We start from the raw sequence: 64,270 nt of genomic DNA on the forward strand, positions 1-64,270 counted from the left end.
TGTTGTTTTTTTTTGGGCTTATTTATTTATTTACATTTTTTATTATTTATTTAAATTTCATTTTAAGATAACACTCTAACTCTGTTATACAGGTTGATTCAAAAACACTCTGATTCAAAATGATTTATTTCACTTGTAAATCATTACAGAACAATGTGAAAAATTTTGAATTGTTTAAATGCTCAATATGAACCTCCTCCAGCTGTACGGACAACATCAATGCAATAGTCAAATTCATCCCATACTCAATTGAGCATGTCAGGTGTCACTGTACTCACAGCTCTTTCAGTGTGATTTCGGAGATCGTCCAGTGTTGTGGAACCAATGATGAATGCTCTGAGCTGGTGGAGGTTCACAGCTGACGAAAATCACATTGCACAGTTATGACGGATTCACTGTTATTGAAGTGGAGAACGCAAAATGCTTTCTGCTCAGGGGTCACCATCTCCTCATAGACTGAACTGAGCCTCCTCTTTCAGTTGGTATGTGATTGGTTTGATGGAGATTTTGAATAAATATTCCCTAAATCAGTAATCAAACAGATTAGATGTTGTAATCAATAACAAAATAGGTAGTATTGCCTAACAGAGAATATTAATTCTCTCACAAAGGGTAGGCCTTAGACTGTCTGCATAGGAGATTCTAGACACTGGAAAGCAGCTGGGTTCACAGACAGGCCTGTGTGTACCTATTGACCCGGGGAAGAAGGGCAAGTTGACCTTGAAAGGTAGATCAGGCTGGTAAAAACCTGTTGAAGCCAGTTTTGAGGAGTGAGCTCATCATGCGATGTCCAAATTGATGGACGAGATGCACCTATTAGAGAATGAGCTAATATCAAAATTTGAGAAGTAAGGCATGGGGATTTTACATTACCCCAGATAAATGGTATATAAACTGTTGTTTGGAACACTGTATTTGTGCAGTTGGGGTCTCTTGAGACCCTGTGCCACCTGATGCTGAAATAAAGAGGAAGGCTTTTTCTCCCTTCCACAAGAACTCAGCGGCTGAAGTCTTTTATTCTACTTTATTTTATTTTTGATTGAATACCCTTTCTGTTTTTGTTTATTTTATTTTTGTAAGTGATTAAGACAATAATTAGAACAAAACCACAGCACAGAGTAGTTTAGATTTTAAAAACCATCATATGTCATGGCTTTGGGCAAGGAAGAAAATAGCTCTTGGTCCCAACAGGTTCCTAGTCGCCTCACAGTTATAAAAATATGGCGCTTTGAAATCAGATTAATCTTTTTGAATCACCCTGTATAACATTAACAAACATTCCACAAATATTTTATGGCAGACGTTATATCACATCATGAGTCATTAGTGCAGATTTTGTTTAGTAATTTAACAGTGTCATGTTCCCATTACCAGTTGCCATGAAATATATTATAATGTTTGATGTCATGACAGCTTATGTCACATGCTAATTTTTGCTAAATGTAGTCGTCATGACATCAAATATTATGACATTATGACATCTATCATGACAATTAACAATCATGGTACTGTTATATTTCTGGACATCATTTATCATAACATAACATCTACCATTACATGTTTATGGCATGGTTATGCCAATGCTATAGCAAAGACCAAGTATTACACTTTTTTTCTCTGTTTGTGTGTTCCCTGTTTGTATGTGTTTTCTATCAATATGAAATGACTTTCACAATCATAGACTGTCAAACTCCTCCATCTCTATTTACACACAGAAACAGGCCCCCCATCCCCCTTGCCCCGTGGATGAGGTAAGAGAAGCAGAGAGAGTCACACAACCACACACTGAACATCAGAACAACTTAAGATCTCATTAAAATAATCTGGACCTTGTTTGATTGTGAGGCAGCAGCGGCGCCATTACAGATAGGAGAGCAATTTTGCGTCTGATTTGTCAGGTTGTCTTGCATGAGTGTTCCCCATTGCAGCCAATATGCTTTTAATTTGACTGAGGACAGAGAGCAAATAATGTTCTCTCTGTGATGTATGTTTATGTCCCCAGGTGCTGTTCAAAAAACAACTGATTCGATTTGGCAGCACTGATTAATGCCAACACATTCAGCTGACATTTATGCAAAATAAGAAATCTGTTAGTTAAATCAGTGAGCCCTGTTAGAAACTGTGGCCATGAGCAGCAGGTCAATAGATGGTAGTGGCTGCTCTGAACAGGGCTCAACATATGATGCAGGATAGGACAGAATGCAGACATAAAAAGCCTAGGACTGACACTGAGACCGACTACAATTAAGCCTTAGAAATTGAGAGTTATTATTTCATTTTACTGCAGTATTCAAGTACAATTGCATAATTACACAGTAATTACATAGTGAGTTCCACCATGAATTACATTACATCAGATTTACATTGTGTATTAACAGGTTAGACAGGTGTAAATCATAATAAAATCTCTACTTACAAACATACATTTTTTATTGATTAAAAGTTTTGAATCTCCTCTTCCAACAATTTTCAACTACAAGTAGTGTATATGAACATTCCATCAGCCCTTTAATTTGTGTGAAAATTTCATGACAAATTGAGAAACGGAAATGGTTCAGAATTACTTGAAATATAATTTTGCATTAAAAGTTGAGAATTTATTTTCCCTTTGCTGAAAAGTTACCATTTTTGCGATACAAGGATTTGTTCAGATAGCAATGCAGCAGACATATGTACACCTTAGCCAACAGCAGTACTCTAAAACTCTGTCCATCTTCCTTTGTAATGACATCACCATAAAAAGACAGTTTTAACTTGTTCAGTCTGTAAGTCTGATTTTATCTAGTCTATTTCTTTAGCTCAGTACAAAGATATGAGGAGTTGCAGTGCTGTTCATTAGCCTACTGTATCAACTGTCCTTTTCCAGAGCCAGGTCTTTCCATGTGTGGAAGTTTCAGTGGCTGGTTGGGAACGTGGCCATCCATCCGGCCATCTCCTGAGAGCTCCCTGGGAGAGTTGAGGCTTATTTTTGGAGCTCCTATTAATACTGCCGTCTCCTGGATAAGAAGCAGTTAGTGGAGCAGTCCAGCATCCAGGCTTTGGGGCTCCAGCAAGGCTCTCCTCACTCGACATCTGGGAGAATTGACACAACGTTGAGAGCAAATGGATTCTACTGGTAACATGTAGAAGGTTTACCTTTTAGCTTTAGCAGCTCTGCTGCTATTTTGAAGAAGTAGTTCAGTCTAAATTTAGCTAACATGAATAACGATGAATGAAAATTACTGGGGACAACTTACCATGCTCTCATTTGCATAGTGCTAAATAGCCTATTAGCAACATTAGTGATTATAGATGAACTAATCCTTTAAAAGAATAGTTTGACCAAACATGGTAAGATGGCTAACAACAAATGGAGGAGCCACCAATGAGAATGACTGCATAATTCTAAATGGTGGCTATTCATTCTCATTAATTGACCAAGCTACTCCTCTAAAGCCAACAGTTTAATGTGCCATAGTTAGCTACCATCTGCTTTTACTCATTTTTCATCTGTTGTATTAAACTTAATCTGATTAGTAGGTTTATAACTCAATAATCTGTTGCTCTCCTTCTACTATGAGATTTTGCTGACTGTGGTTAATACAACTTCCCCCAACTGTCAACCTGAGAGAAAATCATGGAGTAAAAATGTGAGGTCAGGATAGTCTGCCCAATGCAGGCATTTATTTGAACAGAAAGCAGATGGATCTGCAACTCTTAGTCTCCATGGCAACAGCCATAGCAACAACAAACAAGTGTCAGTTTTGATTCCTCATTTTTGAAGGTCTTCAAAAATTGTTGTAGTTAAAGCCATAGTGAATAAAGAGCAATACATTAGAACATAGTACAGCTTAGCCTTCCCTTGAAAGCCCCAACATAGATATTACATACTCTATATTTAGTACATGAGAAACTGAGGTGGAGAAACATCCCTGTTATTTATAGCCTCCACCATTATAACTTATATCATGAGTAGCTGTCCATGGTGCTGAAATATCCTCCTGTACTTTGGCACTATTATCAATCTGGCTGAAATCATTTTATTTTATGTACTTTTTTTTCAATAGTGCAGTAGATCATATCTCTGCCATCACTGCTATTATGTAATAGCATGGTTCATCACCCTTAGAATCATAACAGTACTCCTGAGTTGATATCTGTTGTGTGGATTTTGACTCACTCTTATTGCAAGAATGAGATTACAGTTGAGAGGCTTAAAATGGGTTTGACCCTAATACTGAAACAGCTGGCCTGCCACAGCTTCTACTCACAGGTGATTGTGCACACATACAAATGAGAGATAAACAAAGCTAAACATTCTCAACATTTCAGAGAAATATCTCATTTTTGGAGCTCTTTAAGATGAAAACACATATTGCTAAAGTATTGACCAAACGTGCTTCATTTAATGAGGCCCCAGGAGATCTGACAAAACCCTGTAATCATTGCTGTCATAAAAACAGAAAGAACGTGTATCAATAAAACTTCATAGAAGAAGAAAAAGGTTTCCATTTGTTAAGAGTGGCATAACCATCAACAGTGCAGGTACAGCAGTCACACTGTGGTGGTTGAACCTGCTAGCATCTTTTTTGGATGTCCCTTCTTACACTTTTGGGTAGCAAGAGTAATGTAATAACATACTTTAATCATTAGTCTGCATTAGACACTGACTTGGCTGAACTATACAGTTGCAAAAGTTTGAACGCCCCTGCTCAAATTACATGTTTTGTTGATTTTCTAGGTGAAAATATGTTAACATATTCTCTACAGAGGACAGACTTAAAGAAGAACATAATCATTCAACCATTTAGATGTAAACAAAATCATCCAGAGTCACAATTGTTCATTATTATAGCACTAGGAACCAGATCGAACCACTCTGAATGATTTTGTTTACATCTAAACCATTGAATGATAATTTCTAAACTAATTTTACAAAATCGATGGAGTTCCCCTTTAATTATGGCATTTGGTGCACAATATCTGTTTGTTTGCTACAAAATAAAGTGTAATATATAAAGTGCACCCTAATGTTTGCACAGGTCACATTTAATTTTTTTTAGATTTAGTAAACAAACAGTAATTGTGTATTAATGTGTGCATGAGTGTGTTCTCTGTAGAGGATGTGTTATCTTATTCCATTTAGAAGATCAACAAAACATGTCATTTGACCAGGGGCGCCCAAACTTTTGCAGATGACTCTGGCATTGGTGTGTAAACAAGCAAATTAATCACGCTGCCATTTAAAAAAAAAAATCATTAAAGTTTTTTGTGTGTGGGCCCTTAATTTATTCATTTGTTTGCAGTCCTCGTTATACCATTGTTATTATAACTGTATAACTACATAGTTAATAAAACAAAATACATTTCTGTTGGTCCATTTATCATGAAATGTGCACACAGAGTAGACGGCAGCTTTCTCAAATAGTGTAATAAAATAATTTGTTTTTTCATATGACTGCAATGTAATATAAGCTAAAAAAACAATATATATCTGTTTGTATTGATTTATTTTAAATATACTTTAATATAACTATAGGCTAATATGATGGTTTCTCAAAGCTGAGTCTACTCTCTCACTCTGCTCAGTAATCTGAGCACTGCGGCGTCTGGTTATAGTAAGCTTTATCAGGCCTGAATGCAGTGTGCAAGCATACATATGTATTGGGCTGTTAGGGGCTGTGTGGGTGGCAGGTATTTATTGCCTAAACGTGGGGTGGTAGTGAGGCGTTCAGTAACACGGGCTGTTTACACATAATCATATCACTGCCGTCCCTCCAGCCTCAGGGCACCAGGAGAGAGGGAAAGAGGGAGAGAGGGAGAGAAGAGGTGGTGTGGTAATGGAGACAGTGAAAAAGACAGGGCCGGTGTTGATACATCAGTGCGTACTGATTCTCTCACCTTTTCTCTAAATTTCACACCCCCTTCTCTTCTCTTGCTTCTTTAGTCTCTTGTGTACACGCATGCTTTCCTTCATTTTGCTTTGTTATCTCGTTCTCTCATATTCATTTCTCTCTCTCTATCTCTCTCTCTCTCTCTCTCTCTCTCTCTCCTTGTTCATTCTCTCACGCTCATCTCAGAACACACAATGCCTATCGATCTTCTGAGCACTGCAGTAGATGGATTGGAAGTCAGCAGGAGTGAAGCTCCCTGTTGCTCTGCTGGTTTAGGGCTGAGAGAGTAGGCTAAAGCTTTTCCTACTGTCTTGATTGCTAGTTTGAAGCACTTGATCATATGTTGCTTAAAAAAGAGAGTGAATTGTCATCTCCTTCTTTAAGGCTATTTATACTCTAGTAATCTATAAGTAATTTGTATGACCAATTAGTGCAAGGATAAGGTAGCCCAAGTTTCCCAATTGACAACAACTAGACTGTATGGAAATGTCATAGCCCTGATGTACAATCAGGCATAATACTCAATGACAATAACAACACGGCACGGATTTTAGCATGATTCACACGTTCACACTTGCCATGAAAGTCATACATGACGTGACTGATTCATTTCTGAATCGTGTACAGAAATACAGTCAGAATTACAGCAGAAATACTGCAATGATTTTCATCAAAAACGGTAAATGTTTTGCCTTGTCAGCAAAGCTGCGTCACTTTTTTCATGCAGGCAGGGTACATTTTGGCTGCGTCTCTCTAGAATCCCATACAGAATACATTCCCATGGTGTTTTCACAAAAATACAATAAAAAAACTGTAAAAACATAACTGTCGCAGAAATATTCCATTTTAAATTCAGTGTGTTTCCCAGGAGTGTATTGGCTTCTGTTCACACATGAGCTCTCCTGGTAATTTCACCATTAATTGTATTTGGTCTTGTACAGATACATTTTTGCTTCAACTTTATTTGGGTTTGGACTCTGGCTTGCATTCATAGTTAACACCTTCCTGCTTAATTACCGTTAAGAGTGCATTTGTGAAAAAAGCTAAATTGAGTACTTCTGTAATCTACTAGCTATTTTTGATTTAAGTAGTTTGTGTTCACACTGGGAAATTAAAAGACGTTACACCTGCATAATGTACTAGAACTGAAGAAAATCTAAGTTGCTGAACATTGCACACTGTTTGTACTCTCAGGTCTCAAGCTAAGATGTATGCAGAAGAAGGAAAGGAGTCATCAGATGAGGTTACAATTTCATATTTCTAATGTGAGTTGGATTGTCCCTCAAGAACTGCATTCATACACAACACTATAGGGCTTGTTTCAATATTGAGCTAATCATAGCTAACTCCAGTTCAAAAACATGAAGTGCTGAGCACTTATATGCCATTTCCATTTACTGCAGAATGTGCTTGACATGAGACAGTATTGCCCTACCAGACCTGAGACAGAGCTAGCTTTAGAAATGCACAGCACATAGTGTAAGAATACAGTGCATTATGTTTGAATTGAGACACTTGGCAGGCTGTTATTACATTAGGGTGAAGTTGATCTGAACAGACCTGCTATTACTGAGAGAGCTCCAGGTTCTGTGAATTTCATAAGGAAATTCACTCTGGAATTATTCCTGTCAAACTTCTAAAAACTTTGGACATTGCTTTTTCGTACTGGATTAAAATCTAACCACGAATCTCATCGGTAAACACTTAACTTCTAATACATCTCCAGATAAAGCTAATCCATCTCAAATGGGCCGTTTGTCTCTAACATATTGATTTTTTAGTCAGCAGACAGGATGTTTGGCCTAAGTTAGTTTGCAAAGCTCCTTATGGGCTGTAAAATAAATCTTGTTGCTTCATTATGGCACATTGTATAGAGAAGCTGTTTTTAATGAGGTGATGTTTATTACCCCCTTCCTCTTTCTCTCACCCTCCATGCAGTCCTCTCATTACCCCATGCTCTACTGCTGTGGCTCATATGGAGAAGAGGAACCCTGATGAGTCTCATCGCTATAACTGATGACACGCTGCTGTTTTTTACAGCCATGAAAACTGAACGACTTCTAGTCCCAAGGGTTTGCACAGAGAGAGCTGCTGAAGCTGCTGCTGGCAAACCTTGTATCTACTTCACTTGCTAAGTCAGTCTGATAGGGATTATAATGGCTTAATATTAAAGTATCAATATTTCCAAGTGTTTTTATTTAATCAATAATTTGAATATAATTTGAATAAGTACCTATTGTCGCCTGTTGCTGCGGCACTGGGTGGGTGAGTGGTACAGATTTAAAGAAGGTGAAAAGCTGTCTCTGAACAAGAGAGAGAATAAGTGACATTATGTATAAAACTGAACTGTACAGAACTGTGTGGACTGTGTGGCAGGGTTATGTGCATGGTGATTGTACTGATCAGTATGTTTTAATGCTTTTCCAAACTAGACATTAATGTTAGTGATAGTACTACTCTACACTGAAGTAACTAAACATTGTCATGTTGGTTAACTTACATAGGAACACTTATATTTGAGCTCAGTATGTTGATCAGTCCCACCAGGAACTCACAGCCTCTTTTTTGGGGGGAGTTTTTGGGCCAAAATGCTTTAATTTGTATTGGATATTCTCAACATTTGTGGCAATATTTGCATATGTTTTGAATGAAGCCTGGTAGGTTCCTGATAAAAACAAGAGAGAAACAAATTGGATATTCAGTGAAAAACAAGACAGTATAGATTCAAAATTAAAAATATAGATTTTAACTCTGTTTTAATTCACAATATTAAAACAATATTCAATAAATATTGAATATTGAAATGATATAAGGAAACCACTTGCATGCAAAATAATCACCATATTTCAACAGTGAAATGTGCAGGACAGATGAAGAGAAGAAACATTCAGTAGTACTGTAAGACTACACCAGGACAATATCTAAAACTACTTAGCACAATGTTTTCTGGGATTACTGATTATATGTTAATAGTGTAAAATTCACAAAAACCACAAAAGTGCACTGAAAATCAAGTTAAAGTTACATTGCATGGTGGAAAATTGACAATCATCGACTTCTGCTTTTGGTCCCCAGAAATGTCACATGGTGTACAAAACAGCAAAACGTTCAGGAATTGGTTTGCCTTGTCTTTAGCTAAAATAATGTGATTGTCTACACATTATCTATGTGGCACAAAGCTGCAGACTTTCAATAATTGTGAAAGAACTTAAGGGATTTTCCCATTTAATGGGGAAATAGAGGGCTGATTGGACAAAATATCCAAATATTGCAAGGGTTGATTAAATTTGTGTGCATTTCTGATCACAAATTCCTGGAAGGATGATTAATGAAGGGATAATAGAAATATATCATTTGCTGTATGTGATACTTGTTTCCTATGTTATAAGTGCACTGCATGTACAGTTAAAAATAGACATATTTTCCAGCTTGACTCTCAAGATAGATTTGAAATATGAAGCCTAAAAGGAAATATAAAAAGAAAATGTTTTTGCTTGGATTTGGAATATTACTGTTATCAGTTTAAGCTGTAATATTTGCCTTTCTTTCCTGCTCTGATAGTTTGTCCTTTGTTGCAGCTGCCATCTTTTCTTTTCACCCTCTCTTTTATGAGACAAAAACTTTTTTTTTCCTTTTATCTTTTTCTCTCCTTTTTTTCTGCCTTGCCCTCATGGAAACATGATCTCAGTTGGCTGTCGCATCACTTCCTGTCTCATCGCCTCGGTGACAGCACCCCCCACCAGCAGCAGCAGATGTAGTCCCAGCTCTGAGCTCCGGCTTTTGCTGAGCTGTGGAAACCGAACACAGCCACATTTGCAGAACATTTTGAGAACACTCCACCGCTCGGCCTCTGCGCCCTTATCTCTGTACTGAGGCAGGGGGGAGCTAACCTCAGAAGCAGCGGAAAGTGCTGTCAGCCTTTTTCTAATGGATTTTACGACTTTTGCCAATGTCCTTGTCAATGCTGAACATTCATGCTTTCTGTTTTATCTTCATGTGAAGCTGAAACACGGACTGTCGATTGTGTATTCCACAGACTCACGTCAAAAATGTTGGTAAAGAAACCATAAATAAAAGATAATGTTTGTGTTGTTTCTGGGAAAATATAAAAGCATAACAGCCTATTGATTTTAGTATGTGGGCAACCAGGGACTGTGTGAATATGGACTGACCATGTATATCCTCATAGCTTCTGCAATGTTCAGCATGAGAAAACACAACAAACCATGATCACTTTGAACACAATAGACACACAGCAAATACAGAGTGAATGAAAAGTCCAGGAACCATCCAAAGATCAGTATAATGCTCAATGTTAAATTAGTCTTTTCAATACCAATTTTACATTAGTTACATTAGTTTTCAGTACCAATACCAATAGTGAGACATTGACTTCACCAATACTTTTCTCCTTAAAAACCTTAGATGCTTATATCTGTGCTAAAAAATAAGCTTTTTGTCGTTTTGCAAAAAAAATGTACCCTTTTTGTTTTTTATTCCTTTTTTAATTCCTTTTGGTACTGTGTAAGAGTTCTGTAATGTGTCCATTCTTTTCAGGAGACTTGCTTTCAGTTTTTCAAAGAAATCTTCAGGAATATTTTTTTGCACATCTCCAAAGTTCAGTCTTAGAAGTTGGTTGCATTTTCTGCCTCTAGCAATCTAAGCAATCTAAGTAATCCCAAACACATTTAATGATGTTGAGATCTGGACTCTTAGGTGGTCAGTCCATTTTTCTGAAAACACCAGCACCTTCTTTGTTTGATTTGCAAATTTCTTCTTTTTTGTTTATTTCCTTTTCTCAGTCACAATTTCTTGACAGATCCACATCCTTTCAGACACATAGCACTGAGTTATCTTCTCACAGTGGAAGGATGGACAGAAACTGTGAATTTTTCAGATCTGAAGCAAGAATATCCGAAGCTCTCTCAATGATGAAAGTTTTAAATACTGTTTATCTAATGGTGACAGTTTTGGTGGTCTAACAGGTCTTGCATGGTTGCATGGTCCCATTTTGTATATCATCCCATGGTGTATATCATTTTTTTTGTTGTTGTTGTTTCATTTTTTTCACTTATTTTAATTTTTTCTTATGTTTTATATGTTTTCTTGTGATTATATCTTGTGTAAAACTCCGTAGAAATATACAGACTTATATACATTATATATATACATTTAGTATATATGTATAGTACAGTGTTGGATTTTGAAGAGTGTGTATTGGAGGTCTCCAGTTGGAAACAAGCATGCTTATTGGCTGATAAGACTGACTCTGTAGATATTAAAATGTGATACTGAATGGCACAGAATATATGATACTAGTTAATATTAAAGTAATTTGATCAGTGCTTTAAAACTTTAAATTGAATTTTAATACAATAGCCCTATGTGTACCTATGATCTACAGTACACTTTGGTCTAATTGGGGTGCAAATTTGATCTGACAAGTAGGGGAGACCAACATCGAGAGGCTATAGCCTACATACAATGCTAGCACCACATACAAAATGTTAGATTTCATATATAAAACTACATAAGCAAAGTATTGTATCATATTTCTATGACATTCAATGCTCTATATGTCAACATTAAAACAGGAATTATTAACAGGAATTGCATATAGCGATGCTTTTTAGAGTTGATAGATAATAATCACATAATGTTGATAAAAATAATAGGTAGTGAATTTAGCTGTTAGGCTGTCTGCTTCACCAAGTGTTGCTGCACTCCGACAGAGTCTCTTCTTAGCAAAGCTCAGTGTGTGAGCAGTGCAATTTGACTTGTAATGACAATGCAGTATGACTGGTGTGGGAGATTCAATGGAAAATATTATCACAAACATAACATAAGCTATCTACTTGTTTTGACAACCATCCTGCAACATAAGAATTCATGTTAACACATGAAACTGCACTGTAGTGGGTAGGATGATGTTAGTGTGTAGGTTAGTGGAAAGGTTTGCTCCATCAGACCATGATGATCCAGTGATTTGTCACACTGGCATAGGTGATGACAAGGAAGGACTGACTGCTCCGATGCCTGCGTGTGTGTGTGAGTGTCTGCATGTGAGTGTTTGTGTATGTGTGCATATGCATGTTTTCATGTCAAATGCTTTTTGTGTATGGGATTTGATTACCAGACAGCTTGAGTCACAGTTCTGAGTCATTAGTTTCATTTGCCAGGCCTCCATAAGAGCTCTATCCACATGAGCACTGCAGTAAAGAGGCCTCTATTTCTCTCTCTCTCACTCTCTTTCTCTCTCTGACTCGCTCCTTTTCTCTCTCACCCTTAGCACTCTCAATGCGTTCACAACCTCTCACTCTTCTCTGCAATGTTCTCACTCACAATGCCAAAATGCACTCAAGTGCTGATATACTAATTTAGAGTACATCTCCACATATATGCTACCTTACTGCTGAAACCACTCTAATCAATTCCAGCATCATGAAGCATCTAATATGATTTTAGGACATGATTTTTAGAGTTACATTACAGTGGGGTGTGGAATTTACAACATGTAGTCACACATCCCCTGCATTTATTGGTCACTACAGATTTACAGACACAACATTATTTTATCATAAGTATCATATATTTATTATGGCTACCATCTCGTTGGTATCGCTAGTTGAAAATCAGTCTTTTTTTCCAGTCTAATGTCATGGGGTTCTAATGGCTCGTCACCATGGGAACTAATGGCTTCCATTTAGTTTGAGGTGTGTTGTCGCAGACAATAGAGCGGAACCAATCATAAGTCCTAAAAGCAACATGAAGCCTTTGTTTGACTTTTGCTTGATTGCAGTATTTGGGCAGGAATTGTTTTATAAACAAAATGAAACCATTTAATCTGATCTCAAGCTAATTACAAATAAGTCATGAAATCAAAATAGCCACAAGTTGATAACAGCATCATTAATGTGATGTCAAATGCATTATCAAGGCCACCTTGAAAACAGTATATAACTCATTAATTCATTACTTTAGTAGTTCATTAAACGTGTAGTGAGAGAGACTGAGAGAGAGAGAGGAGAGAGAGAGAGAGAGAGATTGTAAGAGAATGAAACTAGGTTATCCTCTGTCTTCCTGCAGGGTATTAAGCTTGACCATAGCTCAAGAATCTGTTCCAAGGAGGTCCAGGACACACGTGCACACACACACACCCACCCACACATACTCTGACAACAATAGATATCTAGCCACACACACACATACTTACACACACTGATGTCAGACACACACCTTATATGTCCCCTTTTCAGCTTTGATACACACTGGTCACTGGATTCTCCCAACAAATCTTGACCCACAGTTACCTCTCCTCTGATACCTAAGTGTTATATTGTCCTCAGAGTCAATGAGAGGCATGCTGAATAGAATAAGAAAGGTCATGCTGACTTATTTTAACTCTAAATTAGGACAAGCCTCAAAGGTTTTCTTATTCTTTCTAAATTGTGAGATAATCAGACAATGGTATTATATGAAACCTGAATTTTCATTGAGACTGTTTACACTTTGCATTAGCATGAAAACAGTGTTTGGACGATGTTCCGAGTTCACATGAAAAAGCAGGTTTAAACACACCCAGGACATATTGTGGTTGATTACAATCAGATCAGTTACAAACGGAGGTCCACATTCAAAAAAACCTATGTCTGCATACAGTTACACACGTAAAAAACAAGGAAATACAAGATGAAGGATACGCACACTGGAGTTCTCCTGAAACCAGGTACCTTAATGCACCCTGGGCCAGTGAGAGCTTTACAATAGTTTTAAGATAAGACTCTAGTCTAAAATGTATTTAATACCATATCTAATTATAGCAGACAGGTACATACAAGGCACTGTAAAGCTAAGTAGTGCCCACAGAAAACATTTTTTTTTTTTCCAGGCTTAGCACTATTGTTATCAACATTAAATGTAAAACAATCAGAAGACACATGTTGGTCCTTGGTCATTTTGGAATACATTTGTGTACATAATATCCTCAGGTTCATATCACCACTCCTGTAAGAAGAAATTCAAATTAGAAAAGTTCTCTACAATGCAGCATTTCACATCAAACGACTCTGAATTAATTTGTTTCACATTTCACAACACCTGAATTATGCAGAAGTTTTTAATTTCTGAAAACCTTGTATCTACAAACCGTTACTAACTTTAATTTTAGGAATGTTCACACAACAAAAAGGCAGCTGGCATTTTCCAATAGAATAAAAAAAGAAAAAAAAGTTGTGATTATCAATTGTGTGATACACCAGAAGAAATGCTGGCTTGAATGTATATGATTCAAGTGTGTCAGTTGGTAGCGCATAATAGGATACACTGCATATATATCCACTGTCAGAACACTGTAAAATATCATTTAAAAACAAAAAAGGTTAAGGGCATGTAAATACACCATACATATAGTGCACTTTAACACTGGTGTTGTTAATTTACAGAAATAAAATGTAAATTCACAATTCACCATGGGGCCTGGATGTTTTGATCCAGTGTGTTACTCTGGTGAAAGACAATACACACCACTTTATTTCACAGACATTTGCTTATGTCAGAGTATATAGTGGAACTGCTGAATTACAGTAAAAGGCAGTATTACTAAGAAATTAAATGACTGTAAATTTACACATTTTTACCATCATTGAGAAAACATGTTCTACTGGTTTTAAAACGTCCTCTGCTGCCAGACTTGTACTGCTTTCTTACAGATTTTTCTTTCAAAGTATATGTTACATCTATCACTTTCTTTCAGTTCTTCTTTTCAGGAGAAATATAATGATATAACCCATTTTATCCATGTCCAGCTGACTGACACATTTCAATCATGTACATTCAAAGCACCACTTTTACACAGTGGCATACAGTGAATGGTTCTGACTTGAGACCAAAAGACACACCCTCTCTCTCCTCTCACTCTGTTATGCTTCCCTTCTTTTTGTTCATTTTTAAACTTCTGTTCAGTAGCTCTGACTGCTCCCCCTCACCTCTTGCATGTGAATAATGTGCTTGCTGGTATGAATTCACGGATGGTGCTTCTCAAAGCTACTCAGTATGGTCTCATGTTCAGCCTGCAAGTGTTAATTAGCTTCTCTCTATCATGGTTACCATCGAACATTGCACCCAAGAGAGCCGAGCAAACAGCAAAGCCAACTGGGATGGCTGACAGCTTGGAAAGCAAACATACTGTTCTTCCCAGGATGGCAGTCCATGCCCCACCCAGAGGGCACACACACACACAAACACACACACATACACGCACACACACACACACACACACACACGCACACACTCATACACATTCCTCCAAAGACTTCGCCTCGTCCTCTCCCAGGTGCACTGAAATCTGCGGAGCGGCATGCAGCTTGTCCCACTTACTGTACAGTGCGACTGTACCTGTGAAAGCGTGTGCGTGTGCGCGCGCGTTTGTGTTTGCTACGAGCCCGTTGCGACAAAGTCTGACCCACTTGAATGTAGGGTGTCGTATTTCCATGCCCAGACTTGTGCTCCAGTGCTTCTGATGGCACCTTTTACATCTTCCCATAAACGACAGATGGCCAGCTGATTTGGGACATAGTAGTTCTAACATTAACTAACACTAACAACACGTACTGGCAAATACGTAAAAGTTCACGCTGGAATTTGCACCTCTCCTGTTGGGACGCTTATCAATTAGCACTAAACCAGACATGACTTGCCTCTCACACTTCACAGTGTGTGTGTGTGTGTGCGTTGGTGTGTGTGCGTAAGGGCTGGGGGGGTGGGGGGAGTTGTGTAAGTCGCCCCTGTAGTCGAGGCCAAAGAGATCTTGCGCAGGAGCTGCGCGAGCATTTGGAGCTCGTGCTGGATGTTGGCTCTCTCCTCGCTCGCGCTCACTGACCGCAGCCCACTTTTTGGGCACAGAGAGGAGCTCGCGCGGCGTATCCGCTCTCGCTGCGACCCGATGCCGTGAAAGGAACGCTTTACGTTGCATGTGTTACGTTTTACGCACGGCTTTGGCTTCAGCAGCACCACCAGAAGCAGAGTTTTTGGGAGGCTTTTCGGATGGGCGCGTGCGGCGAATAGCTGCGCCTCTTGAGTTCGCTGCTCCTTCCTTGCTTCAAGCATAATCCTGCTCGGCTTGGACGAGGCATCAGGGCGCGTGGGAAATGTGAAGGAGCTTAAAAAGTATGGCATGCAAACATGGTCTCGGCCAAGAAGGAGACGGTGACAGCGATGTACCCCGCTTCCATTTCCACTCTCCTCTACTTGCTCTGCGTGACGGCTTGGTGAGTTCCAAGTTGCTCCGCTGCGCCCGCGCTTCTGCTCTCCTCGCCAGTGTGACCACCAGCAGCTCCCCACCACGCGAGGGGCTCCAACCTTCCCAAACGTCGAGCGGAGCTGCGGGAGCAGAGATTGGTTTTTGATAGTGATAAGTGCAAAAAAGTGGTGATTGTGGTTGTCCATCGTGCGCAACTGGGTGGCGCATTGTAACGCCGTGGTGTGTTGTGTGTATGTGTGTTGTTTGCAGCATCAAGAGAATATCAGGACAGCTCAAGAAGGAGGATAAATTGTATCCGGAGAATTTCACGCGCATACTGGACAGACTACTGGACGGCTATGACAACAGACTTCGACCTGGATTCGGTGGTACGTATGAAAAAGGCGCTCAGCTGCCAGCCTGATGGAGGTCTTTACTGGTCAGTCAACACTGGTGAAGTTCTTCAGGGTAGTTTTACTAGGAACGTTGCTAGGGGACGTTTTTGGAACGCTAATGGTCCCTCATGCCTCTTTCACGAGACTCAGTGGTTATTTTCCGAGCTCTGGCACTTGTACTGCTCTCTTCGTATCTGATAGATCGGTGCCTTCGGATGTTTAGTCGAGTTTCGTTATGTAATAGCCCCGAGAAAGCCGCTTAGCGCACTGTTTAAGTAGGAAGAGTGCAGATGTTCTTTTATTTGCGTGTGCGCGCGAGTGTGAGTGTGTGTGCGCGTGCGTGAGTGTTTTAACCACTGGACTCGATCTGGACGTTTCTTTGCTTAGTTTGTGGAAATAAGCATCAGAATTCGTTGTGTGAACACACTTTTACAGACACTTCTGCTCGTTAAATATGACTGGTGAGGTTTTTTTTCCCCACTACTGAATGTTAGAAGCGTATTCCCTTTATCTGCGCTTAGAGCGTGTGTGCATAGATTATGATCGGCTTAAACTCCAGGGAGGGTTAAATTTTAAACTCCTTTACCCCTTTATAATGTTTCATTAAAGTCCTTTGGACTCTGATATTCACTGCAGGATGAGAGCTCTCTAGATGGCTTATTATGCTCCTTTTTTTGGATCCTGGAGATTTTGTTCTGTGCTGCTCCATTGGAGAAGCTAGAATGAAGCTTCAGGGTTGGGCGCCTTCGCCTTTTTATATAACTTTGGTGAAGAGGCTGAACGTTATGACCCTGAATAGAACTCCCACCTTCACTTGGCATGAGCTCTGCTGTTAGCTAGAGAAGCATGTTGAGGCTGGAAATCTAGGCAGCTGGTGCATCTGATCTTTGTTACTGGACTTGCCCTTGTCATGCACTGACAGTAAACAACAATGAGTTGCAGGGGATTTTTAGGCCTATCTTGGTCTGAAATAAGGTGTTGGAGTTGTGCAGTTTTGTAATGAAGACTGGAAAACTGAAGTAGGCCTGGGGAACTCAGCATGATTCTCCTCATCAAAAGCCACCTATTCATGACAGATTTGGGTTCAGAGAATATCTGCTGGAGAAATTTTGGAAGGAGTTGAAGGACCTAAGCCATACTTAGGTTTGATTGTTGGTCCTGATGGTACTTAAAACTTGGCAGCAGAACATAAGTGAGAGTTTTTTTTTCTTTCTTTCTTATCTGTTTCCTCTCAGAACACTCAGCTGCAAGGGGTAATCAGATGCAGCGTTAGCCTTATTCAGCCATAAACCCACAGATCATCCATTCGCTCAGTATTTGAATCGAGTTTGCTCCCTAATGTCTGTAACCGAAGGAGTGCGCTACCTCAAGAACAGGTTCAGATGGATCAAAGATCTGTCATGTTCAGTGTTTGAGGAATGAGAGAATTAACATGAGAACCTTTTTAAGTGGATGCCAGGTTTTGTTGTCGGGTTCGAAGCAACAATCAGGGATTTCTGAGCAACCGAATGGCAGAACAACAAAGTAGCAGTCATACTGAATGTTCTAGTGCAGTGGAGGAAGGAGGCTGGGGGAGGATTTAGCTCAAGATCTAGCTAAAGATCATAGACCATGTCCTGAAGGTGAAAACCAATAGTCATTGGTTATGTACAATGATCACTAAAAGCTCAAAACATTTCATTTAACCAGCATTCATTGTTATACATAAATGAGTCTAAGCTTCCATCATTTCCAGTTCACACGGGGATTGAAAGAGTTGTTATGGAAATGTTTTTGAGTAGAAACTAATGGCATTACAAATTCCTTGCTTCTGTCACTTTTGAATTTTATTTTTTATTTTGTTTATTTTTACTTTCACATTATGTTCTTTCTTTTTAATCATTGTCATATTGTACGAGGTTTCAGTCTTCACTGAGCAGGTTGTAAGACCTGTTTACACCTGGCATTAACATGCGTCCTGGTTGATCCGATCATAATCTGATCACTCAAACCATCTTCAGAGATGGTCAGGGACACATATAAGCCACATACCCTTTGTATGTTGAGCATTAAAGCGTCCCAGTGCATCCTCAAAAACACTGATAGACCTCCTAATCAACTGCGTCATCACAGCAGAGATTAAAGCATCTGCGTAGCTTATTTTTTCATTTCCTATCCTGTTTGTTTAAGCTTGTCTTAGCAATCCATGCAATCTAAATGGTAATAACAGCCCTTACATTTACATGAACATGAGCTCGCTGCACATTTTTATCTGACAATAAATACAGAAAAAGATTGACATAGTAAATATGCATGGTACCCTTCCTCTAATCACACAATTCAATCCAAGTGTAAACAGGGCCTTTATCTATTTATTATACATAAGATTAAATCAGCAACTACATAAATTGTTCCATAGATATTATAATCAACTAATCAACAAAAACAGACTAAAGTACGGACAAGTTTTAAGCTTTGTGACATACTTTTGTCCATTTCTGTAGATAACAATATATCCAAACAATATATCCGTGTCAGAAATCATATAAGCAAGTATTTGACGATTTAAGTATGCAGTTTACATAATCCTAACTCGGTGACTATAAGCTTCCATTACTTGTTAGCTACATTTGCTTTGTAGTTTGAGTGCAAAAGTACAAATGCAAACTTTGGATACCAAAGGTTGGTGGATACTCGGTCTGAACTTAGTCAGGGCCTTAGTCTATGTATTACATATATGATTGAATAAGCAACTATATAAGTTTTCTATAAACATTAGAACCAACCTAACTGACAAACAGACAAAAGTACAGACAAAATGCTTTAGTATAGTTTGCTACTACTGTTTTTAGCTTTGTGACATGCTTTTACCCATTTTTATAGATAACAGTATATCTTTGAGGACCAGAAACCACTTAAGCAAGTGTATTTGAGATTACTTAACCTAGTGACTATAAGCCTTTATTACTGGTTAACTACATTAGCCTTGCAGATTGAGCGCAAAAGTAAAGAAGCAAACTTTGGGTATTAAACATGTTTTTAAGATAAGAGAAAAATTGTGTGAATTTTAGTTTTGGCCACACCATTGCTTTAATCCTTGGGTTGAGTTTGGGCTATAAAACATGCAAAATAGTTGGCTATGTGACTTGCATGTTTACACACACCACAGTAATGGTGCCTGTCTCTCAATAGGTCGAGAGACTGAGGTGAAGACTGATATCTACGTCACCAGTTTTGGCCCAGTGTCTGATGTGGAAATGGTATGTATGAAATCAGCACCATTTGAAAGAATGTTATAATGGTTTCTAAGAAGGTATTTCTTTGGAGTTAAACATGAAAATCTATTTGTTTGCACTTATCAGTCTGTTTGTGTGTGCTTGTGTTTATCCATGTCCATCTTAAAATGAATGTCTGATTTGTTCTGTAATAATCCATTTCCAGGACTAATGTCAATCATGGCATCTGTCACACAGAAATGATGTGTAATGATGTAGATTCACACCATGCTGATAATTAGCAAGTGAATCAGCCTACCTCCAGAAACACCTCACCATGACGGTCGATGGTTAGCGGCGAAGATTCCTAGATGATGTAATTAGTGCTCTGAAGTGTCAATTTATTATGCAGCAGTTAAAACAAACTGGTAGCACCTTGATTTATGTGACTGATGTCTGTCATGTTATACCTGTAAGGTCACATAGGTTATTAACTTTGAAGAAGCTCATATCTGACTGGTCTGTATTTTAGGAATACACAATGGACGTGTTTTTCCGACAGACGTGGGTTGACCAGAGGTTGAAATATGAGGGGCCAATCGAGATACTGCGGCTGAACAACCTGATGGTGACTAAAGTATGGACTCCAGATACCTTCTTCAGGAATGGCAAAAGATCAGTGGCCCACAACATGACCGCCCCAAACAAACTCTTCCGAATCATGAAAAATGGTACCATTCTCTACACCATGAGGTAATTTGCCTGAAAGAAATGTAAGCATTTATGGATCTATATATTCAAGGTGGAGCTGTGGAAATCTTTCATATTAGTTCCAAAGAAAGCGGGAAAGTGTTTTTGTCAGTCAATGAATTTATGTGTGTGTGTTTTTGCTGTACAGGTTGACGATAAGTGCAGAGTGTCCAATGAAGCTAGTGGATTTTCCAATGGATGGCCATTCCTGTCCACTGAAGTTTGGCAGTTGTAAGTTTTCTCATTCTTTTTGTGAGTATCTTGTAGCAGTGTGCTCAATTTGCTGTTACTGATAACAAATATGGTGACTAAGTAAATACAAAAGAGAACCTTTCTAACGGCACCTTTCTCACTATGACCAGTAAAAGCTCTGAAGAGCAGTGCTCAATACTGCTTCATTTCTGAGGCATACTATCCACTGCACAGTGTCAAAGTCTAGGCCCAAAGCACTGTGATACTGCACTTTTTAAGAGTTTTTCCTGCTCTAATGCCTCTAATGCTCCTGATTCAGCTTATGAAGGGCTTGACAATAAACCGTGGACTTGGATCAGGCTCATTATGTAGCAGAGAAATCACTAGACTGTGTAGTACCGAGTTTAACAGGGTAAGACTTTCTTTTTTAATGGGCCACTGTAGATGCTTTATAGATGCTCAGCTTGTCTTTGTGCTAAAGTAAATGTCTATTACTTTCACCTAAACATTTCCCTAATCCTAAAACCAACACTTCAAACCTTAAATGTTGGCCAAAAAAAGCATTTCTTTCTTCCATTTAATATACAGCTCATGATTATGAATATGCTTGCCTTTTATTGGTACACACTTAAAATGTTCATTAAGAGTTCTTTATTAAAGAAAATGGTTCTATATAAAACCATGAACACTAAAAGAACCCTTCACATGATAAAAAGGTTCTTTGCATGGTGAGAGGGTTCATCAGATTGATGGAGAATGTGCTATGTAGAACCTTTTTGAAAAGGGTTTTATCTAACACCAAAAAGGGTTCTTCTATTATTACAAGCTTGACATCGTAACAATAGAAGAACATTTTTTGGTGCTATATAGAACCCTTTTCAAAAAGGTATATAGAACCCTTTTCAAAAAGGTTCTATATAGAACCAAATATAACATATTCTTCATCAGCCTGAAGGACCCTTTTAAAATGCAAAGAATCCTTTAAACATGCAAAGGGTTCTTTGAGCAAATCTCTGAAAAACCATTCCATTACTTTAGGAGCTCAAGTAAAGTTTATTAAGTAAGTCTTTCTGTTTCAGCTTCACAAAAGCTAACAAACACAGACGCAGTTAACTTGTTTTGATAAAGTATGATGTTTATGAGAAAGAGCAAATCCTGTGAAGCATGAGGAAGAGTCACCAAAGAAGGGAATCATACTACCTAAATATGTTGACAGTAAAACATTTACTACAATAAAAAGCAATGGTGTTGCCCCTGCCTCGAGGGTCATATCAAACTAAGCTTAAATTTAGCTGGGTAAAAAAGAAATACTGCAGTGAGACAGAGCCATGGATCGACAATGCTAAGAAGGTTATCTGTAATTTAAATTACCATCATTTAAATTAACTAGAACCCCAAACAAACATCCAATCATAAGCAATACACAAATTATTCAGTTATACATGTATTAAATTTAAACAGATATGTAGTCGTTGTTATTAGTTGGCCTTTAATTTTACTAATTATACTATTTTTTATCAGGTAGCAAAATAGGGCACCCAAAACACTAGAGCTGACTCTGTCACCAAAAGAACTTGCCCAGAAATCACCTGGCACGATTTCCTTTTCAAACCTGAAAAAAAGTCAGACAAAGCTGTTTAAAAGTACTTTAAAATGCTTAATGGTTCAAAATCATAAAGTTCCATTGGTGATGTACAGACTGGGTTTAGGTAGCAAAGCAAACCACTTCATCTGTCGTACATGACTGCTTGTAAGGCTTCATTACTTTACTCTGCTAGCAACACAGTTTTAAACCAAAGCTTAAAGCTACACAAAGCTAAAACATTCTGCACCACAAAATTAGCATTACTAGCCAATTAGCTCACAGTGGCTAACCTAGCCGAGGCAAACAAGTTCTGTTTTGAAAAATCTGCTCCTTACTGTCCCCTCGTCTGCTTTGCGTTTAGCACGTGGCCACTTGTGTAACGTAGGTGTGACACACTTCCAAGTGGTGAGTCAAAGTCAGCAGCCCTTAAATGTTTTGACGATCAAGTTTCTGGATTTTGATTTTTGAGTTTTCCCCCCAAATTAGTCATGGTCAATTCCCTTTGCTAGCTAGGTCTCCCACTCTCACACAATGCTACCGAGCTGAGAGGGGGTGAAAGCTAACACAAGATTCCACTGAGACTCGTCTTTTCAAACCACTGCTAACATAGCATTTGTGGACAGCTCAACATGCTTGTAGAAGAGTCCAACTGCCAATTGCCAAAATGCCAATAGTCCAAAAACAGATGTGTTCAAATACAGACAAATGCAACATTTGCAGCCAAAAATATGATATTGTCAAACTCCTTCATGTTCATATATGTGCACAATTAACATCTTATCACTCAGATCGTTCATCTCTGCAGTGTGTGTTTTATGCTGCTACAGAACATGACCTCTGTGACTTTGCAAAACTTTTAAATCTGCAGAAACTCATTATGAATTGTGCCATTCAAGCTGAGTTTACTTCTCAGCTTTCAGGGCTTAAGACACCCACAAGCTGGATTTCTTTTGTCAAGTATTGGCAATGGGAGAATGTTGTGTAGCTGGGGAAGTACTTGCATATGCGAGGCTCCAAACACTGAGAGGAAGACAAGTTTCAAACTGGACTGGGAAAGAAAAAGAATGGGAAAAAAAAACTTATCTGGAGGAAGATCAGACTCAAAACTTGCTCAAGCATGAGAAGGTTTTTGCAAGAGATAATACTTTCTTTGCAGCAAGTTTCCACTCCATTGCAACTATCCCTGAATATATTCAGATGTTTGCAAGTAAATGGACTATTTTGCAAGTGGCTCATATTTAGAGACGCTAATTTGATGTGGCCACAAACTTCCTTGTTTCTTCCTCATAAAACAGTGCTGATGTTTAATTTCCAAGCTATACTGTCTGAATTTTTTCCTCCATTTAGTACATGCAGGGCTACAAAATGGCCCTTCTGAGTGTGAGGAATAATTGCTTTTTTTCTCCCTGTGAGAGAGTAAATACAAAATTAGATCATCTGCTCAAAACTCAAACAAAGAATCACTATATCAGCACCAGCCTTGACGATGGTCAGTCAGCAAAAAAGAAAAAACTAAAAAGCAGAAGAAAAAAAAATTTATCTCTGACGGAGGAATCTGTGGTTGGTGCACAGCAGGGCGCTTTTTATCATTGCAAGCCGAGAGATTTGGAGATAAAATCAGTCCAGGAGATGGAAAAAAGAAAGCTGGAGTGGAGAGAGGTTTGACGGAGCCCCTCCCACTGCCGCCCGAGCTGCTTGTGACATTGTGGAGTAGGACACACTAATTTTGCGTTTCTTTTCTGTTGCTTCATCAATCTGGGTTTGGCATAATAGTGCATCTACAGGCCGGTTCTCCGTCTTAGGGGGCCTGGGGGAAGACAGGCAGTCAGGGAGCTGCTGATGGACTCCTGTGGAGCTGAGAAGGTCACTGTGGTTCTTCATTGTGCCTCAGGACTCATGATTCCAATGTGTCAATCATTACCACATTAATAAAATACATTACATCGCATATTACAGTCAGATGTAAGTGCACTGAAGGACAAAACTGATGTGGCAAATTTTATTAATGTAGAAGTGATGTCAGCTTTCTTCTGTAATTGTATTTTGTCATTCTACCTTCTTTAATTCATGTCTTACACTGTCTCTCTTTGTTAATTATTTCTCAAAGTCTGCTTTTACTTTCTTTTAACCCACCCAATTCAAACACTGATTCACACACACCTCCTTGGTTGCAGGTGTGTCATTCTGCTACACTCTTTCTCAACTCAGTATCACACTGCTGTAGGAACTGGGGGGAGAGACAGAGAGAGAGTAAGGGAGAGAGAGAGAGGAAAAGGTCTCAAAGGAGGACTGGGTGGTCTATCATACCCAACACCTCAACATACACTACTGTTATCATATAAATAATTGTTGATATTCAGTAATAACTTATGCAGTATACATTCAATCATTATAAACATAAAATACACCACACGATATTAAGCATTTTAGTCAATATATCATTGTGTTGCATCGATACCACTACTGTATCAGTATTGGATCCGATACTGTGATGAGGATACCGATATATACAAAGCAATTTCTGATGCGTACATGTACGCCAGTAGACAGAACTTAACAACACATCAGTGGTGTGGGACGACAAGCAGCAGTAAAATGCTAATGGCAGAATCTATAATGGAAGTATTTAGTGAGAAAAACATGCTCACGGAGCTGCTTACCTGAACGGCTGAGCTGCTTCTTTCAGTAATCACTTGTCTGCCATGGTGTGGTCACTTACAGTCCGAGTTAATGTTATTGAAAGAGCGGAAAGAACCGCCAGACTCTTGGCATAATGATATTTATCTCAATTTAGCCTTTAGCATAGCAGCCCGCTAACCGGGCCTGTGCGTCCACTAGCCCTGCCTGCGGTTCACCTCCGTCAGTCAACTGTACTGTGTCATACTGACAGCATAAACAACAGTGATATTTACTGATACTAAAGAATCAGGTATTGGTATCAGTATCAGAAGGAAAAAAGTGGTATCAGTGCATCTCTAATATTTCAAGTTTCTTTGTTAGCAAGACGTTATTGAATGATAAATAATATAGTGTAATTATCTCCTTATAGTCATTTCTTGTCAAGTTATCTGCCGAGATTTGATCACCACTTTTGAAGTGTGAGGCATTCTGGGCATTTTATTAGTGATGTAACTGGCTATTTATGGGATCCGACACAGAAATGAGCTCCAGTGCTTAATGTTAATGCATACATTGACATATGACACATATTTTATTCTGTTTTTTTTTTCCCAATATGTTAAAGTTAGCTAATAAATGGAAACTATGCACTAACATTTGCAGAAAATAAAATAGTAATAATAATAGGAATAATAATAAATAAAAAAAAGTAAAACCTTTAGAAATAAAATGTAGAGCTCACAAAACTGTTCTTGAGTGAAAATTGAGTCTGGTGAAGTTCTCTCTTTTCTTCAATTGATTCAATTGATTCCTCATGTATAGGGCTGCAGCCCAGTGGACTTTCAACTGCTCTGCTCATGTTTTTGAATGAGTGCTCATTCGAGTCTCCCTCTTTATGTAGGGGTGGTGATTGCACTGTGCAGAAGGGACAGGCTGATGAGTGTGACACTGCGGCGGACAGTAGAAACAGGGAGGGGTCAATAAACACTGTGCTTTGCCCTATATTCTCTAAAATGAGCACACACATCCGCACTCTGATATAAACGCATTACGCATCACACACTCTTTGTAATCGTTTTATGTGTTCAGATATTGCTTCTCTTTTGCTCACCCCTCACCCTCATTTTGAACAGATCAGCACTCCTTCTTTCCTTTTCCTTCTCAAGCTTTCTCTAGCCATTCCTTTCCTCTCTTGCTTACTCACATTCCATGTCCAACCTCAAATGCCTCTGAAAATCAGTTGTTTTGTCTCTCAGACGCTTACCCCAAGACTGAGATGATCTACACGTGGACCAAAGGACCTAAACACTCAGTGGAAGTCCCTCCTGAATCCTCCAGCCTTGTGCAGTATGATCTAATTGGACAAACTGTTTCCAGTGAAACCGTGAAATCGATCACAGGTACATGCACCCTTATTTTCCACTGTGAGTAGATTTCCCAGCCATGAATGAAACTGAAGGGTGTAGCTGGCATCCCTGCTGTGCAGATTTTAAAGTTAACATGAATAGGAAATCATAACACATCTCCCCTTCATACTGTGATGTATTTATGAATGAAATGCAGTGCCTGGGAGTGTCTCTGAGCCACTGCATGATGATGTAAAAATTATTTAAAAGCAGGAAAAAGTTGCTACATTTTGATGGAAGATTAAGAATATTCTCTTTTAAATTATGTTATATGATTAATCTAACCTTTTCACAAGTAAGTTCTGACTATCTCCAGTGGTCCACCCACAGTGAGTTCTTTTAATACGCATGTAGCTGCAGTTCTAGAATGTGATGCTTACGCAGCACCAGCTCCACAAATGCTAAGGATAATCAGCAGACTGAGTTACATGCAAACAAGATGCACTTTTGAATAAAGCGGTGACACTTAATGACTTCTAATGCTATTATTCACTGGAGCTGACAAATGTAAAGTGTTTAAAAATTGTTACAAATTTCATTCATTCTGGATGTGATGACAGAAATATTATACTGAGATTTGGTGGTAAGATGGTTTGGTGGTTAAGTTATCTTGTGTTTGTAATAATGCCCATTGAGGCAGCATTGACTTGGCGAGGCTAGGTTTGAGTGGGTGGCTCTAGTGGCCGTTTATGTTAAGTCTTGGATGCACTACATGACTTTGATAGTCCTAACAGATCATAAAAAGAGTGAATATCTCACACTGGCTGACTGGTTTCTACAGATTGTTTTTGGGCTAAATTATTGTAGGTTAAACACTAAATGACTTGGGATCAAACCCTGCACAACTTTTAAATTGCTGAACCAAATCGAACTCACTGAACCAGCATGAACACATGCATTCTCACATTACTAGAAGACAAAAATAAACATGAAGTCGCTTTCTGCTGCCGCTACAGGTAAACATATGTAAGTGAGAGTCATGGATGTAAAGGAGTGATCTGTGTGGTAGTTTCAGACATACATGCACTCGATTGTGCTTGTTCCTTGTACACAGATCATTAAAAGCTTAACTACACACACACACGAGTCTCTTTTCATCATTTTTCTTGTAAAATACTGTATTTTCTTCTTTCTCACTTTCTAATTGCATGTTGTAGGAGTTGTTCAGATTGAGTCGCTGACCAATATATACCACGCTCAAAAAGGATGTTTGTTAAAGTGTTCTTTTAGTAAAGGCAATTGTTCTATGTAGAGGCATGAGTTCTATACAAAGCCATTTCAAACTTGATCGGGAGGCAATAAACCTGAGTCTGTGGTCCTCGCACACTACTCAGTTTTCTCAACCAGCTGTTGACTCTGACAGCTCCAACACCTGCAGACTCAGAAAGACTGAGAATTGGGGCTAAAAATGGGGTAAAAGTCATGTAGTGTAACCCCAGCTTTAAGCTGACTGAGTTAATCTTTGTGAGTGTCATAGGAGTGTACTTCGTATGTGCTTCTAAGTACAGTCAGAGCATTCATTTTGCTGCTACTCTGCTTACTGCACATGGCTGATAAAGACTAACAGCTTACATCGATTAATACAGGCATGCAACTGTCACCCTGTTTTGGCTGTGTTTTTTAGGGGCACGCTGTATGTCGTGAGAGGAAAAATCAGCAGGACAGATTTAATGAATGGGTCTAACTAAAGCTGATTGTTGTGTCAGAATTCGAAACTGTGTGTTCTAATGCAGCGTTCGGATCAAAACAATCATACTTATGAAAGGGTTAATATGACGAAGGACATGAACTGTTATGATAATGTGGATAATGTGGCTATTTGAGTGCTAATAGCATCCCCTTGTGGAGAATATTCAGCCTGTTAAATGTGAGTGAGTGAGCTGCAACCCAGATCAACTTTGATTTTAGGTTAACTTTGATTGATCCTCAAAAGTTGATTGTAATAGTCATATTTGATAAAATGCATTAAATTCTTGAGACTTTAGAGGGAAAAACAAACGATCAATCTCTTTACAGCTCATGATTGATCGAACTGTTGATGCTCAAAGCAACACTAAAATGAAAGATTATAAGGTATGTTCTCCCTGATCCCTAACTTCACCTACTGTATGCAAAAGTAAGTACAATCCTGTTTCCAAAAACATTTGGATGCTGTGCAAAACATAAATAAAAGCAGAATGCAAAAATTATATATTTATCCTATATTCTGTCCTATATTTAATTGAAAACAGTACAAAGACAACATATCAAATGTTGAAATAGAAAAATCTTATTGTTTTTGAAAAAGATATGCTCAATTTGAGTTTGATCCCAGCAACACGTTTTAAAAAAGTTGGGATGGGGGCATGTTTACCACTGTGTTGCATGACCTCTTCTTTTAACAACACTGTGTAAGCATTTGGGAACTGGGAGAACAGTTGCCATAGTTTTGAAAGTGAAATGTTTTCCATTCTTGCTTCATATCTCAAAACCTGTAAATATCATTCAGCATTATTGGTGCTTTCACAGATATGCAAGTCATCCATGCCATGTGCACTAATGTACCCGTATACCATCACAGATGCTGGCTTTTGAACTGTGCGTTGATAACAAGCCGGATGGTTTTTAGCCCGGAGGACGCAGTGTCCATGATTTCCAAAACAAATTTCAAATTTTGATTGGTCAGATCACAGGACACTTTTCCACTTTGCATCAGTCCATCTTAAATGAGCTCGGGCCCAGAAAAGCCCAGAGAAGATGGTGGCATTTCTGGTTCCTGCTTATAAATGTTTTTTTCTTTGCATGGTTTTAACTTGCACTTGTGGATGCAGTGATGAACTATGTGCACCATCAATGGTTTTCAGAAGTCTTCCTTAGCCCATGCAGTGATTTCCACTGCATAATCATGTCTGTTTTTAATGTAGTCCTGCCTCAGGGCCCAAAGATCACAGAGAACGGTTTTTGGCCTTGTCGATTGCAAGAGATTTTTCTGAATTCTCTCAATGTTTTGATGATATTATGTACCATAGATGATGAAATCACCAAGTTCTTTTACTATTTTATTTTGAGAAATGTTATTTTTTAATCATTGTTTTATTTGCCTGCGTAGTCTTTCACAGAGTAGTGAACCCCTCCCTAACTTTACTTTTGAAAGACTCAGTCTCTCTTGGATGTTTACTGACCTCTTGCCAGTTAACCACAGCAGGAGTAACGCCACACCTCCAACAGTGGTGGGGCAGAACATATTGTTTAAAAAAACATGAAAGGGGACTGGCTGAGTGAAGAAATGATATGAAGCCACTGACTAAAATTGCTTTTCATGTCATGCCAATTAAATGTATTTATAAGCCTATTCAACCTGGTACTTTTATATGTCTACTCAAGCTGTTTTGGGTAAGGTCCTTTTACTATTTTATGTATCAAAACTTTTACTTGAGTATTGATCTAAGCTGCTCTTCCCACCTCTGAACCTGATCAGTGTCAGTGTTTGTTTTGATGCTGCTTCAGTAGGTGCGGCGTCAGATAGCAGTATTTGTTGGCTAACATCTGTAAAGAACATCAGGCTGTTTTTGTACCCAAATTATTTTATAGAGACTGCGCCACTTTTTTTGTGATATTGTATCTCTTTCATTTAGTTTAGTTAGTGGACTGCAAGGGCTAAAGTGGACTAAATTACACACATGGGTGAAAATAGAGATGCTTATCGTCTATGTGTATACCAATTTAAATTTAACAAATCAGGTTGATTTAAAATGTTAAAGATTTATTTATTAATGATTTAATGATTTAAATTCTAAATGATTCTAAAGTACCTGTTTGTACTGGTCAGCTCTTTAAGCAGTTTAGGGAAAGCGGAGGTTTTTATGTGCATTCTGAACTCAAAAGTAGTGGGGCATCACCACAATACTTTAAAAAAGTGGTGGGTCAAATGCCCCCTTAGTTCCTGCAGCCCTGACGATCAGGTGTTTTTTTTAGCATTACACAACTTTTACATTTAATAAGCTGTCTCTGTAACATTTTTCAATTAAATATAGAGTTTAAATGATTTAAACATTGGTGCATTCTGTTTTTATTTACATTTTCATGGCATCCCAACATCTTTGGAAACTAGGTTGTTTGTAAACTGAAAGACAAAATTGTGTTGATGTGATTAATTTTATTCACATGGAAATTTTGAATCGTGCAAATTCAACTCATTATTTATTTACAGTGCACATTCTGTCGATGAAAAGACTGAGACTGACCTCATATATGTTATAAAACATATATAGCAAGTTTTTGAAAGTAGTATTATCTGACATATAATGTAAAACACATTTTCATTTCTCTAATAAACATGGTGCTAATCATAACACAGCATTGATATTTCTTGTATGTGGCCACTCTCAAAACATATATCATGAAAAAAAATCTTTTAAAGTGGTCTATAATGTGTTTTGCAACGAAACCCTTCACGTTTCTGAATATATATGTTTCTCCTCAGATGTGTGATTTGCCTTAGATGTATATTTGCCATAGTGGAGTGTGTGTGAAGTGCTGTACATTTTCACAGTACTTGAATAATTTAAATGAGATGATATTACAGTGTTGGGGCAAGTGGTGAACTCTAAGCTCAGTGTGAACAGGAAAATGTACGTTCAAGTGCATAATCCTCATAGAAACAAAGGCAAAGGCAAAGAAGTATGAGTGTCTGACAAGAGGCTTAGCATTTCAAAGTTGTGTCATCCAATTTTGCATTAGTTTCAGCTCAATTTGAGGAAAAAACCAAACTAGTGGAATAATGTAAATAGGCACTACAAGTCCAAGGTCAATTTAGATAGGATTTTTTCTTATTATTTATTATTTTTTTGAGACTTCTGTCCAACCACATGCTTTGGATCAAACACATGGTCAGAACAATGCTCTATTTCATCAAGCTCATTTTTGATTAGGATGATGTAATGGGTTTTGTTTTGTTGTAGTTGGTCTTTGCTTGCATTTGTACTTTGTCTGTGTAACCCTGTAACATCATTAATCACAGCTCTAAAAAGACTTACTGAAGCAACTAAATATTGCAACTAAACAATGTTCTATGTAGAGAACTAATTATTATGATTGTATTAATCCTGAAAAAGTAACTGTTAGTATCTGATTTGTATGTGCGGTGGGTGCCAATTCTGAGACCACCAAAAATGCTTCCATTTTGCATTCTTATCTGATGTCATACAAAGTTTTTCATGACAAATTACAATATCAGCATAACAATCTGAGTGAAAAGTAGAACAAGAAGTAGAAATGTGAACATGAATTTCAGAATTAGGTGTGTCTCCCTTTTGCTTTAATGACAATGTGCACTCAAGCAAGCTTGCACAAGTTTGTGCAAAAGTCTCTGACGAGTAGATCAAATTCACCTGTGGAAGGACTACGAGTTTAAAAAAAAAAAACTGACCTTTTTGTACAAAGGCCTCAACATGGTCAATGTCATACATATACTTTGAGTTTGAATAGTGATCTAGAAATAGTACAGGATCTTAAATATCCCCTTTTCATTTTACGTCTCATATTTTTCTTTATCTAAATTTTTTATTGTTTATTTTCAGGTTTAAAGGGGAAAAAAAACAGATTTTCAATGTACTCTCAGACATTTGGACCCCACTATTTATATGTTAGAGTAGGCAAAATGCAAAAATCTAATATCACAATACTTTGTTTTCACAACATATGAAGTTGTAGATATAGAGCTAAGTGCATTCATGCCACAGTATATTCTTTGTACCCTTTTATTTCACTTAAGTCTTTGTGGCAGCCTGGAAAACCTTTCATACAGCGAAAGTTTGACTTTTTGAAAGATTTATTAAAAATTAACTCTTTAAAAATTTTAAGATACCTCAATCAGAGAACTGGTTATGACATTTTAAAGTCCACCAAAAATGAGAAAATCACATTTTATTGCATTCCGTCAATTTTCCACTTAATCACAAACCAACAGGGTACAAGTATGGAGATTTTCGGTTATTGTATTCATGAACCTTTTCGACACCTATAGACATTGTGCCATATGAATTCTAGCTTTACTTGTGCACATATCAATAGAAAACTTAAATAACAATTGTAAAATATTGTACTTGTAACTCAGATACACCAGTTGGTTGATCTGCTGCAGACCTTTCACTTTCGAGTTTTGACCATAAAATAATCACTGATCAGTTATTTCCGTTTAGTAACACAAGTTGTTCGTGTTAACACAAGTGAGATGATTCACATATCTGGCACTATTTGCACTCTCCTCTGATTTCTACTGTGATGCAGAAAATACAGAAAAATTGTAGCATGTGATTTTTGACAGTTCATTTTATTTATTTGAAGTTTATTTTTGGGTTTTCTGCAAAACAGAAGTCAGCAACTTCCAATGGGTTTCTGCAGACTGCCACTTATATTTCAAGCAAGGACACACCCACAGCTTTAGCTAACCTAGCTCTCATCTCTGATACACTGCTTGTCATGACATTAGCTAGATTGAAATGTGGCTATTTACATTCTTCACACGTGCATTTCAACAAAGCGACTCAGTCAGTCAATCAGTCAGCCAGTGAGCGAAAATGCTTATCACTGTCTAGGTCAGCCCACTAGGCAGTCCGGCAATAAAAAAAGCTATGAATACATTGAATATATTGAATTTTATTGAACGTTTCACATACTATGCTGCACTAAATCCAATTAAACAGGCCTAATTATGCTCTTTTGTGAACATGCAGATGCAGAGGTCACTGTACTTTAATTACAGTATCTATCTGTCATGCTAAAAAAGCATGTTGTGACATAAAATAACATAATGTATTACGATACTGATAAATACCGTCGTTGCCCACTTCCACGTGTATGTCAAATTAACTTTTGAGGGCATACCTGTAAAGCATGGTACTGAAATTGTCTGACATGAAGTCCATTTTAATACATTTACATCTTATGTGACTGTCTTAATAAGAGAATAAAACATCTTTGTACATATTATGAATATATTGCAAAGTACATTGTGAAACAGTTTTTGTGAAGAACACACTTCTTAACCTCTAAGCTCTTTCATGTCTTGTATATATTTTTCTCCACTGCAGTCATTGACTCAAATCAAGCTAATAAACTGCTTCCTGTTTACTGCTCTCTTTCAGGTGAATACGTGGTGATGACTGTCTACTTTCACTTGAAACGGAAAATGGGCTACTTCATGATTCAGACATACATCCCCTGCATCATGACAGTAATCCTTTCCCAAGTGTCCTTTTGGATAAATAAGGAATCCGTGCCCGCCAGAACTGTCTTCGGTGAGTATTACTCACAAATCCCTTACAATGTTCTGGCTTTTTCTCTCACATAGGCTCAAACATTTCCATTCTCATGCAAATATAGAAGAGGAATGGAATTGAGAGAAAAGTGTGGCATGCCTCTCTCTCTCTCTCTCTCTCTCTCTCTCTCTCTCTCTCTCTCTCGCTCTCTCGTTTCATTTTTAATGACTGTTTCCCCAGTTTCTGACTGTTTGATTCTGACTCTTCAGCTGAATAAGGGATAATTGTCTATAGACTTGAACAAGCCCATTTCTGTTTCTCTCTCTTTCTCTCACACGTTCAGTCTCTCACACATGCACACACCCCTCCTGTTTCTTTACCTGGGGCAGCAGAGATGCTGAGAATAGCACGCTCTCATTCTTTGCTGCGAAAATGTACCATTGACCCACCTTCAGGTGGCTGCTCACAGTGCGGCGTGTTTGGAGCCCTGCCAGCGGAATGGGCTTTTAAGTCCTGCATGAACGTGTGGTTAGTGACACCAGCATGAGGCTAATGACAGCATTTAGAGAGCGTGAGAGCTGCAGAACAAGCGAGGGCCGAGAACATAGTGTTTAACGGTGGACATGCTATTTCAAAGGAGCATGGCATGGTGTCATAGAACCGTAACCCTGCGTTACCTCGCGTCTCACTGCCAATACTTTCAGAAACTTAGCTCATTTTTATCTTTTTTGAAGGTCTCTATGTGGTTAACAACTCCTTTATGATGATTTAGTCTTCACACTGGTTGTATTTATAGGAATTAACAGGATCATGTGACTTACCCATGTTACTTTGTCACATAATATGTTTGTGATATAAGAAAGTTATCAGTGACTGAAATGTTTGGACTGTCTTTTTGTACTTTTTATTATTTTTTTTTTTACATATTTTTTAATCGCTTACTTTGACCTTTCATTGTTTTTTTTTAGTATGCAGGGTTTTCCCAAACATGTCCAGACTGCTTTTTAATGGCCAGTGCACCTACAGAAATATTGTTTTGACTGGTGTGATGAGTTAAAATCTGCTTTTGGAGTAGTTGGGACACATGTCCACACATAATTCAGCATTTAGAATTGGAGCTTTCTGTGTGCTACTGTGTTTTCACTATATACAGTCGTATGCATAAGTTTGGGCGCCTCTGGTCAAATAACATAATTTGATGATTTTCCAAGTGAAAATAAGTTAAGACATCCTCTACAGGGAACACACTCCTGCACACTTTAATGCACAATTACTGTTTATTTGCTGAATTTGACATATTAGGGGAAAAAATGAATAAAATGTTATGAAAAGTTAGGCCACTTTTTTATTTTTTAATTAATTTATTTACTTATTTATTTATTTAAATAAATAGAAATTTGGCACTAAAATTTGCAGAAAAAGGCCATATTCAGCTTCCTTATAGACGACGTGTTAACTTATTTTGACTTAAAAAATCAACAAAACATGTAATTGGACCAAATGTGTTTAAACATTTACATGCAACTTTATTTCCATACTCATATATTCTTCAAAAGTTTGGAAAACTTTTTGATGTTTTGAATTAAATAATTCATTACAAGACACTACAATAATTATTAATCAAAAAACATTTTATTCATTTTTTCAGAGAAATAATAAAGTGTAGTTATAATCTGTTCAATTATCTGTTCCATTATCATTATCTGATCATTATCTGATTTCTGATCTCACTGGATTCTGGATATTAGCCTAATTTTCAGTGTTATACTTTCATTTTAGAGTCATCTATAGCTCCGCTCTTCATTCTGGACAGCTCCATTAATTATTCAAAACCTGTAAAGCTGCATAGCAGGACCATATTGGAATCATATTCCAAACGAACTAAATATTTTTATTTCCATTTTTGTCAACTGTTACTTGCCTGAATCGTTTAAACACAACAGTTGCTCTTTACACTCTGTGAGAAAGTCATAATGAATGGGCCAATAGAAAAGCTCCAAAATCAGTTCTAATAAAACCTCTTTACATTGAATTACATTAAGTTAAGAACATTTTTTGTAGTAATGTTTGTGCTCCCTTTTGGATTATGTTTATGATGGACTCCTACAGTATGATGAATTCTGCTGAGAAAAAGGGGTTTGAGTGATGAGGCATTTGCTAGATGGCCAATGATGATGCAACATGACATACCTAATGACTCACTGTGCTGATGCATGGTGCTGTATACTATTTAGTCATACTTCTCTGATTAGTGATGTAAACGCTGAGTGTACTCAGTTTGCTTTGAGCATGAGTACTGTATACAGGTCTGTTTAGTGCTCTGAGTCACTGCTGTGCTTAAAGGTATAGAGAAAAATCTAATTTGAACAGTTTTCCCCTTTACCCCAAGTGTAGTCAATCAGCAATGACCAATGTTCAAAAATTGCTTCTTTAGTTTGTAGTGCAGCAATGTGGCTAATGTAGCTAAGAGCTAAGTAATGGAAGCAGCACTTCACAAACTGCAATCTTCAAATAATATCAAGTAGATTATATTTATGTTTATGTTGTTTCCAACAGTGTATAACTTGCTGTTGTCTATAAAAATGATAAAAGTTCAGTCAAAATTCAAGCCTCAAGATGTCTGCTGCTACTGTTTTTAGCTGTGGAGTTTTATTACATCTGTTTTTACACATATCATTGTCATACAGTGTGAGAAACCATAGAAAGTCTATTTGAGATTAATTAAATATTAATTGATATTAAAAAGGAAGCTTACATTGCTTTTTATCTACATTAGCATTGTAGCAAAATTAAAGAAACACACTTTAGACAGTAAATATGTCTTGACTGATCTAGACTTCTGTAAACTGAATTTTTTGCTAAACATTTCCTTCAAAGGGGAATTCCACCGATTTTTGTAAATTTCAGTGTAATTCTATGTTTGAGATAAACAAAGTCATTTAGAATGTTTTGATGTAAAATTGTTCATTGTAGAGATCTGTCCACAGTGTATCCTGCCTTCTGCCCAATGACTGCTGGGATAGGCTCCAGCACCCTCACGCGACCCAGAAGGATAAGCGGTTTAGAAAATGTGTGTGGGTGTGTGTGTGTGTGTGTTCATTGTAGAGAAACATACTGACCCAGATTTCTTTACAGTGGTTGTGATAGAAACCAGGGTTTGCGAAGTCTACAATGCAAATTTAGCCATTTTATTTACTGTCCAAAACCACCAGTGAACTCACACGAGTCTTCAAAATGTTTATATGTAATGCTGATGATGGTAAAACTGTGATGAACTAAGTTTTCTTTGGAGACTATTTAGTCTTTCAATACCCTGCGTGTACCACTCTGGTTTAAAAAAAATAAAACTATATTTTAGGTCATAACCTTCTGGAAACTATCGTAAGACAATGTCTCAGACATCAGGCTGTGTATTCATACCCATTTCACATAATAGCTTTTATTAAAGGGGCTTTTAGAAGTATTAAACACTTCAGGAGTCTGGTTCCTATCACTACCACTGTGAACAATTCTCACTCAGTAAGTTTCTCTAAAACAGAGCATTTCACATCAAACCACTCTGAATGACCTTACATCTTAACCACGCATAAATTTAGAACAATCAGTAGAATTCCTCTTTATCCAGTGCCCTCACCCTGAACCCAGCTACAGTCGATTCAGGGTCATGATCCTTTCGTTGGCCCTTCTGGGGCATTCTTTGTGATCTTTTTTTTTGGACTGTAAAGACAAAAGAGAACTAAAGCAAGGCTTACATTTGTCTTTTGAGAGTATATGACAGAGAACATGTGCGGTCCCTCAGGCAAAATGTGGCCTGTGATGCATTGATCACTCTTCTTCTGCATGTGGATGTCTGAGTGTCATAAACTTTCACAGAGAGAAACAGAGGAAGGAGAAAAAGATAATAATTAGCCAGTGCAGTTTGATGCAGTCCAGTGCGCACGGTTTTACACTATGGCTGTTTTCATTTGAAACGGGCCAATTAAATAAGCCAACTGGCTGTTGAAAATACATTTCGTAAGAGAGTTTTCTACTTGTCAGTTACTGTCATGATTGTGTATGTGCCTGGATCTCTTTAAATGTTGGATGTGTTGTGGTTTGTGTGTTTGTGTGAGGGCGTGTGTGTGTTTGCGTAAATATTGTCGCAGTGCCTCTGCCCACTATGTGATGCAGTCAAGTGTGTGTGTGTGTGGGAGGAGTAGGAGGGGGATGCTGGCTGCCTTTGTGTTTGTTTGTGAGTGTGTATGAGAGAGGGAGCGTGCATATGTATGTTTTTGTGTGTGTGTGTGTGTGTGTGTGTGTGTGTGTGTTTGTGTGTGTGTGTGTATGTGTGTGTGAGACTCAAAGTCTGGCAAGCTGGACGCTTCATGGCAGGGTTGTGTTCAGGGAGACAAAAAAAATCCAATTTCCAGATTTTAATTAAGAATGAATTAGGAGCTCCCCCTTGTGGCTGAAAATGTTACAGCATGCTATTGTAGTATATTACTGTTGTAATAATACAGTTTTACTTTCTTGCCTGTATGCAAAAAATGCTTCTTACTGTTAAAAGGGATTCAGAACTTTTGCAGTTATTCAACAACATAAACATGCAATATCTGTCTATGCCGATGACATTTTATTGTATATTTCCAATTTTGAATCTATCTCAGATATACTAGCAGCATTCACTAGGTTTGGAAATTTTTCAGGTTATATGATTAATTGGATCAAGTCATCTCTTCTCCCTCTTAATAAGAAAGCCAAAGAAATTCAGACATCACCAGCATTGGTCTCATTAATTCCTGTAAAGAGTCAGATTACTTATCTCGGGATTGACATAATGGCCTCTCTGCAAGGTATTCTTGATACAAATTATGGTAAAACTCTGACTGAAATTCAAATTGATACAGCTAGATGGGCAAATATACCATCTTCATTACAGTCTAGAAATGCGACCATAAAAATGAATATACTGCCACGTATTAATTTTTTAAGTGCAATGATTCCTCTGTCACCCCCGGTAATCTGGTGGAAAAAGCTTGATTCAGTAATTCGCAAGTTTATTTGGAATGGCAGGCAACCTAAAATGAAATTAGGTACATTGTGTTATTCTAAAATGAAAGGAGGTTTATCCTTACCTAATTTTATAATGTACCATAAAGTTTTCCAACTCCGTGCCTTAAAGGTCTGGTTCGACCCAGTCTCTCATGTTCCTTGGAGACAAATTGAGGAACAGTTAAGTGTGCCTATCAGACTTCAAGATGTATTGTTTTCCGGATTGTCCATAAAATTCTGTTCGCTAAACTTTGGTCCCATTATGACCAACACTGTCACAAATTTCAAAGCCGTGGAAAAAATATCTTGGTTATAGTGACCAAGGTCATTTACAAACCCCACTTTGGCATAATAGGAATATAAAATCTGGTACCAAACCTTTTACGTCGGAGCAATGGAGAAGACAGAATATTAAAACTCTTGATGATATATTTAATTCAGAGGGGATGTTAAGCTTTGAAAATTTAGTAACAAACTTTAATATACCAAGATCTTCCTTCTTTTTTTTATTTACAATTACGTTCAGCCCTTAAAGCATATGGAATTCCATGGGGAACAGGCCTCAAGCCACATCCAACTTATAGCTGGGTCGTTAATGCACCACCACATGGTCTTGTATCAACTATATATTCTCACCTTACTGAAACGTTGTATAAGAAGCTCCCAATTCAGTCTATCTGGGAAAAGGAACTATCTGTTAATTCAATTGATTGGAACATAGTATGGCGAAATATATTTCATGCATCAAAGAACCCCAATCATCAACTGGTCCATTTTAAATATTGTCATAGGTTATATTGGACACCACGAAAACGCTTTCTTACAAAAACTGCAGTACATCCCTGCTGCAACTATTGTCCACAACAACCAATGGGAACTTTTTTGCACATGATGTGGGAATGTGGGGATGTTAATGACTTCTGGATAAAGGTTACTACCATATTATCTGCCCTGGTTGGACAAGAAATTCCCGTGGATCCAGCTGTATTATTGCTAAATGATGACTCCAATTTAAACTTAACAGGCAAACAAAGGAAGATGTGTCTCACTGGTTTAACATCAGCTAAAAAAATTATTCCACAGAGGTGGCTTCACCCACATAATCTAAGTGTACGACATTGGCTATTTCAACTGCATGACATAGTTATGTTGGAATTGGCCACAGCTAGGATTAATAAAGGTAAAACATCTACTCTTGAGACATGGAAACAGATTTGTTGTGATGTGACAAAAAGATTGGAACAAAGGCTGTGAGGTACATCTTGTAAGCTAACATTCTTTTTTCTTTCTTTTTCATTTTATTTTTTGAAATGTCATCCTTTGCACTAAATCTTACTTAGTAAATAGTATAAAGTATGTACAGGAAATGGGGATGGATGGACCAGTGGGACGGGGAGGGATGGGGTGGGTAAGGGGGTTGTTTTTTTTTATTTCCTGCAGTTCTGTAATGTTGTGATAAAATGCTGCTTGATTAACAGGAAACAAATTAAAAAAAAAAATTGATCACAAAAAAAAGAACTTTTGCACAGTTAAATAGTTAAGATGTAAATAAAATCATTCAGAATGGATTGATTGGGCAATGTGCAATTATAGAGAAACTTAAATAGCCCAACTTTTTACAGTGGTGGTGATATGAACCAGACCTCAGAAGCATTTAAAGCCTCAAAAAACTACCCTAAAAGTCAGTTATTACATTAAATGGCTACAAATATGTTTGGCCTAAAACTACCTACTTCTTTGGCCTATTTTTTAAAATAAATGGCAAAGAAGTAAATGCAGTGTATTATAAAGCAAAATCAGTACCCATTTTTTGTCTAGATTTCAAGATAATTCTAACACTATTTAAATTTTTAAAAATCTAATTCCGTTTGGAAAATTCCCCTGTTAAGATGTCCATATGTCAGTATGTACTTTTTGGGTCTTCCATAATTCTCTGTGTTATTTTATTCATGAATGACATCTGGTACAACCAAGCGTCTTTCCAGAATACAGCATTCTGTGTTCTCCTAGTATATGTGGCCCATGGCCCTCACTGTTCACTCCTGGCTGAGTCTAGAGTGCATCCGTTCCTGTTTACCCCCATTGTGTCTGAGTGTGTTCCCGTTTCTGTAATCTGGTGCCTGACCTCATAGCACAAATTAAGACAGAGCAAAGGTAGAGCTGGAGCACTGACCCCAACACTGGGCTCTTCCAGGTACTTTGGAGACATTTAGCTTGACTGAAGTAAGGCAGAGGCTTATGTAAAGTGAACTGCACAGTCACAGGAAGTTCTCTGGTAGACAGGAGTAAGGTGAAGAAGTGGACAGCCCTGTCTTTGTTTTTGGGTGATGGCAAAAACACGCATGAAGGGATTCCTACTACTGCAGCACTGTAGAGAGAGAAATATCATTCTGGAGACACCACTGGAGACATGTAGGATATTCCATGTCTGGGTTCATTTCATTTTATGGATTATTGTACTGAAGTATTGTATTATTGTATTGTTGTTTTCAATGCTGTTTACAAATGCAAGGAGAGTGTATGGTACATGACTTGATGTAGTATATAAGAGATCAAAGATAAATAAATCAATTTAAAAAGCATATCAAAATCATGCATCACATTTTTTTTCATTTTTCTTCATTATTTGATTATGACTTCTCTTATAAAGTGCCCATTTTGGAGATATCTTTTTTCTTTTTTTTGGCTGGGGGAGGCAGTGATGATTTACAGTATGGCCTGTTTGAGACTGGGGCATATCTGTTCAAATTTGGCCTTCTGCATGTGCAGTATTTAGATCATGTGCTGTATTTCTAGTGTGATTAGTAAAGCCTTCCCTTTATACAGTTGTGTACAAATGTTTGAACACCCCCAGCCAAATTATAACCACATTTCCAAAAATGTTGGGATGCTGTGCAAAATGTAAATAAAAATGCATATGATATGCAAATCATTTAAACCATATATTTAATTGAAAATAATACAAAGACAACATATCAAATGTTGAAACTGAGAAATTGTATTGTTTTTTGAAAAATATATGCCCATTTTGAATTTGATGCCAGGAACACATTTTACAAAAGTGGGGACGGGGCAACAAAAGACTGGTAAAATTGTGTAATGCTAAAAAAACACCTGGTGGAACATCTTACAACTAAGTAGATTAATTGGCAACAGGTCAGTAACATGATTGGGTATAAAAAGTGAGTCTTTCAGAAGTAAAGGAACATAGCTAAAAAAACAGTATTGGCTGGCCATGATCTTCTCTATGTAAAAATAATTTTAAATAATCCTCTATTTCACAATTTTAAATATGACATTTTTCTGCAAATTGCAGTGCACAATTTATATTATTTTCCTGAGTTGAACATATTGGAAAAAAATAAAATGTAAGATATAAAGTGTCCCAAAACTTTTGCACAGGGCACTTTTTACATTTTATTTTTTTCTCAATATATTAAATTCAGCAAATAAGCAGTATTTGTTTATTTGTAATGCACAGAACTATGTTCTTTGTAGAGCATGTGCTAACCTATTTTACTTTGAACATCAAGGAACTATGAAATATGTCCAGAGGCGCCCAGACTTTTGCATTCGACTGTAGTCGAATATCTGTAGTGTAGAAGGCATTCAATTGACTGATATTGCTTTTTTCTAATGCTCTAGATTAACTTCTACCAGTTGTAATGACGTAATCCATGGGTCTATTCCTTTATGATCATCAAAATACATTGTTGTATCAATTTATTAAGTCACAGATTTCTTTTCAATCAAATAGAGTAGAATTAGCATACATGATCTTTGCTACCTCGACATAATATGCAATTACATATAATGTTAATTTTTTATTTTAGCGAGGAAAACTTCCTCAACAGGTTTTCCACACATTGCCTTTCATTTTAACCAACGCCTGCCTTTTTCTTCCTTATTTTTTTTTTGCCTCTCTTTTACAGGTATCACCACAGTTCTCACCATGACCACTCTGAGCATCAGTGCCCGCCACTCTCTGCCTAAGGTCTCCTATGCCACGGCCATGGACTGGTTCATCGCTGTGTGCTTTGCCTTTGTCTTCTCCGCCCTGATCGAGTTTGCAGCCGTGAACTATTTCACCAATGCCCAGGCAGAAAGAGCAAAGAAGAAACAAGCCAAAGCAGCTGCAGCCGCAGCAGCTGCAGCAGCCACCAAGAGCTCCACACCATCCAGCAAGGGCAAAGACACTGAGGAGGTTCTGCAAGTGAGTACAGTAACAAGTCCCCATCAAGAACGTCAATCAGTATTTACCGCCTGTAGAGTGAAGGTGTTTATTCAGAGTATATAATTCAGAAGCTAAGTTAACCTCTTAAATTGTAAGTTTATTATTCAGTTATTAATCTTCAGACAGAATAATATGTAAGGTTGTAATCAGTATCAGTGCTGATACTGGCACTTAAACACAGTATTGATAGCAGTGACCAGGATAAAGATAACACATAGCAACTTCTTACACCAGTAGATGGAACATAACAAAACGCTGGCGTAGTGGACTGACCAGCAGCAGCAAATAGTAAAATATTGGCACATGGTAAAATATGTAACACCAGTATTTCATGAAAAGATAGTAGCAGTGGGTGATATATGCCAGTTGGAATTCTTCCGAAGGTGTTTCACCAAGATGTCACAAATACACCAGATAACACAAACAGTGTAAAACACGATAACAGGAGCTACTTGCCTCAATGGCAGAACCAGGCTTCCTTCAGTAAATATTCGTCTCTCGCTGTGTAGTCAGTTACACACACACACACACACATTTTCTAAACCGCTTATACTTGTGGGTCACTGGTGGGGTGCTGGACCCTATCTCAGCAGTCATTGGGTGGAAGGCAGGATACACCCTGGACAGGTCACCAGTCCATTGCAGGGCAGACAGACTGAGAGACATATACATCCACACACACACACACACACACACACACACACACACACACACACACACTTAGTCAGTTACAGTTTGAGTTAATGTAGTTTAGGTTATCAAGGGAGCAAACATTAGACATATAGAAGGAACCACCGGTCTTTTGGGGTAATGATATCCTGTAGTCTTGGTTTAGCCTTCAGCAAATCAGTGTCCACTAACCACACCTGCGGTGCACCTCTTTGGTTCAGTTACATCACACAGTGGTTTACATTACTAATCTAAACTCAGCTTATCTTCTAAGTGTGTGTGTAAATGCCATTCATTAAAGCTGGGTACGATTTATTAGTGACTGAACACAGCTTAAAAAGTAGATTTATGTTTAGGACTTCAAGACAGGTTAGTTAGTTTTAGTTAGTTTCGGTATCAGAACGTGGCATCGGATGATAAGATCAGGTGTTGGTATCATTAAGGGAAAAAGAAGTATCAGAGCATCCCTATTAATCTGTAACTTAGAAGAGTCAGCAATTGAAGTGTAGGACCTCAGCTCGGACTTGCAGTTCAAGAAGTTAACATGCAAAAAAAACAAGCAAAACATTTTTAAAAGGCTACTGGCTTTCCATTCCAAACCAAAACAAGGATCAAGAGACCAAAAAAAAAGTTATTCACCCTGAATGTTCTGAAAAAGTAGATAGATAAAATTCTTACAGCAATAATTTGACAAAAATATATAAATTTTCCCCCACCCCAAACATAGACCATCATCCAAGGCGTGTTTGGTGTTTGAAGTTTGGTTCTTTAGTTTTGCGCTATGAGGCTAATGTAGCTTACAAGTAATGAAAGCACAGCAAACTGCATTCCTAAATCATCACTCAAACTGTGTCAAGTTAATATGTAAACTCATTTGGACATGCTTCAGGGATGGATTACTGACCAGGCCATTGGTGCCAGTGCCCAGGGGCCTTGGGGGGGCCCCCAGACAACAAGGCTTGTGGTGACTTGAATACTGCAGTGGACTGTCCCAACATTAGATTGTAAACATTACATAAATAGCTTTTGAATATTAACAAATATTTAAATAGATGAAATAAATGACAAGTGTATCTGTTTTCAGTTATTACAGACTCATATTACAGTTGCCATTTGAATGGCATGTCAGCATTTACCTTTTCATGTAGATAGGCCTACATCTGTTTTTGTATTACAACTCAGTTTGACTGACTGAAAAAAGAAGAAATTTTGATTTGAATCTTGCAGAGGAATCTTCAAGTCTTACACAAAACTGTTATGATATAGACACAACATGATATTGCACATTAATAAAGCTAATAAAGCAAATAATTCAAAACAGACAGAAATGGACATAAACACAAACATGAAATATTTACTTTTTTTTCCATCTCTTACATGCTTATGTGGTTTATGCAGTTTGTGGCAAGTTTGTGTCAGCTGTACAACACAAATTGGCAGGGCATTATCGTCTAGTATATGTTAGCCACATCAGCCCTACTTTAGCAAAGCTGAATTTACAGTCAAGTGAAAACTGTGTAAATCTGATTTTTCACTTTAAATTCAGTGAGAAAGTAGGCTGCTCTGACTCTAAGCTTCCTGAGAATATGTGGCCTTATGGTGACGTGACAGGGTAAAAGGAGCATATTTGTGGGAGGTGAATGTGTGCCGTACAGTATTTTGAAGAGATAATGTGTGGAAGCTTAGATTCAGGATTAAGAAAGGCACACAGTCCAAGCATGACTGCGCACATTCTCGTTTGGCCCTTTACTGCAAGGAAATGAATGGTCACTGCTTCTAACTGCACTGTAATCTCCTACATGCACTGTATGGTCTCTGGATACCATTTATAACCTTTTGGAGTTTACAGCCTTTTTCCTTCTACAAACACATCGTTTTTTAGTGACTTGTGAGTCAGTGTTCTGAAACCAGAGACCTACACAGTGTGTACCTGCAGGTACAACACACCTGCCATCCTAAGAGGCAGCGTAGCAGCAGATGAGGCAGCAGTGCTCATGTGTTTCACTCCATGCATGCCAAGCGTAATCCAGTGGTAGGGCTTACAGACATTATCCCTTAAATGTGCCTGTCCTGAACGCACAGCATTGCTTTCTCATAATTTCATCCGGTATATGTGACATTAGGAGGGAATATGCATGATGTTGACCTGCTATCAATGCAATAATGTTTCAACTCTACCTTAATGGCAGTAAAGAGCAGTAATTAAAAAGGCAGCAGTTGAAAGGCATCCCATGCATTATCACTGATTAAAAGAGCCTATAGCTTGATTGTATGGAGTATATAGAGGAAACCTTTGACTTTTGATTAAATTATTCCTGACAGCAATATGTACTGTTGCTTTTTGCGGTTATTCGTGTTTAACCCTCACCAAATGCATAGACCTCTGACATTGTGTTGTCATTCTTCAGGTGGTGTCACATTAGGAGCTTTGGGTTTAAGCTGATTTTCTGTGGGAAAAATGAATGGTATTTTGAAAATTGCTGCTATCGCTCCTAAATAAATACGTTCAAAATACAACCCCATTTCCCAAAACGTTGGGATGCTGTGCAGAATGTAAATAAAAATAGAATGATGTGCAAATCAAGTAAACCATATTTTTAAAGGAAAATACTACAGACACAACATATCAAATGTTGAAACTGAGAATTTTTATTGTTTTTTGAAAAAAAAATATGCCCATTTTGAATTTGATGCCAACAACACGTTCCAAAAAAGTTGGGGGAAGGTTTACCACTGTTTCATCACCTCTTCTTTTAACAATATCTTGTAAGCGTTTGGGAACTGATGAGTCCAGTTGCTATAGTTTTGAAAGTGAAATGTTTTCCTGTTCTTGTTTGATATAGGATTTCAGCTGCCTTAACAGTTCGGGGTCTCATTTGCAGTATTTTTCATTTCATAATGCGCAAAATATTCTCAGTGGGTGACGGGTCTGGACTGCAGGCAGGCCAGTTTAGCACACAGACTCTTTTAATACGGAGCCATGCTGCTGTAATACATGCAGAATGTGGTTTGGCATTGTCTTGCTAAAAATAAGCAAGGCTTTCTCTGAAAAAGACGTTGTCTGGATTGCAGCATATGTTGCCAAAACATGTTTATATCTTTCAGCATTAATGGTGCCTTCACAGATGTGCATGACACCCATGCCTTGTGCACTAATGCCCCCCCACCCAATCATGAATACTGACTTTTGAACTGTGCACTGATAACAAGCTGAGTGGTCTTTAGCTCAGAGGACACAGTGTCCATGATTTACAAAAACAATTTCAAATTTTTATTTGTTGGACCACAGGACACTTTTCCACTTCGCCTCAGTCCATTTTAAATGAGCTCGGGCCCAGAGAAGGCAGCAGGGTTTCTAGATCCTGTTTATATGTGGTTTCTTTTTTGCATTTTAGAGTTTTAACTTGCATTTGTGGATGCAGTGATGAACTGTGTTCAGACATTGGTTTTCAGAAGTGTTCCTGAGCCCATGCAGAGATTTCCACTACAGAATCATGTCTGTGTTTAATGCAGTGCCGCCTGAGGGCCCAAATTTCTCCAGAATCTCTGGATCTTTTAATGACATCATGTACCGTAGATGATGAAAAGCAAAAGTTCTTTGCTATTTTACGTTGATAAATGTTGTTCTTGAATTGTTGAAATACTTGATTGTGCTGTGTTTCACAGAGTGGTGAACCCCTCCCCATCTTAACTTCTGAAAGACTTTGTATACTCAATCACGTTACTGACCCGTCGCCAATTAACCAGGTTTTTTTTAGCATTACACAACTTTACCAGCCTTTTGTTGCCCCGTCCCAACTTTTTAGGAACGTGTTGTTGGCATCAAATTCAAAATGGGCATATATTTTGCAGAAAACAATAAAATTTCTAATTTTCAACATTTGATATGTTGTCTTTGTATTATTCTCAATGAAATATAAGGTTCAAATGATTTGCACATCATTGCATTTTGTTTTTTTATTTACATTTTGCACAGCATCCCAACATTTTTGGAAATGGGGTTGTACATTTTGTCCACTTTTTCTCCCAAATGTCAATGGATTGTCAGAATTACAACGTTGTTATTTAGTCAAAATACAAAAACATGCTGTAGTTATACTATAGTTTAAGTAACCGGTGTTACTTATAATCATATTAAAGTTTAATGGCAGACTTACTTTCACATGACATGTGCAGGAGGGTTAGCTTGCTTGCAACATGGTATGTGGCATTGGTTGTATTTCTGCTCAAAATGATCTGCTCAAAAAAATTCTTTGAATTTTAGGCTTTGCAAGCTCATGTTCTCTTCAAAGTACATACAACAGCAGCACTGGGAAGTTGTCAGAGAAAAAGAGAAGATTAAAAGGCAGAAATAGACGCTTTTTTTCGCTTTTGGCATTAAAGGGTTAAAGACAGAAGCGGCACTCTCATTATCAGTGCTCTCTGAGTTGTTTATGAGGAGAAAATCCCAATAAGAAATGATGTGAAGCTGACGGAAGTTTAATGGACTACCACCCGGATGGTGGATTAAGGGGTTGCCATGGCAACATGCTCAGTGCACATCTGTATAGGTTTTTGCGGAGCTACAGAAAGCAGAGGGGAAATTAATACTCTTTTTTTCCTAGAGAGAGAGAGAGAAGGAGGGAGAGAGAGAGAGGGAGAGGGAGAGAGAGAGAGAGAGAGATCTTTGAGCTTGCCACCACTTTACTCTCTTTCTCTCCCTTTATCTCTCTTGCTCTCTCTTTTCTCAACTCATTTCCTAGCCACCACAGAACACCAATTAAATGCAGTCTGCTGTTCTTTTCTCAGAGGATATGGTTGAAAAGCATAAAGAAATTGGACCAGCACATACGGGAAAAGAATTGCGATTACACAACTTATTATGGTGTGTTGTTTCTTAGTATCCGTTCAGCTTCAGGAGCTAGTCATTCCAACAGTAGTTGTTGGAGAATATAAAATGGCCCTAGCTTTATGTTAGAGCACACACACACACACACACACACACACACACACACACACACACACACACACACACACACACAGATACACACGTTCTGCCCTTTCTCATCAGTTGATAGTACTGTAGAGGCACAAATGCGTGTAATAAAGGCAGTAAATTCCACTGGCAGGCATTTATGTTGTGTACACAGTAGAGCTCAGCTCGTTGGCCCAGGCGTCAATACACACACACAGATACACACACCCCAAGGGTGTCATCCAACCGTGAGACCACATCAGTCAGGGCTACAAGTTTTCATCAGAAGTCCACTCACAAATGCCGTTTTTCCGCCAGTGCAGCACGATATGTTTATAGTTCCAAACCCAGAACTAGCTGTAGACGGGTCAAGCACTTGTGTCTGTTTCCCATCGCATAACAGAACTGTCAATGTACATGGAGTGAGTTCTCATGATTTCTCACACAAATCTAGTGATAACAGTTAAAACAAACAATACTAGCAAATGTGGAGAAGCTTGAAGCTCTGATTTATCTTTCACTCTGCACTTGGTTTTGGTTTTGGAGACAGCAATGCTGGTTTGCTAGTGTTTTTTTGTTTTGTTTTGTTTTTTAATGGTTATCTGACTCCAGTGACACCGGATGATGTTTGTATGACGATTGTATTTGACCCATCAGTGGTTTGTACCATTACTAGCTCCATCCATATGTTTTGGTTTGGCAGGCTTGGTACCCCAGCAGGTAACTAAATTCAGCACGGGTGCTCAGGTAGCGTACGGTGACAACAATGACAACAAAATGCATGATCACGAATTTGTGAAAATATTTTACCTCACTGTCCAGTGGAAAAACACACACCACACATTTGTTTTGTACAATGTAAAGAAATAGAGAGATTAGAAACAGTGTTTTGGTGTTTTCAAGGTGACAGTAGCTCATCTGTTGCTGCATAGTTTGTGTTTGTCATCCTCTAGTCATTTCATCATTGGTCACAGATCTCTGCCCACAGGACGCTGTTGGCTTTGGTTGGTGGACTATACTCACTCCAGCAGTGACACTGAGGGGTTTAAAAACTCCAGCAGCACTGCTGTGTCTGGTCCACACAGACCGGCAAAACACACACTAACACACCACCACCACATCAGTCTCACTGCAGTGCTGAGAATGATCCACCACCCAAATAGTACCTGCTCTACTGGGGTCCTGAACATTAAAGAACAGGGTAGAAGTGGGCTAAAAATGCAGAGAAACAGATGGACGACAGTCTGTAATTGTAGAACTACAAAGTGCACCTATATTATGGTAACTGGAGCTGATAAAACGGACAATGAGTATAGAAACTAGGAGGTGATTTTAATTTTATAGCTGATTGGTTTATGTCCCATATGTAGGTTAACTTAGAGGAAGATGCCCTGCAAGATAATACGCCCCATCACCACCACGGCCACGACTTTATTTTCTCCTGTGATCAAACAATGGGGCCAAATGAAATCTCAGCTAATTTACTGAATGGCTATGGTCTAATTACTTCAGAAATTTCATCTGGAACACTGCATTCCTGAGATTTATTCAAATGAAAACTTTTTGGGATGAGCTGATCTAACTTTTTGTCATTAGATAAAAGTGACCGAGGCATTTATTTTCGATTACACAAGACAAGTTTTTAAAAATGTGTGATAATGGAGAGGCCAGATGGTATACAGACAAAGCTGGCCACTGTTCCAGCTTATCTTCCTTAACTGCACTCTTAAAAAAATGGTTCTTCAAGAGTTCTTTAGGAAAGGCAGTGGTTCTATTGTGAACCTTGAACAATGTGAAGCCATTAATGATTTTGTTCATGGTCAAATGGTTTTTCTCTTTGAAGGAAAACTGGATATGTATGTTCTTTTTAGGAACCCTTTTAAAAACAGTTCTATATAATACCAAATAGGATTACACTATTGTTTGAAGTCAAGGAACCTCTATTCAGTACTATATAGAACCCTTTTTGCTCAGAGTATATGTGTAGGTTTGTGCTCCTGCACAGATGTGGAAGGATTTTTTTATTTATTTATTTTAGCTTTTGGACTATTTATTTTTGTCCATTCATTATGAAACATTCATACAATCTAAAAGGTACCTGACATTTTTAAATGGTCTGAAAAACAACATAAATGGAGATGCGAGGTTTTGATCTGACAGCAACAATATTCAAGTGTCTATATGTAATGAGCGTTTTCTAAGCCTCTGTTTTTTCTTCAAAGTCAGGACATTTTTGACCTGAAAATGTATGAAAACCAACCCCCACACACACACACCACACACCACACACTCACACAGCAGTGTGGAGTCATTTCTCTCCATCTCCCTTCGTGCAGTGTGATGTAAGCTGTTCAGATAGTACAGTTCCATACGCCTCCACCTCACTCCCACTGACAGTACTGTAACACACACAAAAAGCTTCTTACTGATGCATTAGCATGAAAGATAGGCCTATGGATATCTCTTCTGGAGCTGATGCCTCACCAGAGATGTGTGGTTTTCTGCAGAAACATGTGTGGTTAAATAAGTCTTTTATTTCTATGTGTCTTACTTAACTACTTTTAATCAGATGAAGTATTTAGGAACATCTCAAAAATAGTAGTGTCTTTCACTGATTGAGTGATTAACATTTGGTTGTCAGATTAAAGATTATTTTACAATGTACATTGTAGATTTGTTTGTTTTGCTACCAATAGTTTGAAAGAAAGAAAGAAAGAAAGAAAGAAGGAAGGAAAGAACGAAAAATTAATGCAAAAATAATTGAAAAAATCTTATTGTACTAATTTAAACAAAATGTGTGCAGGGGCGTAACTAGAGTTTTATGGATATGGGGGCCATATGGGGGCCGAGTTAGCTAGCTAACAAGCAACTGGCTGAAAACCAGCTATATTGACCACAATTTGCTCAAATTCATGATGTAGGTAGATATCTTCACTCTCTAAGTACTAACTAATTCAGACTCTGCATTGTATATTTTTAATAAGGCCTGATCTTTATTGCTGGATGCTTTTAGCTAAAATACAGTCACAACTTCAACAGTTGCCAACCAGTGTTACTTCGCAGAGTGAGTAGCACCAAAGACCCTCCACCAGATCTGACATAGTTGGCTTACAGCTTACGAGGTCTGATATGATTGGCTTACAGCTTATAAGGTTTGATATGATTGGCTGAGCCAGCGTTACACTTTTCCCCAATGCTAAGAGACTGGCGAGGACAGCAGAGGACGGCTATCTCTTGTGTTATGTTAGAAACTCTCTGGTAGCACCATCGAGGCAGTGGTGGATTAAAGCAGCATTGTCTCCCCCAATTCATGTCCTGCTATCACAGTATGTTGTGAAATTGGAGACACAATGGCACAGTTAAATAATAAAGAATAAATGCAAAATACTGTTGATGACTTGAACTAATAATATACATTTATTTGGGTGGGGGGTAAATGATATTTAGGGGGGCTTAACCCCCACTAAACTTAAACTAGCAACACCCCTGACTATATGAAAACAAAAGCAGGACCTGCAGTAATGCCTACTTTTAATTCTCACAAATTTGAGCCTCTCTGATATGAGGAGGTCATGAGGTTCATTTTTAGTTCTAAAATAGCATCTCTTGCCAGAAGAGGAAAAAAATAGGTGAAACTAATATTTTGATGTTTTGTCAGTTGTTGAAGTCTAAGTTAAACATTATGTCTCTTCATTTCTCCCACAGCAAAACTCTGACACTAATGGCAACCTACGCAAACGCATGAACTCCACGACTCAGTCTCAGCCTGACTCCAAAGGCAGCCAAAGAACCGAATCCTCCAGTAAGAGCACTGTTGCTGTGAGCAAACAGCTGCAGACAAGTCAGTTATCCTCCAGCTCAGGCGGAACAAGCAGCTCTGCTAGCCAATCACGGCTCAACCCCAAATCCTCCAGCCAATCCAATGCAGTGGCCCAAGCTTCGACCTCCAAGACCACGCCCCCTGCCCCACCATCCACGCCAACAGTCCCTGGGCGGTCGTCGGGCAGCACATCCACCGGTTCCGCCTCTCTTCACCATCTTTTAGGGCCAAAGTTGGAGAATATCCAGAAAATGGACACCAAGGCCCCACCCAGTCAACCAGCAGCTCCTGCGGCGGGAGGGACCAGCAAGATTGACAAGTACGCACGCATCCTTTTCCCAGTGTCCTTTGGGGCTTTTAATATGGTGTACTGGGTGGTGTACTTATCCAAAGACACCATGGAAACAAAAGGAGGCTAACCACGTCAGATTAGCGTGTGTTTTTTTTATAATACTCCGTCAAAGCCAAACAGCAAATACAGAGGATCACATCTCTCAAAGGATTGTGACAAGCATATTTAAAGCAATTCCTAGAAATCTAATCTTATTTAAACAAATGGACAAACAAACAGACAAGCACCTCAGAAGATTATATGGGTGAAATAATTCTGAAACATCATTTCTGGGTCCTTTTCGAGGATGAGCATGTGGATACAGAACAAAAACAGCCCTAGCATTCTCTCTGAACCGGATCTTCGATTCATCTGGAGCCTTTTTTCAAGTGGTCATAAATTGCAAGGCACATTAATTGTAGAACTCACCGCTGCAGGGATATTGCCAGTGAAATTGAAAAAGAAAAAATCATTACCATTTAGTCTATTTTTCTATAGAGACGTTTTCTGGTGAACCGCTCAGTGCACCACTAAAGATAATGTTTTCTGGCAGACTTCCTTTTAAATCACTTTTTGATTTTTAGTTTGAATATTGTTTATTTATGTCCGTGTAAGTAACCCAGCCTATGGAGCGTCTGTTGAATGATGAGCTGAGATCCTCTAGGCTGAGAGTTTGCTCTGTGTGGGCGGACCTTGTGAGCAGGCCTGGACCACCCTGCAGATTGCTGACCAGCAGCAGCAGATCTGTATGCATGTTTTTTATTTCTCTCTGACACAAGGGGAATTTACAAAAGAAGCTATTCTATCTTTATTTGTTCTTTAAGTACGGTGATTTTTTTGTCATTATGGAAATTATTTTTGTTTGTTTGCATTTTGCATAGGAACATTCACCTCCAGAAACTAGTCACCCTGCAGTAATCTGCATTTTGTCAACTCTTTCTCACCCATTTCTTACTTAGTGGATGGCTATTGTTTGTTTTTTTTTTCATGCAGTATTAGTTCACTGGAAGTCTGTTATATTGATGAATGACAAATGGCATTATGATTGAATATGTGAATATCATTACCATTGTATGAGCATCCACAGCACATAATGCACTATAAGGTCATAACTTGCATTATCCATGGAACATGAAACCCCTTAATTTTTTTTTTCAGATGTGTCGGACTGGCTTGACTTTACAAATTTTGGGTGGGCATTATGTCTGAGTGCGTAATGGGATTGAATACTGAATGATAAAGGACTTTATAAACACTTATTTTAAGGTATGCCAGTGACCAGCAATAGTGGACGGCTATACATTGTTCACATTGTCCAGATTTTCTTTACTTCTTCCCTTCTACACCAACCTTTCTCTCTTTCCCTGATAGTAAATCTCTAGTGCTCTAGCTCAGTCTAGATTAAATGTCAGTCCAGGAAATAGACTGTTTAAAGGCCTGTGTGTGAGCAAATGCACCCATCCACATTTGCTACATTTCCACTTCAAGAACCAAAAACCAGCGGGTTCAGCTGGAAAGACTGGCCCTTTTCGACATGTCAAACAATACAGCCTAAAAGCGAAACTATAGAAGCTAGCATTAAGAGCTATACAGTTACACCAGCATCTTATAGAATTGCTTCTCAAAAAACAAAATGCAGCTGTAGTTTAGATCCAGAGCTGGAATCCTCTATGAAAATGCAGCACAGTAGCAGGTTAGACTCCCTGGTCCTGTGTTGGTTTGCCTCTGAATTTATACATTGGAAATGTGGCTATTGTGCATTGAAGTTGATTGTGATCATACCAATGAAATCTCTTAATTGTAACCTCCATGTAGATGAAAGTGCTAATAGTGTTCTGGATATCAGACTGTCTGCATTTAAGATGAGTTGGATGACCAGGCCCACTGTGATAAGATAAGACTGAAGGGACTCGAAGGAGGACATAGGTAGAACATATTCACAAACAGGATTTCTCAATAAACTACACAATGTAAGCCAAAACTAGAGACTGTCCAATAGATACATTCCCAATATCTTCTTCTATTAGACAGGCTGGGCTTGGGCTTGTGTTATCTGGCTAATTGAGAAATCTTGTTTTGTGTTGAAACATAGGCTAAATACACCAGGCTGCCACTTCATTAAGTACACCTCCTTGTTTCTACACTCTTTGTCCACTTTATCAGGTCCAAGTTTGTGCACTTTGTAGTTCTACAACTACAAACTGTAGTTCAACTGTTTCTCTGCATAATTTGTAAGCCCCTCCTTCCACCTGTTCTTCAGTGGTAAGGACGCCCAAAGTACCACCGCTGAGCAGGTATTATTTGGATCATTCTTAGCACTGCAGTGACATGGTATCATGGTGGTGGCATGTTAGTGTGTGTTGCGCTGGTATGAGTGGATCAGACAGAGCAGTAATTATGGAACTACAAAGTGCATCTGGTAATGGACCTGTTAAATTGGACAATGAGTATACATACAAGGAGGTGTACTTAATGAAGTGGCTAGTTGGTGTATTGGTGTTTACTAAGCTTTGCTTTACACTTTACTTAAAACAGATTGCAGCTTCCACCTGCTTAGGAATTAGTGGAAATATTTAGTAAAAACTAGTTTGTCTGGTGCAGCCACTTTCTGATTTTGTAATGTCTAAAGCTTAATTCACATTATACCTAGCCTAGGTGCTGCTGCACAAAACCTGGGCTAAACAAATCTTGGATTTTGTTTAGTCTGTCGGGGAACTTTCTCCCTGGGCTAAAACTCAGCATTGGTCTCCAATAACCTGCAGTGGGAGAAGATGAGAATTAAATAGATGCAACAAGAATAAGGTACAGGTATTAAGCATCAGCTGCTCAGCCTCTTCATTTGACCTCCCCCCTACCAGTTCCATAGCACACTAGACCTGCTACACCCACCCCACACCTCCAGATCTTTGGCCTACAGCAGACCTGTTCTCATCAATAAAAATATCCACCTCTCCTCATCTCTTTACCCCTCTAATTATGCCCTTATTGATCGTTCAGGCCATTAACAAGTCAGCGTGCCATTCTGTAGACAGTGATTCATCTAAAAAACAAATGCTTCGCTGTTTCTATTCCAAACCATCACCAGTGTATCAAGGCATGAATCTGTGTGGAACATCTTTCAGCCCTTTGTTTTCATTACTAAGAAGAGAAACCAAAAATGAAGGAATGATTTCCTCAGTGGTGTTGCCTCTACTTTTCTGTTTCTGTTTTTTCCCCTTTCTGTGGTGCTCTATTTGAGTCGCTGGCCCAAAGGCTAAGCGTTAAGTGGGTATTTAGTAGCAGAGGGTCCCCGGGGGTATGGCCCAACGTTCCAGACGCTTACCTCTACTGGGAAAGTGTCACTTATACAAGGCACCAGGAGGCTTATTACATTTCTCTCCCTCTGCCTCTGCTTTTCCCCTGTCTCTTCATTTGTCTTTCTAATGTCCTCCCTTCTCTCTCTTGCTCTCTCTCTCTCTCTCTCCCTCTCTCTCCCTTTACTGTGCATGTAAATAGCGAACATTTTTTGTGTAGTTTATGGACAAGGCTATCAGTGGACTGATGAAGCGATCAAAAATGTCTGCCCTTTTTGGCTTCCCCGGAAACGCACTTGAGTGTGAAATTGACTTCATGCCCTCGCCATCACCCCTCCCAAAACCTCTCTCAAACACACACACACACTTTAAGCCCTCATTAACCTGCCAGCTTCAGGGTGGGCTTCTTCCTCCCTCTGTTTCCCCCTCTGTGCCTGAGCAGCAGATGCTAATATGCATCAGAGTGACAGTGTCACAGATGAAGGTTAGATAAGGACAAGCACTTTGCTGCTGTTTTAGTGGTGGGCGATCTGACACTATATCACAGTAGCCTTTTCAGAGAATATTGTGAATATCATGAGGACTGAAAGACCACTGATCATATTTCATGCATTTACATTTATTGCATTTAGCAGATGTGTATGACATGTAGCAAAGCTATTTAAAGCTGTACTACAATACGCTAAAATTGAAAGGATTACCATTACTGAGTCAGAAAGGGAAAAAACACTAAAATATGCTGTCCATGTGCTGCTGTGGGTCACCTGAAATAATAATTTAAATAATTTAATAATTAAATTTTTCATTTCAACAAATCAGGAGCACACATGATCAATTGTTTGAAAACAACAACCTCTGCCTTAGATGGTTGTACCACTCTGGAAGCCCAAAGATCATTTTTAAAAATATGGCAATATTGGTCCTCAGAAAAACAAAATATTTTTGGAAGTGGAAAGCGCCACTATATTATATTTTGGCCATATTGCCCACCCCAAGCCTGCTTATATGCTAAGATCCACTAGACTGAAGAACACTGAAAGTGTGGAAACACGGGGGACCTTGATTAACAGTGTTTTTGGCCTCAAGGTAGGTTTCCTCACCCTTAGCTTCTTCAATTTGCACTTCAACCACAGAGAAGAGTGGCTGCTTGAGTATAATGCAGTCCAAAAAGCATGATATTATACCATAATATTATCTCAGCAAAAGCAAAGGAGAAATCTGTGTCCTAGCAAGATAAGCCACTTGAACACGTTTGCTTTTGTGCTTTGCTTTATTTTTAGCTGCTTTTATTCCTTTTTTCTCTTTTTTTCTTTCTTTTTCCACCACAAATGTTACTGCCCTGTTTGTATTACAGCTGACTGAATTGAAGTCTCTGCAGGCTCACACGTGGATAGTTGACAGCTTCTATTACAGGTCCACCACTGCCACTGGAAAAGCAGAGGAGAGAAAAGGCCTTCCTTTCTTCATACAGGCACTGGCAAGATGGAAACCATGTTTAGTGCACCCTGCAGAGTGTATTTTGTTCTCCACACGAAGAACAAATATCCATAATCTCCTACTGGACCGCACCCAAAAAGGAATAAATAACCAGGGGAAAGAGAAAGTGCGCTAGGCTTAACAGTTTTCTTGTGGACTTGTATTGACCCTCTACGTGAGGTCAAATGACAACCAAGAGGAATAATCGAACAGCTTCCTGTATATAGTCGTACCAATAACCGAATGTCTTTGCAAAAACGAAAATTAAATCATATACATTTTGTGTTTTGTAGTCAAACGAATATTGTTTTACTATTGCCCTATGCAAGGTAATCACCTTAGAACTGTCACATAGAGCATGGGCCTCACCTGGTTTCCAGAAATGAGGTCATCACAGCCAAATAATGAGTGCAAAGGTTATAATAAACATGCACATCAGCCATGGATGGTCTCAGTCTTCAAATGCTGTTTTCAGTTCAATTAAAATTTTGGGTAATGAATCAAAATGAAGAGCAAAACATACAAAACATATTTCAGTTCAGGAATTTCAGTATGAATATACATTTACAAGCAAAATGTTGTAATACTCATGTCAAATTACATGTTTTGTTGTTGTTCTAAGTGGAAATAACATCTACAGGGATCAAACGTAAATGATTTATGACAAATTTCTACAATGTCTTTGCATTTTATTGAGTTTTAACAAATTGGGAAAAAAATAAAACATTACATCGCTGCTTTCGGGACAAAACCTTTTTCAGTTTTTGACATAATTTGAAAATGCTTGTTGCCCTTTACATTGTGTGTACATTTCATGCTGAATGGACCAAAAGAAATGGCCAAAAATGACTTGGAAAAAAAGTCTGGTTCCGTTGACTTACATTAAAAGCAAAGAAGGTTTTTTCCTTCTCCTGTAAAGTTATTATTTTGGAGATATGGGGTTTTGTTCCAACAGCAGCGATATATTATGTTTTATTTTTCCCAGTATGTTAAACTTGGTAAATAAACAGTAAATGCATTAAAATGTGAGATCAACAAAACATTTTAAAATTTTTAATTGTAAACGACTGTGATATCACTGTCATAACAAAATCTCATATCTCAAAACAGTAACTTTACAGAAAGAAATACTTTACTGTATGATAATAGATAATTCAATTTAACACCAGAATTTGAAGTCATTTTTGGTCAAAAAATAAAAAAAACAGCAACATATGTATGACATATGACAGCAACAATCAATCAATATGAAAAGAGCCTTAAGATTATTATTACTATTATTAAAGTGCTGTCAATTTAATTACAGTTCCTGGTGACCATGTAGATTGTGCTTCTCCACAACATCCTGTCTTCTGTTTGTGGTTTCTTAATGGCTTGTGATTCCTCTGGTTGCCTCTGTTGGTCTTGTTGCTGCTCCCTACCTTCAACTTTTCCAGACATTCCTGTCTTTTCCTATGAATTTATTCTTCTCCTAATAAGTCCAAAATAATAGAGCTTCAGTCCCCTTAGTCTGGGCTTCGAGTGAGAGCTCAGGCCTGATTTCTGAAGGATCCATTTGTTTGCTTTCATTGCTGTTCAAGGTACTTTCAAAAGTCTTTGCCAACATCACAGATCAAAGGCTGAATCATTTTTCCTGTCCTGCTTTTTGATTGTCCAGGTTTCACATTCATAATGAACCACAGAGAAGACAGAGATAGTCTGGACAGTTCTGATCTTTGTAGAACATTCACTACATTTGAAGATCTTTTTTAAGCACCAACATCCTTGTTTTTGCCAATCTGTGTCATGTTTCTTGACTGCCTGATTCTTTGTTGTTAATAACTGATCCCAGCAGGCAAAAGCTGTCCACCACTTCTGCATCTTCATCAACTTAAGTTTTGCTGTCTGTCCCATTACCCCAAAGCATTATCTTTGTTTTCTTCATATTGAGCTGAAGTCCCATTGTTTCACTCTGAGCCAAAACCAACAGTATATGGACAATATTTATATTTTCATTACATCCCTGGAGAGATGGAGTGAGTTTAGAAGAATGTAGTTGAATGTAGAGAAGAGGTAGTATATGATGTATTCTAGTCATTTTCCTTTAGTGAATGTTGCAACTTTTTTTTCCATTTGGTAATATTCTGTAAAATAGGCCTTTCTCTGACAACTATGAGTTGAAATCAATAGCAGTAAAGAGGTACGGCTGGCAGGTTTGAATGGGCAGCTCAAGTAATTATGTTCTGATTTCAAGTAATTATGTTCTGATTAAGAGCTGAGGCTTTATGTTTGAACAGAAGAAAACTGCTGTATGACGAGATCAGCACGGTACTTTGGACTGTTCCTCTTGCAATCTCTCTCTTTCTCTCTCTCACTCTCTCTCTCTCTCTCTCTCTCTCTAAAGCCATCTCAATCTGCCTCTGCCTCTATCTTTTTCAATGTCTTTGTTGCTCTTTCACCCTCATTTTCCCTCAGTGGCTGATTCTTCTAAGAAGAAGTCAGTGCAATGGAAGTGACTCAGCATTTAGACAGAATTAATTGCTTTGACCTGCAAAGAATCCAACTAAATTCAACTGAGTTTTTCATTTGATTTTTTAATAGATGTGCAGTACTAATGTGCCATTACAATTCATGCATAACACATTTATAGCAGATACAAGATATTTTAGAATCATAGTTGTAGTCAGGCACTGTTCTAGTTCATTTATTTCTTCAATTGAAGTAAGATCCCTGATGTCTGAATATATCAGTACAGCAATTATCAACACAAAATTAGGGCTCTAAATGTCGCAGAAGTGTTTAATGGAAATTTGCTAGAAATAGACTTATGGTAAAACAGAGAATCAACATTATTGTTGAGTCCAAACATTATAAGATTACTTCTATAGGTTCAAAATTATAGTTGTTAATACTTAACAATAATGTTAGTTATTATATAGTTATTAATACTTAATGATAATGCATTAATGACAAAAAAAATCTATATTAAAAATTAAGTACAGATTTCTTTTTTGCTACTCAGAATGGCATAAATGTTCATGAGAGAACAGACATCTGCATATTTTAATGCACATTTACTGTTTATTTGCTGAATTTTAAATTGGCCAAAAAAACATGTGGTGTTCTAATTATTTTATTATGTTTTTATTTTTTCCAATATGTAAAACCCAGCAAATAAATTGACAATCAGTAAAGGCAATATTTTTGTTTTATATTACTAACAAATGGTAATTATTATTTGACTGGTTATATACCTTTATATAGCAAGTTAGATCATTATTGGAAGAATTGTAACCCCCACCCCCGAACCCCTGGAAATTATGCTTATGTATGTGTGTGTGTGTGTGTGTGTGTGTGTGAGAGAGAGAGAGAGAGAGAGAGAGAGAGAGAGAGAGAGGGAGGGAGAGAGAGAGACTGCCACAATGGTCAACCTGTGGACAGACAGAAACCTCAGTGTGATTGAGACTGTTGTGTGCACATGTGTGTGTCCATGGCTTTGAATGCAAATGGTCTATTAATAATAGGAGTTGATGAGCCATAACACCAGAGACTGGAACAGTGACAGGAGGACCATAGTAACTGTCTCCCTGGAAACCACTCAGGGGTGAATTAGCAATTGAAATTGCGGAGAAGCCCCTGAGAATAACAATGGCAAGGTCACAGGCAGGGGCTGTTTGTTTCCTTTTTTGTGTATATGTGTATGTATGTATATGTGAATCATCACAGGGTTGATTTACAAGTGTATGACTACAAGGCAAGTACTCCATCATTAGTATGACTTAAGGCCTCACTGTCATGTGTGATTACACAGCAATACAAAGCTTTTTTTTTTTTATTCAGTAAAATATTGATCACATAAATGAGAAAAAAAATGAGAAGTGTATCCCTGACCAGCCTTTCATGGTGAGGTGTCTTGTTGAGGTGAGGAGGCTTGCGTGCTCTGGAGAAACAGAGATCTATACTGAGTTTTACTTCATTTCAGTGTCCTAACAAAAGTGAGGAACCATCAGGGCCTTCTAGGCCTCAGAGAATGATTTCTATTATTATTACTCATAATTCATTGTTAAGATGTGCTTAGAAAAGGCTTAAATTCTTGAAATGTAAAAGGAAAATCATCCAATCAGTATGTTTTTTTCATTGGTTAGGATGTCAGGATCCACATTGAAGGCTTCAGCTAACTAAGAACTGACAGCAGAATCAATCACATTTCGATTTACAATGGGTGGGACCACTTTTGTAAGAAAAAAATGTCACTCTAAGCCTCCTTGGAAGTCCTTGATATGTCACTGACTGGGGACACAAGTGGTAGTCTGACCAACGTGTTTCAGATGTTAGAAATGGAAAACAGTGGCAACAGCTATACCTCAAAATGAAGGAGTCACTGATTTCAACATACAAGATAAAATATATGCTAATATGTCTGTTACAGGCTACAGATAATACATGGCATGTCTTTTAGCTCTGTTTAATCTATAACAGCCAAAAAATGTTCATGTGATTCGCTGTCAGCTTGGCGCTACTATACTACTAGAATCCCATAGGAGTGCCAGTAGAAATTGGCATCATTGACATTTATGACATTTACAAGACTTATTACTAAAAGTCACAGTTCACCACTGCTTAGCAGGTATCAGACTAAACCTACCACCAATACTGGGTAGCATCAATATAGGGCAAGATATGGCAGATGATCACAGAGGTGACAATGGCAAGGTCATCAATTCAACTGTGAGAAAGAAGACAATGTTAACCATTGCTGTACTTTGCCAAGGAAACCACATCCAGAAGACAGGACCCTCTTGTCAGAAGGCACTCATAATGTGGACATGTTATCACTGGTGTTGACAAGTGAAAAAAGAATATTCAAAGCTGCAAAAGCAAAATAATTACAAACAAGCCATTAAGAAGCTCAAAGACCAAAACAGAAGGTTATCATTCTGGAAAAAAGATTATCCATATGGTCAAAATGGTTGGTGGTGGCTGTGGTTCGGGAGCAGGTTGGGGGGTTATCACTGGTGAAGTGATGGGGGATGGGGGCTGCTATTACACAGTTCACACCAATTATATGTTGCCCCCATAATATGTCACAATTAATTTTAATTATTGTTAGCAAGAACAATTCAACTCCAGGTGCAATTATGAGTCATTTAGTCATTAACTTAAATGGGAATAGATAATGACTTACGCTGCCCGCACCTCAGGAAAGAGGAAGCTTGTTAAGCATTAATAGGAGAGAGTGAAATATTTTAAGAGGCACACAAGAGTTCATTAAGGCTCTGACCATTTTCAAACCTTAAAACCTGCCATAATAGGAGGCCTTATGATAGAACAATAATGGAAAAATCTTTTGGTACTGTGCATTAATGCAGCAAACTTTTACACATCTTTTTTCTTTGTTGCACACTTTTCTCTCTCTTTTAAGCTGTAGCATGTCTTTTAGCTAAACACATTTGTATTTTCCATATTTTCATGTGCTGTTCTGTAATCACACCCCCAAACCCCTGACCCAAATCAGTGTGACTGTAGAAGATGCCTGTGGAACACCCACGCACAGCTCCATCCAGCTCTCCTCCTCCACTTGCACATGCCCTTCTACTGCCTGTAGATGGCGCTCTGGTTTATGCATGCATGTGGAATAATCTATCTAGGCCTGGCAACCAGCTGGCGGCAATCCAGACCTCAACTAGACCTCATTTCTCAAAAATCTGTTTCAAAACTTTCAAGGCCTCGAAACCTCTTTCCTGTTAAATGATAACAGTTCAAGAAATAATCCACATGTTTTTCGATTCAAATTCTGTCTGCTGCTTCTGTAGAGTCCAATAATGTCAACATTTATCTGAACAATAATCCATTAACTGAAGATACATTTATAATAGAAGCCAGTGAGCAGGTGCTGAAGCAGCTTCTCATTGGCTTCTATGATAAGACTGTTTTTAGTAAATAGAGTTATGATGTAACTAATGTCTGGGAGGAGGACCACACCTGAAGCTCCTTCATGTCTAACTCCTTATAAACATCTATCTTGACCTTCCATTTCCTGGGACAAAGTTTTCACACCCCACCACCTCCCCATCTCCTCCCTGTTCCTCAGTCTTCTCTCTTATTCCTATCTGTGCTCATTAACCTTCTGGCTTAAAGCAAAAGCCCCTCATATAGTCATAACCTCTGTTCTCGTATTACAACCATATGTTGAAGACATTGTCTGGACTCACAAAATAGTCAATAAACACATTAAAGAAATATAAGAAATGATTTTCAAGCAAGCAAAACTTTTTCAAAACAATCACAGACAAGAACTATTACATAACCCACCTCCATCACATTTAAATTACCTCTATACCTCTGCTAAACACTTGCTTTGTTTTTTCTTCTTATTTTACATCTATTAGAAATCTAAAATCCAGTTAGGCTTCTGTATTCTCTCATAAAATGGAGCTACATTAAACGGTGGAATCTGTACATGCATCTTTTATGAGCTCACATAATTCAGTAGTTGAATTTTCTGGCACACTGTTATAGATACTAGGCTGCGACTCAGCTAAACTCCTGCTGAGAAATATGCTGAGAAGTTTGAGCAAGTAACTGCTGGTGATTTTGTGACTACTGTCTAATTGCCCATACCGTGAGACTTCAGATTTCTGCCGCTCTGTCTTCTTTTGCTGTTTTCATCCCTCACACTAGTTACCCAGGCAACAGAGTAAGAGACAGCAGCCTGTCTGATGCAGCATCAGTAGTGCTGATCAGCTGATTGAGATGCTCTCTGTACCTCACAACATGAAGAATTCAGCCTTTAGATAAGAGTCAGAGGACATGAGGAATGCTGATTGAATGGAAAGCCTGTAATAAGTGTTCACACCGTCAGTTACACATACATCAGAGGTCAGGGGCAAACAAGGTTGGGTTCTTTAGCTTGTAGAAGAACACTGTTTGGTGTGAAGTGGAATCTATTCATAGGTGTTCTTCAGACTCAAGGAGGCCTTCTAACAAACACTAA

At 38.2% G+C, this 64,270-nt stretch overlaps 1 protein-coding gene and 1 long non-coding RNA gene across 2 annotated transcripts; both read left to right on the forward strand.

Annotated features, from left to right (window-relative positions):
- The first annotated feature begins 3,006 nt into the window (after nucleotides 1–3,006).
- LOC118806413 lies at nucleotides 3,007–7,960 on the forward strand. Its single transcript, XR_005007115.1, has 3 exons — nucleotides 3,007–3,115; nucleotides 7,068–7,138; nucleotides 7,812–7,960. It is a non-coding gene; the product is annotated as an uncharacterized LOC118806413 (long non-coding RNA).
- A 7,759-nt stretch (nucleotides 7,961–15,719) lies between these two features.
- On the forward strand, nucleotides 15,720–53,435 carry gabra4 (gamma-aminobutyric acid type A receptor subunit alpha4). Its single transcript, XM_036568624.1, has 9 exons — nucleotides 15,720–16,138; nucleotides 16,381–16,499; nucleotides 19,677–19,744; nucleotides 20,232–20,452; nucleotides 20,598–20,680; nucleotides 26,102–26,245; nucleotides 33,376–33,528; nucleotides 42,453–42,733; nucleotides 52,083–53,435. The coding sequence occupies exons 1-9, from the start codon at nucleotides 16,053–16,055 to the stop codon at nucleotides 52,614–52,616; spliced, it is 1,689 nt and encodes a 562-aa protein (XP_036424517.1). The 5' UTR covers nucleotides 15,720–16,052; the 3' UTR covers nucleotides 52,617–53,435.
- Nucleotides 53,436–64,270: the final 10,835 nt, after the last annotated feature.

Source organism: Colossoma macropomum, unplaced genomic scaffold (assembly GCF_904425465.1).
Source record: "Colossoma macropomum unplaced genomic scaffold, Colossoma_macropomum, whole genome shotgun sequence".
In the NCBI taxonomy this organism is placed as follows: Eukaryota; Metazoa; Chordata; class Actinopteri; order Characiformes; family Serrasalmidae; genus Colossoma; species Colossoma macropomum.

Coding starts and splice junctions, on each gene's coding strand:
- gabra4 (XM_036568624.1), top strand. CDS start 16,053: ATGGTCTCGGCCAAGAAGGAGACGGTGACAGCGATGTACCCCGCTTCC. Junction 19,745..20,231: donor CAGTGTCTGATGTGGAAATG/GTATGTATGAAA, acceptor TCTGTATTTTAG/GAATACACAATGGACGTGTT. Junction 33,529..42,452: donor GCCCGCCAGAACTGTCTTCG/GTGAGTATTACT, acceptor TCTCTTTTACAG/GTATCACCACAGTTCTCACC.